This window comes from Felis catus, chromosome B2, assembly GCF_018350175.1.
Source record: "Felis catus isolate Fca126 chromosome B2, F.catus_Fca126_mat1.0, whole genome shotgun sequence".
Classification (NCBI taxonomy): Eukaryota; Metazoa; Chordata; class Mammalia; order Carnivora; family Felidae; genus Felis; species Felis catus.
Window position 1 is genome coordinate 15,272,621 of NC_058372.1, and position 71,375 is coordinate 15,343,995.

General features: G+C 47.5%; 1 protein-coding gene and 1 long non-coding RNA gene across 4 annotated transcripts in view; both read left to right on the plus strand.

The window, feature by feature from the left end:
- Window positions 1–9,281: 9,281 nt before the first annotated feature.
- On the plus strand, window positions 9,282–12,678 carry LOC123385294. Its single transcript, XR_006597549.1, has 2 exons — window positions 9,282–9,720; window positions 11,442–12,678. It is a non-coding gene; the product is annotated as an uncharacterized LOC123385294 (long non-coding RNA).
- A 46,942-nt stretch (window positions 12,679–59,620) lies between these two features.
- Window positions 59,621–71,375, plus strand: part of GFOD1 (glucose-fructose oxidoreductase domain containing 1) — a 120,815-nt gene continuing 109,060 nt past the window's right edge. The window contains exons 1-2 of one of the 3 annotated variants that reach the window (XM_045057102.1): window positions 59,621–60,673; window positions 65,364–66,766. In XM_045057102.1, the coding sequence (XP_044913037.1) occupies window positions 60,421–60,673; window positions 65,364–66,049 (939 nt within the window). In that variant the 5' untranslated portion in view covers window positions 59,621–60,420 and the 3' untranslated portion in view covers window positions 66,050–66,766. The other 2 variants (XM_003985798.6, XM_006931451.5) reach the window with 2 other exon arrangements.

The window sequence follows — 71,375 nt, forward strand, 5'->3', positions numbered from 1 at the left end:
ACCTCAGCCGAAGCCGATGCTTCACCGAATGAGTCACCGAACCGCCCCCAATTTATTTATTTTTTAAGAGAGACAGAGAGAGAGCCCAAGTGGGGGAGGGACAGAGAGAGAGGGAGACAGAGGGTCCAAAGCAGGCTCTGGGCTGAAAGCAGGGAGGCTGATGTGGGGCTCGCACTCACGGACCTAGAGGGACCTAGAGATCGTGACCTGAGCCAAAGCCGGACACTTAACCAACTGAGCCGCCCAGGCGCCCCGAAGCCCACCCCCATCACATTTACCTGGGTCACCGCAGGGGCCCCTTCATCTGTCTGCAGGTGTTCATTCTTACTGTTCCCCATCTCTTGCTCCACAGCCCAGAGGGGACCTCCGAAAGGTTAAATCCAATCCGATCAAACCTCTGTCCACTAAGAAAGTGCACTGGGGAACATCAGAGGATTTCAGGCACCGAAGACCCACGACTGGATTTACACCGATCAAAAACCACGGGCTTCTGTAGGGAAGCCAGATTTGTAAGAAGATAAGAGAAGGAGTTCTCAAATTTCAGTGCTATCAGCTGGAGAGCTTGTTAAACTCCAAGTTGCTGGGCCCCACCCTCTGAGTTTCTGGTTCCCTCGATTAGGGGTGGGGCCTTCTGGAATGGAGTAGACAGTTTGCCTTATTTTAAAGTTCGTTTATTTATTTTGCCAGAGAGAGAGAGAGAAAGCACGCGTGAAGGGCAGAGAGGGAAGAAGGGAGAGAATACAGAGCAGGTTCCATGAGGTCAGTGCACAGCCCAATGCGGTCTTGAACCCATGAACCCTGAAATGATGACCTGAGCTGCAATCAAGAATTGGACACTTGGGGCGCCTGGGTGGCGCAGTCGGTTAAGCGTCCGACTTCAGCCAGGTCACGATCCCGCGGTCCGTGAGTTCGAGCCCCGCGTCGGGCTCTGGGCTGATGGCTCGGAGCCTGGAGCCTGCTTCCGATTCTGTGTCTCCCTCTCTCTCTGCCCCTCCCCCGTTCATGCTCTGTCTCTCTCTGTCCCAAAAATAAATAAAAAACGTTGAAAAAAAAAATTAAAAAAAAAAAAAAGAATTGGACACTCAACCAGCTGAGCCACCCAGATGCCCCCCAAATTTGTATTTCTAACATGCTCTCATCTGGGTTGCTTCTGGCTGCCTCTGATCCGGGGACCACACTGTGGGATCCGCTGGCCTAGAGCGGAAGTAGGGAGAACAACGGTCTTTGGTCTTCGCGGCCTGGCCCCACTTTTGTAATTCTCACCCCTTCCCCCTCCAGGAAAACATTTGCCAGCCACTTCAAAATTCTTTTGTTTTCTCGAATGCTTTATGTTCCCCAGACCTTCGTGCAAACAGTTCCTTCAGCCTGGGACTGTCTTCCTTTTCTCTCCTTCCCTGCTCCCTTCTTCCAGTGGCCTCCCTGCCCCCACTTTCTCCCTGGTGACCTGTCACCCACCCTCAAGGGATCTGCTTGTATGGGGTGTGTGTGTGTGTGTGTGTGTGTGTGTGTGTGTGTCCTTTTTAAAAATAGCTCTATTGAGACATAATTCACATACCACACAACTCATTGTTCAAAACACACAGTTCAGGGGGCACCTGAGTGGCTCAGGTCCAATTGGGCTCAGGTCATGATCTGAGCTCAGGTCTGTGAGTTCGAGCCCCACATCGGGCTCTGGGCCGACAGCTCGGAGCCTGGAGCCGGCTTCAGATTCTGTGTCTCCCTCTCTCTCTGTCCCTCCCCTGATCATGCTCTGTCTCTCTCTCAAAAATAAATAAACATTAGAAAAAGAGCACACAGTTCTGTGGTCTTTAGTATGGTCACAGAGACGTGCAACTATTACCACAGTCAACTGGGGACCATTTTCATAACCTCGAATAAACTCTGCACCCTTTAGCCATCACTCACTCTCTCCCCTCCTGCACTCCCACCTTCAGCCCTGACCATGCTGAGCACCTTGTCATGTGCTTCTTGGCCGTCTGCCTTATCTTCTTTCGAGAAATCTCTGTTCATTTTTACATTAGATTATCTTTTAATTTTTGAGTTGTGAGAGTTCTTTACATATTCCAGATTCAATTCCCTTACCAGAGATATGATTTTCAAATATTTTCTCCCAATCCGAGCAGAAAAGTTTTTAATTTTGATGAAATCTAATCCACTCGTTTTCCTTTTGTTGCTTGTGCTTTTGATGTTGTGTAAGAATCCTTTGCCAATTCGAAGATCATGAAGACTCATCGCTATTTTTTCATCGAAAAGTTTTATAGTTGTTATGGGGCACCTGGGTGGCTCAGTCAGTTAGGCGTCTGGCTTCGGCTCCCGTCACGATCTCGTGGTTGGTGAGTTTGAGCCCCGCATTGGACTCTCTTCTGTCAGTATAGAGCCTGCTTCAGAGCCTCTGTCGTCCGATCTCTCTCTGCCTCTCCCCCACTCTCTCTCTCTCTCTCTCTCTCAAAAACAAAGAAACGTTAAAAAAAATTTAAAATAATGGGGAGTAATTTAAAAAATAAAAATAAAGTTTTATAGTTGTTGCTCTTACACTTGGTCTTTGATCCACTTGGAGTAAATTAAAAAAAATTTTTTTTTAACGTTTATTCACTTTTTGAGAGACAGAGAGAGAGCAGAGCATGAGAAAGGGAGGGGCAGAGAGAGAAGGAGACACAGAATCCAAAGCAGGCTCCAGGCTCTGAGCTGTCAGCACAGAGCCTGATGCAGGGCTTACACCCACCAACTGTGAGATCTTGGCCTGAGCTAAAGTTGGACACTTAACTGACTGAGCCACCCAGGCGCCCTGAGACAATTTTTTATATATCGTATGGGATGGGGTCTAACTTCATTCTTTTCCATGGTTTATCCCAGCACTGTTTGTTGAAAAGACCATCCTTTCCCCCATTGAATGGTTTTAACACTCTTGTTGAAGATCAGTTGAGCACAGACGTGGATCCATTTCCGGACTCTCAATTCTAATCCATTGAACTATGTCTATCTTTGTGCCAGTATGGAATTGTCTTGATTACTGTGTCTGCTTAAATGTTGTTACAGTATTTCACGTGGGGCGCCCGGGTGGCTCTGTCCATTGAGCATCCGACTCTTGATATCAGCTGAGGTCATGATCTCACCATCGCGAGATCGAGCCCAGAGTTGGGCTCCACACCGAGTGTGGAGCCTGCTTGGAATTCTCTCTCTCTGCCCCTCTCTCCTGCCTGTGCTCTCTCTCTCCCTCTGTCTCTCTAAATAAACATTCAGAAAACAAATGTTGTCACAGTATTTCATCAAATGCATTTTGATTTTGGAGATATTAAAAGGTAGAAAATAGTCAGTGTTTACAACCTCAGAGATGTTAAGGTCCTAGTATTGACTGAATCTGCTGTGTCTGGGGAAACTTCTATCCCCATAGACTGCCTATTATAGCACTCATACTATTAGGACGCCCATTCTCTTAGAGCAGCGGTTCTCAAAGTAGGGTTCCCAGGCCAGCATCATCATCCATCAACACCATCATCTGGGAACTTAGAAATGCCAGGTATCAGGCCCAACCTTAGACCTACTGAATCAGAAACTCTGGGGGTGGGGCCCAGCAACCGTTTTTAACAAGACTTATGGGTGATTCTGATGCACACCGGGTTTGAGATTCTCTCAATGTATAAGGTCCGTGAAGGCAGGAACCATACCTGTCTTGTCACTATTGTGTCCCTAGTACCCAGGAAGGGGGTGGAAGTGGAGGGTTGGTGACCAGCATGGATTAATAATCAAGGAGATTTTGTTGAATAAATAAATAAATGAGGTTACGTGACTTACCCAAGGTCACCAGTAGGTGAATGTTGAGAGCTAAGTTACCTCTTTCTGCCTTAGTTGCCTGGTTTCTGGCATGAGGTTTGTAGGAATATCAACAAACAACTGTTGAGGAATTATAATGTGCCCATTATCTTTCAAAATTTGGCCAGATGTTCTAGCTTTGGTAATAACCGATGAGGCGTCCATGGGTAGCTTTTTAGGATGATTAAAAGCACTTAAGAGTTTGGATACTAGCCCTTTGTCTGATATGTCATTTGCAAATATCTTTTCCCATTCCGTTGGTTGCCTTTAGTTTTGTTGATTGTTTCCTTTGCAGTGCAGAAGCTTTTTATCTTCGTGAGGTCCCAATAGTTCATTTTTGCTTTTAATTCCCTTGCCTTTGGGGATGTGTCAAGTAAGAAATTGCTGCAGCTGAGGTCAAATAGGTGTTTTCCTGCTTTCTTCTCTAGGGTTTTGATGGTTTCCTGTCTCACATTCAAGTCCTTTATCCATTTTGAGCTTATTTTTGTGAATGGTATAAGAGAGTGGTCTAGTTTCACTCTTCTGCATGTTGCTGTCCAGATCTCCCAGCACCATTTGTTAAAGAGACTGTCTTTTTTCCATTGGATATTCTTCCCTGCTTTGTCAAAGATGAGTTGGACATACATTTGTGGGTCCAATTCTGGAGTCTCTATTCTATTCCATTGGTCTATGTGTCTGTTTTTGGGCCAACACCATGCTGTCTTGATGATTACAGCTTTGTAGTAGAGGCTAAAGTCTGGGATTGTGATGCCTCCTGCTTTGGTCTTCTTCTTCAATATTACTTTGGCTACTCGGGATCTTTTGTGTTTCCATACAAATATTAGGATTGCTTGTTCTAGCTTCGAGAAGAATGCTGGTGCAATTTTGATGGGGATTGCATTGAATGTGTAGATAGCTTTGGGGTAGTATTGACATTTTAACAATATTTATTCTTCCAATCCATGAGCAGGGAATGTTTTTCCATTTCTTTGTATCTTCTTCAATTTCCTTCATAAGCTTTCTATAGTTTTCAGCATACAGGTCTTTTACATCGTTGGTTAGGTTTGTTCCTAGGTATTTTATGCTTCTTGTACCACCTCACACCAGTCAGAGTGGCGAAAATGAACAAATCAGGAGACTATAGATGCTGGAGAGGATGTGGAGAAACGGGAACCCTCTTGTACTCTTGGTGGGAATGCCGACTGGTGCAGCTGCTCTGGAAAACAGTGTGGAGGCTCCTCAAAAAATTACAAATAGACCTACCTTATGGCCCAGCAATAGTACTGCTAGGAATTTACCCAAGGGATACAGGAGTGCTGATGCAGAGGGGCACTTGTACCCCAATGTTTATAGCAGCACTTTCAACAATAGCCAAATTATGGAAGGAGCCTAAATGTCCATCAACTGATGAATGGATAAAGAAATTGTGGTTTATATACCCAACGGAATACTATGTGGCAATGAGAAAGAATGAAATATGGCCTTTTGTAGCAACGTGGATGGAACCGGAGAGTGTTATGCTACGTGAAATAAGTCATACAGAGAAAGACAGATACCATATGCTTTCACTCTTAGGTGGATCCTGAGAAACTTAACAGAAGACCATGGGGGAGGGGAAGAAAAAAAAAAGAAAGGTTAGAGAGGGAGGGAGCCAAAGAGACTCTTAAAAACTGAGAATAAACTGAAGGTTGATGAGGGGTAGGAAGGAGGGGAAAGAGGGTGATGGGCATTGAAGAAGGCACCTGTTGGGATGAGCACTGGGTGTTGTATGGAAACCAATTGGACAAGAAATTTCACGTTAAAAAAAAAAGCACTTAGAAGTCCAAAAGAATTGGGTAAAGTTGAACTTTATGAAACACCAGGGGGAGCCTTGTGAAGAAGAAAGTAGCAGACTTGTAGGGCAAGCCAACCCAGCATAAGGGCACTTCCTTCCTCCCTCCCTCCTTCCATTCTTTCTTCCTTTCTTCCTTTTTCTTTCTTTCTTTCTTTCTTTCTTTCTTTCTTTCTTTCTTTCTTTCTTTCTTTCTTCCTTTCTTCCTTTCTTCCTTTCTTCCTTTCTTCCTTTTTCTTTCTTCCTTTCTTCCTTTCTTCCTTTTTCTTTCTTCCTTTCTTCCTTTTTCTTTCTTCCTCTTTCTTTCTTTCTTTCTTTCTTTCTTTCTTTCTTTCTTTCTTTCTTTCTTTCTTTCTTTCTTTCTTTCTTTCTTTCTTTCTTTCTTTCTTTCTTTCTTTCCTTCCTTCCTTCCTTCCTTCCTTCCTTCCTTCCTTCCTTAAAGGAGGCTTCATGACACCCAGGTGTCCTTTTTTTAAGAACTAATTTGTTCAGGGGCACCTGGGTGGCTCAGTCAATTAAGCATCGAACTTAATTTCAGCTCAGGTCATGATCTCACAGTTTGTGAGATTGGGCCCCACGTATGGCTTGCTCTGATGGCTCAGAGCCTGCTTGGGATTCCCTCTCTCCCTGTCTCTCTCTGCCCCTTCCTTGCATGTGCTCTTTCTCTCTCAAAATAAATAAACATTAAAAAAAATTAGTTCAAAGTTGCCCATAGAATGAATTTCTACAGATAAACCATTGTTTCCATTGGATTTCATTGCCTTGATATTTTCATTACCCAAGCATAATAAAATTACTCTTAAGATAGCATCATATTTTTAAAAAGCACATTTATGTGTAAACAACGGTCAATTTTTTTAAGTTTATTTATTTTTGAGAGAGAGAGAGCACCAGTAGGGAAGGGGCAGAGTGAGAAGGAGAGAGAGAATCTCAAACGGGCTCTGAGTTATCATCAAGGAGTCCAACGACACGGGACTCAAACTCACGAACGATGAAATCATGATCTGAGCCAAAATCAGGAGTCAGTGGCTTAACTGACTGAGCCACCCAGGAACCCCTGGATAAACAGCAGTCAATTTTTGTCTGTTTCCAAAACTCCAAACTTAAATCCTGAAAATTAAATTAGAAAAAAATTGTCTTATTTTCTGAAATAATAAACGTCAGTTAATCACAAAATAGATGCCTGACAGCTAGGGCGACTTGTGTGCTTTATGCAATGGTCTTAAGTTTTAAAGGGGGAAAGGTGAAAGGCTAATTAATCACTAAACACTAGAACGCATTGTACTTCCCGCGTTTTGAATGACTGCGCTTTCTATTTCAATGATTGTTAGAACACCGGGGCTTTCCTGGTAAATCACGGAGAGCATTTAAAGTGTATCCTAAAATGGATCAGGCACAGTAGTAGGAGACCACTCCTGTGAATTTCATTATCAGATTCCTCTAGGAAGGCAAAGGTTATCATTCCAGGGGAAAATGAGTCACGCGGGAGGCAGAACACATTGTTTATGGCCAAACTCTGCATCTACATATGGAAGCTCATTACTGAGGGCAACCTTCCGCGGTCATCTGACTCTAATTTTACAACACGGCTTTAGAAGTTCACAGGCTGCTCTGCTTTCTCAGAAGTGGGTCTAATTCTGGTAAAGTGCCAGCCCTTCGTGGGTGTTCAACAAGCAGCAAATGAATGAATTGAATCAACCATGAGTTTCCCCTTGAATTTCCTAAGACTTCTAAAGGCGCTCAGAGCGGAGAAGCTGTGGCTGTTTTCTGTGGATGGGCTGCCACTAAATTAAGACAGATAACACCAGAGAAAAGGCATATTTAAAGCTCCAAAGCCGAAACTTTCAGATCAAAGCCCCGTGCCTCCCAGTCATGCTGGAAATATTCCAGCCCTCAATAAGAAAGAAAAATTCTTCTCTAAAAAATGTCAGCTGTCAGATTTTAACTGCAACGGAGACTGAACCAAATTGAATGGACTTAGGTCATTTCAGGCATGTTACTGAATCCCTCCATGCCTCAGTTTCCTGATTTGGAGAATGGAGGTATTACTAGCACTTATCTTGCCAAGTATGCGTGTACAGAGCTTTGCCTAGTGTCTCAAGTCACTCCATATTTATCAGCCAATGAAAGTTTGTTACTACATACATACATTTCTTTCCTCTGATGTTCATCTTCACAATTTCTTTGTATTTATTTATTTTTTTGAGACAGAGAGAGAGAGAGAGAGAAGGGAAGGGGCAGAAAGAGAGGGAGAGAGAACGAATCCCAAGCGGGCTCCACGTTGTCAGCACAGAGCCAGACGTGGGGCTCAAACTCATAAACTGCGAGATCGTGACCTGAGCTGAGATCAAGGGCCATACACTCAACGGACTGAGCCACCCAGGCACCCCGATCTCAGTGACGATTTTTTTTATCTGCAACTCCCAAAACCTTAGAAGTTCAGAAAACCCTAAATTTGGTGGTATGGTTTGTACTGAATTGACGAAAGTCTGATCCGAGGCTTCTCGACCCCTTTTGTGAAAACACTAACATGATTTGCTGCAGAAATATTAATTTATATACCTTCCTAACCCCCCCCCCAAACTCTAAATTCCAGAGTACTCTTGTCCCAGAGGTTTCAAATAAACTGACTGTGGACCTATGTCAACATGATGCCAACACAAGTCAGAGAAAAATAAACCACTTTGGATTCTTGGACACCTGGCTTTGAATCCAGGCCTGGCCCTCTACTTTGTGGCCGCAGGAAAGTGACTTAAGTTCTCTACACAGCTCAGGTGGTTGATAGATCATTCCCTATACTGCCCAGGTGTGAGCGTCCTCAAATTCTGCGACCCCCTGCCCCCCCCCATGTATCTTTTCCTTCATTCATCCACCTGTCGTTTTTGGAGACTGCTTCATGCCTGAATTGTTCAGGCCACTGTACCACAGGCGGATGCAAACGGGAAGTTCTATGGAATTCTCAGAATTGACAGGCCTAGAATATATTTGGCCTATGGCATGATGGGGCATCAGGATTTTTAAGATTCCCGAGTTCAGATGAAGGAATCGGTTGATTTGAAGTTACCCTATTTGCCTTTCTCCACACTTTTTTTTTTTTAAGTTTTTAACATTTTTATTTATATTTGAGAGAGAGAGAGAGAGAGAGAGAGAGAGAGAGAGCGCATTAGCAGGGGAGGGGCAGAGAGAGAGGAAGACACAGACCGTGAAGCAGACTCCAGGCTCTGAGCTGTCAGCACAGAGCCTGATGTGGGGCTTGAACCTACGAACCGTGAGATCGTGACCTGTGCTGACGTCGGGCGCTTAACCGACTGAGCCACCCAGGCACCCCCCTTTCTCTGCACTTCTGATGGCCAGCAGCAATCCAATGAGTGAGCTTTCCAAAGGGCTGCTGCCCCAAAGGTAAGAAAGGTACAAATGCACAAAGGTATACATGACCGACAGCGTAAGATTGTGCTGATTTCCATCCACATATAAATTCAAAGGGAAAAAACTAGTTTCACCCTACCCTAACATGCTTGACTACAGAAAGCAGCAGTAAAAAGCAAGCAAACAAACAAAAAAACCTGGAGGATGTAGGGAAGATTCGAGATTGGTTCACTGGTCTGGACTGATTTAATTAAGGAAGCAGCATTAGGCCAGAGCTTCTCAATCCCGGCCGCACGGTAGACTCACCTGTGTATCTTAAAAATCCGCATGTCCTCTGTAGATCAGTTGGGTCAGAATCCTTGGGGAGGGGGCCCAGCATTAATATTTTTAAAAAAGCTCTCCAGGTGATCCTATATTTGGGGGTTGTTCCAGGTTATCTGTGGAGACACCTGGGAGCTTTAAAACTGTTGACGCCCAGGCCCCACCCCCAGAAATTCTAATTCAATTGGCCTGGAATATAATTGACTTACAGCGTGATGGAGAATCCAGATTTTTGTTTCCCGAGTCATTATAATAACGAGATCCAGGCTCTCTCCAAATGCGCAGTATCCCTTTCTCCCTAAAAAGAGGTTTTCTGGAGTTTTTGTCATGGGACCACGAACCACTTTCCAATTCCATCTCGGCTGCTCACGGCTCGAAAATCAATACTCAAGAGACAAGCGATGGTGGGAAAGGTAAGTTTGCTTTACTCAGGAAGCCAGCAACCTGGGAAGAAGGTAGACTAATGTCTCAAAGACCACCTTCCCTGTCCAGGGGGAGCCGGGGGTGGGGTGGGTAGGGGTTTCGAAGGCATGGGGAGAGGGAGAGGGGCTATGTGCACGAGAAGCAGGTGCCCGGACAGTTAGTCACCTGTCGACATGACCATGAACAGACTTGCTGGCACCTGCCGTGGCTATTTTCTAATGTAGTCAGGCCATCTCTTCTGGGAAAGTCTGGTCCTTCATTCCTCAGGGCCAGTGGTCTGCAAATCTCAAAAGAAACTTAGTTCTGCTACAGATCAAAAGGACTTAAGTCAGCCAGCAAGGCGTGCATGAGCTTGAAGCAAGTTCACCCTTAAGATCGGTTGGGGTGCTATTACATTTTTATTGAGAATTTCAGATACCCTAGCAATAATTTCCAATAATATAATTTACATGCTCACTTGGCTCTTTACTGAACGTTCATGTTTTCAGGAACTGATTCCAACTTGGAAGAGCCTAAAAGAATAGGTTGGGAGTATTTCAGTGAGAATCTCAAGCATAACTCACAGCCATTGAATCGATTACCTGGCCGGAAATTTTTCCTGTTGTTAAGCCTCACCGTTATCGGATGAATTATTACCTCGACGCTGCAAAGGAATGGAAAGAATGGGGAATAGGGAATATGTAGTACTAATGGCTTTTAAAAAATGATTAATGGTCATTTGTCATAAATCTGTGAAGGTGGTACAGATCACAGACATAATCTATTTCCACATACTGCTGCGCGGTCGATATTTAAGAAATGTGTTGTTTTTCACTAGCAGCCAAGCAGTTTCCTGGGGTCCCTGACTTCATAGCACTTTACCCCTCACCTGAGAGTCTAGAACAGGTGTGATGAACCTGGCCTCTCAGCGAGGAGCAGTGACTGAGCAGGGAGAACAGAACTCATGGCTAATGAGCCTGATGATGGCACGTGTCAGTTGTTGAACATCCGACTTTGGCTCAGGTCATGATCTCATGGTTCTTGAGTTCAAGTCCTGCATCGGGCTCTGTGCTGATAGCTCGGAGCCTGGAGCCTGCTTCGGATTCTGTGTCTCCCTCTCTCTCTGTTCCTCCCCCGCTCATACTCTGTCTCTCTCTCTCTCTCTCAAAAATAAGTAAAGATTAAAAAAAAAATTTTTTTTTTAATAGAGATAAGGAGGGGCACCTGGGTGGCTCAGTCAGTTAAGCGATCGATTTCAGCTCAGGTCATGATCTCCGCATTCGTGCGTTCGAGCCCCACGTCGTGGTCTGTGCTGACAGGTCAGAAACTGAAGCCTGCTTTAGATTCTGTGTCTCCCTCTCTTTCTGCCCTTCCCCCACTCATGCTCGCTCGCTCTCTCTCTCAAAAATAAACATTAAAAAATTTAAAAAAAAATAGAGATTAAAAAAAAAAAACGAAGGGACAGGAGGGGGCTACTTTACAGAGTGACATTTGAGCTAGGAGATCTGAGCAATGAGTCAGCCAACCCAAGAGCTGGGCAAAGAGAGTTCTGGAATTGATTCCCTAACATTTCTAGAGGGCTGGGTTGAAGCGACAGACACAGGCTTTCCCCCTCCCAGCCAAGTCCCTTAGTACACACCTGAGGGAGCTCTGGGCCAGTAGACGTGTCCCTTGCCTAACCGTGGCCCTCTGGAACTAGCTGGCCAGGTCACCCACTATTACTCCTCCGCAGGTGACATGAGGAAATGACATCCTGCTAACCAGAGAGGCAAGACGGTGCCCGCTTCACTCCAAACCTTCCCGTGAGCCCCGATGGGTGCGGCACCCTTGGTCGGTGGCCTGAAAACACGTGCCTCCCCTGGATCCCCTGACCGCGTGGATGCTGCCACCCGGGCTGGAAGACGCGTCCTCGCTTCTTGCTGTAGGTGTGCAAAGGAGACCAGTCAGGAGGCTTTGCTCTTCCTCTTTGAAGTTGTCACAGCACATTTAGTCATTAACTCGCCCAATCTTCAGAACAAACAGCTAGACCGGACTTGTTTAAGCCGAGTCTTGGAGCGTAGTTAAGCCTCGGAATTTCCAGGAGAGCAGGTCTGGCTCATAATCTTGGGTCCGGAACCTGCTAGCGTGTGAAAGCTGATCAATTCCTTCATCTCCTTGAAGTTGGTTTCCTTGTCGGTTCAGGGGAGGCCTCCTATCCATCGCATAGGTTGTTGGGAGGGGAAATGGGTCAAACGTTTAGGAAAGCACCTGGTGTATAGGTAGTGTCTCATGAATGTATTTGTTGCCACTGGGTGAGGGATGGGCATCACGACGTGTCCACCCACGAACTTCACAGCCAGCCTCTGCCGGTGTGGGCTGGACTTCTCAGACCTCTCTCTCTGTTACTCCTGAGAAGGCAAACACCAGTGCTGTACTTATCGGGTATCCCTTGACTTCCCCAAAATGCACTGGATTTGGTTCCCTTCTGGACTGCGGGACAATACCCAGCTGTTGCAGGTTTGGGGTAACAGGGCCTGTTAACAACAGCAATCATTGAAAAATGGTTGTCAGTATTTACAGCCAGTTTCTTAGAATAAATTATCCCCTAAAGAGATTAGTGGTTGTGTCAACATGCCCCATGAGGACCCATTAGGGACGACTCTGTCCATTTGGATCAGAAGGTACTCTTTGATAGTCTTGGTTTAGAAACAATTCTCTTCATGCTTGTAGTGTTTTCCTGCCACAGAGCAGAAGTGACAGGAGCACCTTGGCCAGGGACAGTAGTTTAGGGGGACCTGATGCCTCCCTAGAGTCGTCCAGATCACTAGTTGGGAGATCGCCCTGTACAGCAAGACAGTCAGTCCTCCCTAAGCGTTTCCAGTAACCAAGATTCGAGTGAATTCTCCTAATATCTCTGGAAGCAGCATGATTCCTGCGAGTTTCCTCTGGCCGGTCTGGGTTTCAAATAAGAATGGAACTTCCTGTTTCCTTCTTTTTTTTTTTTTTTAAGTTAAATTTATTTTTTTATTATTTTTAAATATCTTTTTAAAGTTTATTTTATTTTAATTTTGAGGGAGAGATAGAAAGCAAGTGGGGGAGGGGCAGAGAGACGGAGATGGGCTCCCAAGCAGGATCCACGCTGTCGGCACAGAGCCCGATGCGGGGCTCGAACTCACAAACCGCGAGATCGGAACTCACAAACCTCGAGATCCTGACCGGAGCGGAAGTCAAGAGTCGGATGCTTAACCGAGGGAGCCACCCAGGCGCCGCCCCCCCCCCCCTTGTCTCCTTGTGGTAGCTCTGTTGTTTCGAGTCTCTTGACCCTAGACTTGCCAATCTTCCCTCCTCCCTGCCTTTCTCCGAAGGTCGGGAGCAGAGTGCTCCTTCAGCCAGAGTGCTCTCTCCTCTTTTCTTACAGCCAAGCTTCTCAGAAGCAGCACCCCCTGAATCCACCTCCGCCTACTCACCTCCCATTCGCTCTCTAAGCCCTTAAGACTTGATTCTGCCCCCACAACAGGGTGGGGAGAGATCACCGACATCCTCCTGGTCACCCGGTCCAGTGGGATTTTCTCAGCCCTTCTCCTTCTTGCCCCCGGTAGCACCTGACTGCATTGACAGGTGCTTTGACTGTCTCCTCCCCCTTGTTTTCCGGCTCCTGGACCCTCCCAGGTTTTCCTTCCCCCTTTAGGAGCACCCCTCCCGCTGCTTACCCGCTAAAGGTTGCCATTTGTGGCCACCTCCTCCCTTGGTTTTCCTGAAGCCTGCCACACCCCTACCTCCAGCCTGGGTGTCTGCCCCACCCTCTGAGGCCTTGCGTTAGTCATGCGGGTCCCTTGCCCTAACTTCCTCACTAGATGGGCTGGATGATGTCTAAGATAGGACCCACAGTACGTCAAGGTGTTGTCATTGTGTTTTAGCAAGCCATAGCACAGTTTGTATGGACTCAGAGCTTCATATTGGCGGAAAAAGTCTAACCTTGGAAAATCGCCAATGCTTTGCCATGCTAGGGCTTTTGGCTTCTCTCGGGGATATCTTACCAGCAGGGTTAAGTGTGATGCATTCACACGTCCCTGTCAATATCTGTCAACACCTCTGCTGGGGAAGTAAGAACTAGAGCCCCGGTCCCTCTGTTATCCAACAAAGTATACACGGGTTTGCTTAGGGGAGCCCTGGTTTGTAGTGACTCATGTTGGTAGCTTTCTTACTGCAGGAGGGTTCTCTGTTTATTTAGTTCATAAAAACATCATTCAGAATATCAGGCAGGCCCTTTGAGGAACCCCTCACTGATTCAACTCATTGGTAAAAAATCACATAGTGGAAATAAATATGCCCTTCGGGGTGAGAAGTCATTCTGCCTCTTATTTATAAGACTTAATTAGCTAGAATCAGAAGCATAAAACTGCTTTACCTCTAGGTTTCCTTTCTAGCTGGTGAAAATGATAATTCTCAGTGAGCGACCACCGCGAATTTTGAGAGGGAACGTCATTGAGAAGACAAAGAATTGGCCTGATACAGGGGCGCGGGCACGGTGCTGTGCTCGGCCTTAGGAGATCTGGTTTGGAAATGATTTCTCAGCCCCTCTTCCTCCCTCTTTTCTCCTAGGCTTTCTGTGACCTGTCTGCCTGCTAGGCCAGGCTCCAAAGTCCCCAGAGATTACTTTCTTTTAAAAATGAAACACTGGTATTCGAGAGGCAGTATGGTGTGGTGGTAAGTACACAGGCCTGAACCCCGACAGTTTGAAAGCCTGGTTCTGGTACTTTCTAGGTCTGTGATGTACACATTTCTTTTTGCCCCAGTATGGGTGGGGGTGGGGGTGGGGGTGGGGAGAGTGTTCAACATAAGCTTCTAACTCTGAGCTCTAATGAACTGGATGTTCGCAAGCTAGGGAGTAGTTAAAAGTTCGTCACCCTGGGTTGCAAAATCTTTCCTTCTGTGCCTCACCCATCACAGCCCTGTCCCCGGGAGACAGGGCACAACTGTGTGCTCACTCTGTTCTAGGACCCAGCTTCGGCCCTGAAACTCACTTCCTTTCTCACTTGGAGATTTAGCTGGGAAACCAGAGCAGCCCAAGAGGGTCACTTGCCTGCCTCTTTTTCAGATCCCTCTTGGTTCTTGAAAGTATCTAAGGTGTCCCAAACCCCCAAACGTCCTCCTACCCCAAGACGGATTTCTCAGAACTACTGCCAAGAGCCCCTTTTCCTTATGTCTATTAGCTCTTATAATTATCTCTCTCCTTGCAAATACCTTACCCCCAGCTGATTCCTTTATTCAACCAACCAACCCACAAACGGATCAACCGATCAACGAGTTTTCCTGAGCTCCCTGCGCTCTATGGGAAGCCTTTCCCATTTAGAGTTACAAGTGATAACTTGGTAGTGAGCCCTGCGACATGGGCTCACAGAGCAGGGACACCTAGTTCCGCTGAAGGGTACGTCCAGGGGTAAAAGAGTAGGGTAAGAATGCCGTTGTGGAAAACTTTTCAAGAGGTCACTGTGAGCTAGGTCCTAAGGTTAAGTGGCAATTAGCCACGTGAGGGGCTGGTTATGCAAGAAAGGCCTTCCAGGTGAAAGACGCCACAAGCAGATTGGGAAGTAGGGTGTGACTCCTTCTGGGAACTCCAGAGCTTGGGTTCAAACCTTGACTCCTCTACTTCCTGGTCATCTGACCTTGGGAGTGGTAGCCAGGATACAGGCTACCTAAACACGTCCCTGTCCTAAGACCCGTATCCCGTGACAAAAGGGACTTACATGGCGAAAGAGACTTTGCCAACGTGATCAAGTTAAGGATCTTGAGATGGGGAGATTATCCTGGGTTACTCAAGTGAGCCCAAGGTAATCACAATGTCTTTGTGAGAGGAGGCAGGAGATCAAAAAGAAGGAGTCTGGAAGCATAGGTTGAGTGATATGGACACACGGCCAAAAACACAGGCCGCCTCAAGTAGGTGGAAGAGGTAAGAACATAGATTGGCCCCTGGAGTCTCCCGAAGGTATACAGCTCTCCAGACATCTTGATTTTGAAGCTGGTTTGGGACTGCTGACCTCCAGAACTATAACATAATACGTTTGTGTTGTTTTAAACCACTACGTGTGTAGTGACGTGTTACGGCGATGATAGGAAAGTACTAATGCGGGGACAAGTTATTTAACATCTCAGTTCCTGATCGTCTCATTTATACAGTGGGGTTGTGAGAGCATTTCCATCTAGCAAAGCTATAGTGCTTTGCATGGGCGAAGTACTCAGTCATCACATCATGCTAAAAGGTTCGTCTCTTTATTGCATACGAACTAAGGAGCGACAGGAACATTTTCAGCAAGAAGACAACATGAGCAGATATGTATTTTAGGCAGATCCACTGGGGCAAAATGAAAAATGGGTTTATTGAGTGGGGGAGGGAATGTTGGAGGCTGGAAGACCAATTAGGAAGCTGCTGTCATAACTCTAGGCAGTGACAGTGGGGACAAGGTCAAGAGCAGCCTTTCCTGACCCCTCTGTCTCGTTAGTCCATCATATTTTTAATGCTTTTTAAATATTTTGTCAACACTGTTGGCCGCCAAGCCAGAGCTGGTTCCCCTCCTTTTCCTTCTTAAGGAAACCCTTAAGAAGGATGGGCCGGATGTCACCCTCCCACAAACCCCGTTGGGGAAGAGTCTCCATCTTGTTTGATCCAATGGTAATCTCACACCCTCTGCTAGTTCGGGGTGCTACAATGGGCAAGTGACCCAGTTCCAGAGGGAGAGACATGAGGGGAAGGCTGGGAGGGCTACCAGGGAAAGATCCCTCTGTCCTTGGAGAGCCACAGGCAGAGAAGCCCTCTCCTCCCTCTGGCCTTGGTGTCATCTCAGCGCGATGCCTGGAATTGCGGCAGCCATCTTGTTTCGAGCTGCACGTTCATGCGAAACAAGAACAGGGCAGAGAGCTGGAAGGGACTGGGTCCTTGAGGACAGTGCTTCAGCCGCTGATCACAAACCCTTGAAGTCTTTTCCACAACTGGAATTAAGCCAGTTTCACTTACCTAGCCGACCAAAGCAACCTAACACACAAGCGGAGATGCTTTTGTTTGTCCATCTGTTTGTTGCTATCTCACCAGGTAGAATTATAAGCTCCTCAGCCACGAGGTCCTTATGCTGGTAATCTCTCTGGACCTGAACTTTGCTTGGCATATCGTAGATACACAGTCTGTATATTTAATTCCAGTTTTTGGCCAGACCCGATGACCGCTGGGATGCGGACGGTGGAGGAGGGGGAAGAGCCCAAAACAACCTCAAGACAACTTCCTGGTTCAGGGCCCCAGTGACCAGGTTGATGGGTGTGACGTGAATAGAAATACTGAAGAGCCCACATGTACGATACCACTGGGCATTTTCCTGCTAACCTTTTGGCTCCCATCTCCACTGTGTCCCCAGTTGCTACCATGGACCCTTTGCAAAAACAGAGAGTGAGGGAGAGCACGTGGGACCCCAAAGACCAGAACTAAGAGGCACTTACAATTCGTCACTCTGCCTCTCCCCCAGCCCAGTGTATTTGTGACTCGCTTGTCTCTCAGTGTGGACCTCGTCCCAGTTTGCCATCCTACATAATCGTTCTGCACTTGAGAGCAGTTCTTGTCCAAACAACATTAGGATTCTGATCTTACGGGTGTCTTGGGAGATGAAGCCGAGTGACAAGTCTAACAGGTGGGAAGAAAGCCCCCCGCCCCCGGCTCACTTTTCATTACTTAAATAAAATCCATTTTTATCACTGAAAAGAGATTCAGTATGAAAACTCCTCTTTCAATCTTCCCCCACATTCCTTGGTTACGGAGCAGTTATATCACCTGAGCTTTGAGATTCTGGGTCTTCTAAGTGGCCGTCCGGGCTGCTTCAGGCCCCAGGGTCTGGCCCCACTCAGTCCCCCCACTGTGGGTATTTTGTTTTCAGGCCTTGGAGGCTGATTTTGTTTTGAGGCTCACTTCTTTTTTATTAAAAAAATGTTTTTAATGTTTATTTATTTTTGAGAGAGAGAGAGGGAGACAGAGTGTGAGCAGGGGAGGAGCAGAGAAAAGGAGACACAGAATCTGAAGCCCAGAGCCTGATGGGGGGCTCGAACCCACAAACCATGAGATCATGACCTGAGCTGAAGTCAGATGCTTAACCTGACTGAGCCACCCAGCTGCCCCTTTTTTATTTTTTTAAAATGTTTATTTATTTTTGAAAGAGAGAGAGAGAGAGAAAGAGAGAGAGCATGAGCCAGATTGGGGCAGAGAGAGAGGGAGATGCAGAATCCGAAGCAGGCTTCCTGCTCTGAGCTGTCAGCCCAGAGCCCGACGCAGGGCTGGAACTCACGAACCGCGAGATCACGACCTGAGCCGAAGTGGAACACTCAAGCAACTAACTGTATTTGGTCCACTGAACACAGTCGCACTTTTGGAGAAAGCAGGGGGCAGGGCGCGTCGACTCTGTGACAGGCAATTGGCGCTCAAACGCTGTGGCCTGCGGCTCTCGTCGAAGCTCTTGCGTGGGCAGGGTCAGGACGGCAAGTGTCGGTCACGTGCTGGCTGTTCCCCACTTGCTCCCCTCGCCCCTTTCTTCTCTGCCCTTCTCCACCTTGACTGTGGCCCAGGAGCCGTCTCTGGACCGCCTGGCCCAGGCCCTCTGCCTGCTAACCTTGCGGTGGGGGGGGGGGGGGGGGGGGGGGAGGGCGGGTGGCACCTGCCGCAAACGGAAGGGTGACAGGGCAGTCCTGCGAGTGGCTGCGACCCACATCTCCCGGCAAGCCGTTCTTCCCCTGGGGACAGCCCCAGGGGTCACTGTGTTCTGGTGACACATTCCCTCCCTCTGCCCTGGCGGTCCCAGGTGGTAAGAGCTTCCGGCATTTGTTCTTTCTGGGGGCCTCCTGGCCCCTTGTTGCTTCCTCTCATTCTGCCCACCCTTCTGTAAACAGCGTCTTTGCTAAGCTCTCCTCCGTTAAACGCTCCGCCGTGCACGCCATCTGCTTCCTGCCCGCGCCCTGGCCGACGCTGCCACTGAACCTGCTTTTCGTTTAGGCTCCAAATAAGTCGGTGCTGTCTGCCTACCCAGATTTAGCAGCAAACGCCTCCAGGTCCACCGCTTGCGGGCTGAGCTTTCGGATGAGCGCCCCCTGTCGGGGTCCTGACTGTTGGCTCTGTATTTCGCAAACTGTCTATTTGGGTCCTTTTCTCTTTATTGCTTCGATTCCTAGCCTGGGTTCCCGATTCGTAGTGAAACAGGAACAGCAGAGTTCAAGGCAGGTGTAGAATGGCGAGGAATAGCTGTGTGTCCTCGGGCCATTACACAACATCCGCGTGCCTCAGTTTTCTTCATCCCCAAAATGGGTATAATGATAGCATTCCTTTATCTGAGAGGGCTTTCCTGAGGCTTAACTAGATTTATTTATTTTTTACTTTTTTTTAACATTTATTTAGTTTTGAGAGACAGAGCACAAGTGGGGGAGGGCAGACAGAGAAGGAGACACAGAATCCGAAGCAGGCTCCAGGCTCCGAGCTGTCGGCACAGACCCCGATGCGGGGCTCGAACTCACGAGCTGTGAGATCATGACCTGAGCTGAAGTTGGACACTCAACCAACTGAGCCACCCAGGCGCCCGAGGTTTAACTACATTTAAATGTGTAAGGCACATAGGATAGGGCATGAAGCATAGCATATCTAAATAAATGGTAGCTATTATTATTGTTTTATTGGAGAAAGGGTTTTACTTGGAATTAAATGCCCAGGCTTGAATTCTAGCTCTTAAAAAAAAAAAAGAGTGTATTTGTTCTTTTGAGAGACAGAGGGAGAGCAAGGGAGGGGACAGAGAGAGAATCCCAAGCAGACTCTCCACTGTCAGCACAGAGCCTAATGAGGGGCTTGATCCCATGAACTAGCAGATCATGACCTGAGCTGAAATTAAGAGTCGGACGCTTAACTGACTGAGCCACCCAGGTGCCCCTTGAATTCTAGTTCTGCCATCGAGCAACTGGGTGCCCTTGGAACTATCACTTCAGCTTTTCGTGTTGACGTTTCTACATTCTCAGCCTGGGATTGGTAATACTTGCCTCACTCAGCGATTGCCAGGCCAAGACGTGACGATGGGTCAGAAAGGTCGTCATAAATTCTACAGCACTCTACACGTATTAAATAGTGTGGCCCACTCTGTGGCGGAAAATTCCTTCCTGTCTTATGTGGGTCTCTGCTCTGGTTTACCGCTTACCCTCTCCCTAGGAGGGTCCCGAGGAGACATGGGACTTCGTTCCCCATCAGACACTTGTGGGGAACATACTTTTATCCAGGGAAGAGAAGAGAAAGGGAGGGTGCTGGGCTACGGAAGGAAGGCGAGGGAGGGGATGGGATTTTTTCCAGCTTTCTGGAAGTGTGATGCTCTCCAGAGGCCCCAGGCCAGCACTGCTTGGCTGGCTGAGGGTGTGCCTGGAAACCTGGGTGACAAGGAAGGGCAAAGCCCGGAGCAGACCAGGAATCCTCGTCCGTCGGGAGGGAGAGAGAGAGCACGGCCTGGTGGGACCGGATGGAGAGCCGGAGGGGGCTACAGAGACCCCTGCTGGTTACGGGAAGGGCCCAGCCCACGTGGGCCCCTGAGCCCCTGCGGGAGCCTAGGGCTGTCACCCCATAGTTGTCTTTGCATTTCTTCTACAGTGGGCCTCTCCCAACGACATTTGGGATGCCGCCTAGCCTAGCGCGCAGAGTCTCCACCCCCTCCCCAACATGGCCCTTCATCCAGGGGCGTTTCTGGTAACAAGGTGCAGAGTGATGATTGCCGGTATTTTGTCTCACATACGCTCTGAACTCTGGAGGCCCACCATCCGTAGGTAATGCACCCAGTTCTCCTCGCTCTGTGTGATTTCTGGAAAATCCTGCGGGCTCAGCATTGGCGGGGCCCATGTGGCTCCTCTGTGAACTTGCTGAGTTCTGATAGCATGGCCCGAGGCCCACGGACTCTCGGTGCTCAAAGCTGGCCTCTTTGGCCTGATGCAAAGGCCGCCCCTTGGCAATCAACCAGAGGCTGTTTACGGGCCTCTCCCAGCATCTGTCTGCTAAGGGCTATGGTGCCAGCCTTCCAGTCACCCAAATACAGATTTTCTGGGTCTCCAGGCTCTCCTCCCCTCGCCAGCTTGCCCTCTTCTTTTTTAGACGCTGACAGACGGACCCACTCCCCCTTCCCAGGAGGTTTTGCTTTTGTTTCATTCAGTTGGCAGAAACACCTGCAGACGCTGCCTTGTCCAGTCGGCCCCGCCTGTCACACGGCCGCGGTCGATCAACACGGTTCTGGACTCGGCTGCTCTCAGGCCTGGAAGACGCGGGGTGGGGGGGCGGCTCCTCCCGGAAGCCCAGGCACGGTTGACTGTCCAGCCCGCACCTCTCAGAACAGAAAAGGACAGTCAGAGGTCTGGAATCGTGCACCGAAATGTCACATCAGGGCGCCAGGACAGCAAGGCTCTCCCATTTACACTGGTCAAGATTTCCCAGCAAACAACTCCCCTGAAAACCCGATTTCCGTTTTCACTTAGACACAATTATGCTGATTATGGAAAGAGCCTCAATGTCCATCAGCTGATGAACGGATAAAGAAATTGTGGTTTATATACACAATGGAGTACTACGTGGCAATGAGAAAGAATGAAACATGGCCCTTTGTAGCAACGTGGATGGAACTGGGGAGTGTGATGCTAAGTGAAATAAGCCATACAGAGAAAGACAGATACCATATGGTTTCACTCTCATGGGGATCCTGAGAAACTTAACAGAAGACCAGGGGGCAGGGGAAGGAAAAAAAAAAAAAGAGGTTAGAGTGGGAGAGAGCCAAAGCATAAGAGACTCCTAAAAACTGAGAACAAACTGAGGGTTGATGGGGGGTGGGAGGGAGGGGAGGGTGGGTGATGGGCATTGAGGAGGGCACCTGTTGGGATGAGCACTGGGTATTGTATGGAAACCAATGTGACAATAAATCTCATATTAAAAAAAAAAAAAGAAACAATTATGCTGAGTCCCAATTTTCAAGCCCGTTTGGGCCCCACTGATGAGTTATCCAGGGCACAGAGCAGCTAGGAGGCCCTCCCTCTCCGTCCACTTCAACAGGTTCTCCGACCCAGTTCTGCTTGTGCTGGGAAATTTTAATGATATTTTCTTGAACTTGCACATTTCCATACAGAAATCTGAAAATACCTATTCTTTTTTTTTTTTTTAATTTTTTTTTTCAACGTGTATTTATTTTTGGGACAGAGAGAGACAGAGCATGAACGGGGGAGGGGCAGAGAGAGAGGGACACACAGAATCGGAAACAGGCTCCAGGCTCCGAGCCATCAGCCCAGAGCCCGACGCGGGGCTCGAACTCCCGGACCGCGAGATCGTGACCTGGCTGAAGTCGGACGCTCAACCGACTGCGCCACCCAGGCGCCCCTGAAAATACCTATTCTTAAAGTAATACAAATGCTTTAACCTTCAAGAGTGCATTTTCTTAAAAAAAATCAAAGATCCTTAATAACCACTTTGGTTCTGGTGGTTTTTCACTGATGACACCACTTAGCGTTCACCTAGCTAAAACAGAAATGTTGTCATAGGAAGCTGGATCGGGGTGTTCGCATGAATATTCAGTTTTGGAAGAAAATAGTCTAAGCTCCCTCCCCAGGCCAAGTATGAGAACCGTGGAAGTAAAGCAGTTTGCATTTTGAATCTCTGTGTAGGGGCTTGCATGATAATTCGACGCGTTTATCTCGATCTCAAACACCCTTATCAGCTCTTGTGGTTTCTGCTGTGGAAAACCCTTTCGCTCTGCCCAAGACACGGAATTTTTTTAAACCGTGTTCTTCCCTCTACGTGATACGATGATCATTTTATTTAAAAAAAAAATTTTTTTTTCAACGTTTTTTATTTATTTTTGGGACAGAGAGAGACAGAGCATGAACGGGGGAGGGGCAGAGAGAGAGGGAGACACAGAATCGGAAACAGGCTCCAGGCTCCGAGCCATCAGCCCAGAGCCCGACGCGGGGCTCGAACTCACAGACCGCGAGATCGTGACCTGGCTGAAGTCGGACGCTTAACCGACTGCGCCACCCAGGCGCCCCAACGATGATCATTTTAATGGGCTCTATGTCCTTGAGTTAAACCTTAATCAGGACTTGCTGGTTGAAAAGGAAAAGGGAAGCTCCACATCAGAGTTGAACAAAAAAAGTACTTAAAGAATTTCATTATTAAAACATTCGTCTTCGAAGTGTGAAGAGGGTGTGTGAATGCTTCCTGTCATTATTGGGTTGCAACACGAGAGTCTCATGAATATGTCTTACCCACGGTTTATGATAGAAAATTTCAGCTAAAAATGTAGTGAGACCCCATCTATCCATCATTTTTAATGATTATCAACACGTTGCCAATCATGTTTCATCTATCCTCCTTGTTTACTTTTACTTACACCTTTTTTTTTTTAGCATCTTAAAGCAAATTCTAGATAATATAAATGCTTGCATGATGGCTAATTTCATGTGTTAATTTGTCTGGGCCACTGTATTAGTCAGCCTGGGCTGTCATAACAAAATACCACAGACGGCTTGAACAGCAGAAATCTATTTCTCACAGTTCTGGAGGTTGGAAGTCAGAGATCAAGGTGCCAGGTAGGTTTCATTCTGAGCCCTTGCCTCTTGGCTTGTAGGTAGCCACCACCTTGCTCTGTGGGCCCCACCCTTATGACCTTATTTAACCTGAATTACATCCTAAAGGCTTTATCTCCAAAAACAGTCATATGGCAGGGGTGGTTAGGGTTTCAACATACAAATCTGGTGCAGGGATTTGGGGGACACAATTCAGTCCATAGCTTCCATGATGTCCAGATATTTGGTCAAGTATTATTCTGGACGTTTTTGTGAAGGTCTTTTTTCTTTCTTTCTTTTCTTTCTTTCTTTCTTTCTTTCTTTCTTTCCTTCTTTCTTTTCTTTCTTTCTCTCTCTCTCTCTTTCTTTCTCTCCCTTCCTTCCTTCCTTCCTTCCTTCCTTCCTTCCTTCCTTCCTTCCTTCCTTTCTTTCTTTCTTTCTTTCTTTCTTTCTTTCTTTCTTTCTTTCTTTCTTTCTTTCTTTCTTTCTTTCTTTCTTTCACATTTAAATCTCCAGACTCTGAGTAAAGCAGATTGCACACCATAACATGGGTGGGCCTCACCCAATCAGTTGAAGACCTTAATAGAACAAAGACTAAGAAAAAGGGAATTCTGCCAGCAGATAGAATCTGTTTAGATTCAAACTGCAGCTCTTCTTTGGATCTCTAGACTGCCAGCCTACCTTGCAGATTTTGGAGTCACCAGCCTCTATAATCATGTGACCCAATTCCTTGAAAGAAGTATCTATCTGTATCTGTATCTATATCTATATCTGGCTGTTTCTCTGGACTTCCCTAATACAGCCTATAAATGCTTCAATACCTACCTCTAACAGTAAGGACCTTACAAAATAAAAAGCTCACCATTACACACAACAAAGTTGACAATAATTTGTAATATCACCTAACACACACTTCATGGTCAATTTGCTTCAATCGTCTCAAAACGTCTTCTTAATCACTTGGTGTGTTTGAATAAGGGTTTAACAAGATCTATACATTGTGCAGGGCTGATAATGTTTCCTGAGTCTCTCTCCCTCTCTCTTTTACATTAAAAATACTTTTTCTTGGGGCGCCTGGGTGGCTCAGTCGGTTAAGCGTCCGACTTCAGCCAGGTCACGATCTCGCGGTCCGTGAGTTTGAGCCCCGCGTCGGGCTCTGAGCTGATGGCTCAGAGCCTGGAGCCTGTTTCCGATTCTGTGTCTCCCTCTCTCTCTGCTCCTCCCCCGTTCATGCTCTGTCTCTCTCTGTCTCAAAAATAAATAAACGTTAAAAAAAATACTTTTTCTTGTGGGGTGTTGGGGTGGCTCAATCAGTTAAGTGTCCAACTCTTGGTTTCAGTTCAGGTCATGATCTCACGGTTTCATGAGTTCGAGCCCTGTGTTGGGTTCTGCCCAACCAGTGAGGAGCCTGCTTGGGATCCTCTCTCTCCCTCTCTCTCTCTCTTCCACTCGTACTGTCTCTGTCTCTTTTAAAATAAATAAACTTACAAAAATATATTTTGTATTGTTATGAAAAATCTCTACACAAATGTAGAGAGAATAGTATAGTAACACCCTGAATGCCCATCACCCAGCTCCGACAGTAAAGTAATTGATATATGCACGATCTTGGGGGGTGGGGGGTAGGGGGTGGGTTAAATGGGTGATGGGCGTTAAGGAGGGCACTCTTCTGGATGAATACTGGGTGTTATATGTAAGAGATGAATCACTGGGTTCTACTCCTGAAGCCAACACTACACTCTATGTTAACTAACTTAAGAATTGAAAGAAAAAAGAAAAAACAAAGAACCATAGTTTACTGAATAGAATACCCAAATAAACTCACTTATATAACAATAACCATAAAGAAAACCCCACAACTTCTTTGTCACATGTACAAAAATTAACAATAGTTCCTTAACATCATCTGGTATCCAACAGGTGACTTTAAAACTTCTCTGTCCCATAAATGTGTTTTACAGTTGGTGAGTTGCAATCAGGATTCAAAGAAAGTCTATGCATGGTATCTAGTTGATATGAGCTATGGAATGAATTGTGTGCCCCCAGCTCTACTCCCCAGAGCAGCTATATTTGGAGGTAGGGCCTTTAGGAGGCATTTAAGGTTAAATGAGGTCCTAAAGGTGGGGTCCCCATCCAACTGATAGATTGTAAGATTTATAAGAAGAGCATCCATGGGCACTCACTAAGGAAAGGCATATGAACTCACAGCAAAAAGGCCAGGAAGAGCGTTCTCACCAGAATCCAGCCATGCTTGCACCCCTGAACTTGGACCTCCAGCCTTCAGAACCTTGAGAAAAATAGGTTTCCATCGATTATGCCACTCAGTCGATGACATTTTATTATGGCGGCCTGAGTTGGCTAATACAATATATCCCTTAAGTTTCTTATGTTCCCCCACGAGCTCCTCCTTTTTATGCCATTCGTTTGTCAAAGAAACTGGGTCAATTTGTTCCATAAAATTCTCCCATTCGAGATTTGACTGACTGTTTTCTCCTGGCATCATTGAACACATCTCTCTGCCCCCGTATTGTCTGCAAACAGGTAGTTAAGAGCAGAGTCTTGACTAGATTCATGGGAGTGCAGAGTGTATTTCTACTACATCACATCAGGAGAAATATGATGTCTGCTATTTCCATCTTTAGTGATGTTAAATCGACTGGTGGTTCTAGACATCGTCAGCCCGGTATGTCTGTAACACAGGTCCCCATGAACCTTCCGTTTAATGGTTTTCATACCCCTCGATGTCCGTGACCTAGATCCATGAACTCAACAGGGATTTGAAAATGATCATTTTCTAATCATGTCATTCCCTCTGCTTTTATTAGCTGTGCTCTTTCTACAAAGAAGGTATTTCCCATATCGACAACTCGGTTACCCTGACATACAGGTTACTCAGAAAAAGCAGGAAAAGATCCGTTCCTTTTATTTAACAGCCTGTCTGGAGTTGGTCTCCTAGCAACCTCCAAAGGAGATCACCAATTTGTTTTAAAATTATCATTATATGAGCGATGCGATTTTTATATATTGGATGTGTTTCAATCTTTTATGAGTATTGTTTTGGTATTCAACCTGACCCAACTATGGCCGGGGAGAGGGCCCCTTCAAGTTAGTTTCTGTATCCTTTTGCCATGACCCAGGAGTCTTTGATGACGGCTTTGATTTCAGGCATAGCAACATGTTGCAGCCTGATCTTGAACAATTCCTGCCCCAGATCCTGAATCAGTTGTTTTGCCAAGGAGCCCTGGTTTCTTTTAGTAAGAAATGGTATTTAGAAACTACATCTGGTGCGAGGGTTGTTCATTGCCGCTGAACTGTCATTGCTTCTTGGTCTGATGCATCATATTGAAGAACGGAAACTGTCTTACATAATGAAGGAAGCCATAAATATCGCTTAAATTACTCAGACATTTATTTCATTATTTTTAAAAAAGTTTAAACTTTTTTTATCTATTTATTGTGAGAGACAGAGAGAGCACAAGCAGGGGAGGGGCAGAGAGAGAGAGGAAGAATCCCAAGCAGGCTCCGCACTGTCAGGGCAGAGCTCGAGGTGGGGCTCGAACTCACGAACCCTGAGATCATGACCTGAGCCGGAATCAAGAGTCAGACGCTTAACCGACTGAGCCACCCTGGAGCCCCATTACTCAGACTTTTAAAAAGATTTTTCATTGCGAGAAAAAATAATAATTGAGAAAACTGAGTATTAGTTTAATTACCTGCTGATGCTTATTTTCTGCTATCAACTTGGATACATAAATGTTTTATAAAAGTGATGACACAAATATTTATATATTATATAGTTTTCTGAGTGTTGTATTTTATTTTCATGTTATTGTAGTCTTTCTAGTAATGGTGGTTTCTTCAATTTGTAACAAAATAGTATTTACATTAATTATTAAAAAAAATTTTTTTTACATTTATTTATTTTTGAGAGACAGAGAGAGACAAAGCACAAGTGGGAGAGGGGCAGAGAGAGAAGGAGACACAGAATTGGAAGCAGGCTCCAGGCTCTGAGCTGTCAGCACAGAGCCTGACGAGGGGCTCGAACCCACAAACCGTGAGATCATGACCGGAGCTGAAGTCGGAAGCCCAACCGACTGAGCCGCCCAGGTGCCCCTTATGTACATTAATTATTAAATAATAATATATTATGACGTTGATTATATAATTACTTAATTACATTATTAAAAAATTTTTAATGTGGGGCACCTGGGCGACTCAGTCGGTTAAGCCTCCGACTTCGGCTCAGGTCATAATCTCGCGGTTTGTGAGTTCAAGCCCCGCGTCGGGCTCTGTGCTGACAGCTCGGAGCCTGGAGTCTGCTTCGGATTCTGTGTCTCCCTCTCTCTCTGCCCCTCCCCCGCTCACGCTGTCTCTCTCTCTCTCAAAAATAAGTAAACATTACAATTTTAAAAATTAATTATTTCATGTTATTATTTTTTAGGAAAGAGCCATTAAAGACAGCTAAATGAACTAATGCCACAAATCAGGTTAGAGTTCCTTGTTAAGCTCTGTGTTCTGATTTGGAGCTCAGAAAATTTTCGTACCTCTAGCAGAAAATGGAGCATCAAATGGTCAAGGCTGGATTAGTTGACCGGTAGGCTTTGTTCGAGCTCCGGCTCCCCCATTAACCTTCTGACCAGCGTTTGCTTTCCTCTGTGGGCTACTTTAAAGGGAAGGAAGGGCACTGACCAAGAGACATGGGTATCTCAGTTTGCTAGGCGTTGCATTTAAAAAAATTTTTTTTAATGTTTATTTATTTTTGACAAAAAGACAGACAGCATGAACAGGGGAGGGGCAGCGAGAGGGGGAGACACAGAATTCAAAGCAGGCTGCAGGCTCCGAGCTGTCAGCACAGAGCCCAACGAGGGGCTCAAACTCACAAACCATGAGGTCATGACCTGAGCCAACATCAAGAGTCAGACGCTTAATCAACCGAGACACCCAGGTGCCTCTAGGCAGTGCATTTTTTTAATGGGAAAATTATACGTAGGCATTTTGATTTATAGATCTGTTTTCCATGACTTTGGTCAATGTGAATCAGCCCCCTGAATCTGACTGATCTGATGAACTGGAAAAACTGAATTGCAGGACATTCTCAGCTCAAACTCTGGACTGACCCCCTCCACCGAGATTCCACCACCGGGAAGGAGGCCTTGACTGCAAAGCCAGCCTGCCTCTTTTTGAGGAAGTACATCATTTTTGTCCTCTTGGGAGGCGAACCTTTCACCACTGAGAACATTGGATGGAGCATTAGATTTATTTTCTTTGTTTCTTATCACTTTGCCTATTTCAAAAAATGGTTCGGGGCGCCTGGGTGGCTCAGTCATTTAAGCCTCGGCCCCTTGATTTCTGCTCAGGTCATGATCTCACCGTTCCTGAGTTCGAGCCCTGCATCAGGCTCTGTGCTGGCGGCACTGAGCCTGCTTGGGATTCTCTCTCTCTCTCTCTCTCTCTCTCTCTCTCTCTCTCTCTTTCTCTATGCCCCTCCCCTGTGCTCACGCACACTCGCTGTCTCGAAATAAACTTAAAGGGCAAATAGGGCTCAATCGCATGATCTCCTGCGCTGCATTCCTGTTCCACCTCCTTCCGCCCCGGTTCTCCCTCAGGGTCTTTGCCCTGCAGCTCCTTCAGTCTGGAAGCGCCTACCTAGCTCCGAGCGCGCACACACGGGAACATGGTTACTTCTGGTTCACTCTCGGCGTCTTAGCTCAGGGGTCTCCTTCCCCAGCCCTCAGGTTAGCACATGTCCCCCTGTCACACGCTCTCGTGGCCCGGCGCCCCTCCCCGCTCCGCTCCTGTGACACTTCGTAATTAAACATTTATCCGTGCGAGGACGAGGTCACACGGGACCGGGACCGCCTCTGCGGGGCTCCCCGTCTCACCCCCTGTGCCCGTCCCGGGACCTGTCGTAGCAGCAGGTGCCGATAACTGACGCCAGGAACGAAACGCGTGGCTGACGTCTCCCCGCAACGCGACAGTGGACGCCGCACGCTGGACACCCGCTGGCGTGCGCCCACGCGATGGATAGACGTCCACACCCCTCCTTCCTCCACCTGCAGCTCAGCGCCCCGCAAGCCCGGGCCGAGCCAGAGGTTCATTAGCGTCCTCAGATGCGCCAGCGGCCTCGTTCACGCAAGGTGGGCTTTCCTCCGGGTTGGTCCACGCGCCGTGGGCCGGCATCGCGCGTGCTGTGGGTCCCCACCCTCAGCGCTCTTCTGGTGTCTGATCGGCCTTCCTCCTAAAACTCCAGTTTTCTCCTGCGACGGGGACTCGGCCCCCAAGGCCAGCCCCCTTGATGTCCTGCTCAGCATCTGTTCTGCCCCACCGTCGCGTGACTGGGGTTCCTGCCTGGCACTTCTTTGCTGCGTGATCTTGAACACGCCACATCAGTGCTTTGGGCCTTCATTTCCTTACTTAAGATAGAGAGGGGCGCCTGGGTGGCTCCGTCGGTTAAGCGTCCGACGTGGGCTCGGGCCACAGCTCAGGATCTGGAGCCTGGAGCCCGCTTTGGATTCTGTGTCTCCCTCTCTCTCTCAAAAATAAATACACACTAAGGAAAAATAGAGAGCTTATGGGACGCTCTTTCGCTACCACGCTAGGATGCCTGAGGAACTGATGGGAGAACACAGAGAGCAGCGCTTCGCTGAAAGTGAAAAAAAGAGAAACTGACAAGCCTAGGTTTGGAGAAACCATCCCTAAAAAGGTCATATTAGAGGTGAGATCTGAAGGACTAATAGGAGAGCGATTTCGAAAGTCGTAAGAGGACCGTGATGGCAACAGGTGTTTTATGGGGCAACCACTGTGTATCCAGATTTGGCTTGTTAAGTTGGCGGAATGCAAAAAGACATAATATATTCCTGGCCTCGTACTGCTGACAACTGAGTTCTAGAGATCACGTATGTACATGGATCAGTGGTTCTCAACCACAGGTGATTTTTCTCCCCTGGGAGGAAAATCTGGAGGCATTCTTAGTTGTCATAATTGGGAGAGAGGGGTGTGCTATTGGCATCTAGTGGGTACAGATCAAGGATGCTGCTCTCAAAAATAAACAGACATTAAAAAAATTTAAAACAGACGCCTGGGTGGCTCAGTCGGTTGAGCATCGGATTTCGGCTCAGGTTGTGATCTCGTGGTTCATGGGTTTGAGCCCCACATCGGGCTCTGTGCTGTGAGCACGGAGCCTGCTTTGGATCCTCTGACCCCTCTCTCTGCCCCTCCCCCGCTTGTGCACGCGCTCTCTCTCTCTTTCAAAAATAAACATTAAAAAAAATTAAAAAAAAGAAAAAAGGATGCTGCTACTTCTCCTCCACCGCATAGGACGGCCACCACAACGAATGTTACCAGCGTTGAGTTTGAGAAGCCCCGACCCAGCCAGACCCATTGGCCAAAACACAATCCTGGGCACTGAGTGCGAATGAAGACTGCAGATATTTCTACTCCTTAATACCCGACTTCTTTTTCAAGATTCTTCTTACATCTTTTCTCACCCTGAAGCCGTCCCCAGCCGCCCCTACCCAGGCTTACCGCGGCCAGTTGCTTAAGAGCATGGACCACGGAGGCAGGTACACCTGGGTCCACACCCCAGCTGCACAGCTGGTTGGCGGGGTGACTTTGGGCAGGTGTTCTCACCTCTCTAGGTATCTGCTTGCCCATACATAAAACCAAGGAATATGTGACAATGCTTGCCCTTTCTTTCTTTTTCTTTCTTTCTTTCTTTCTTTCTTTCTTTCTTTCTTTCTTTCTTTCTTTCTTTCCTTCCTTCCTTCCTTCCTTCCTTCCTTCCTTCTTTCTTTCTCTTCCTTCCTTCCTCTCCTTCTTTCTTTCTCATCTTTCTTTCTTTCTTTCTTTCTCTCTCTCTTTCTCTTTCTTTCTTTCTTTCTCTCTTTCTTTCTTCCTTTTTCAGTAGGATTCACGCCCAGCACGGAGCCCAACATGGGGCTTGAACTCACCACCCTGAGATCAAGTCCCGAGCTGAGATCAAAAGTCAGACATTCAGCCAACTGCGCCACCCAAGAATCCCAGGTGACAATTTTCTCCTTCGCACCCACGGTGGTTTTGTTGCTAAGCTGCCCAGCTAATTTGGCTATTTTTTCCCCTGGACTAGGTATGTCTACTTCTACAATGTACTAGGTATTACTTGAGGCGCTTAATGTATTTCAGTTCACTTAATTCTCTTAACAACTATTATGGGCTGAACGGTTGTGTCCTCCCCAAATTCATATGTTGAAGCCCGACCTCCCAATGTCGTGGTATCAGGAGGTGGGGCCGTTGGGAGGTAATTTGGTTTAGATGAGGTCATGAGTGAGGGTGGAGCCCCCACGAGGGACTGGTACCCTTAGAAGAAGAGGAGGAGGTGAGAGAGCTCCCTCTCTTTCCCCCAAGTTAGGGTAGAGCGAGAAGGTGGCCGTCTGCAAGCCTCATCAGAGGCTGAATCTGCTGGTACCTTGATTTTGGACTTCCAGCCTCTAGAACTGTGATAAATAAATGTTGCTTATGCCATCCAGTCTATGGTATTTTGTTTTTAGTAGCCTGAATGAGGGGAATAATTATGAAATGGGGCTGATTTTTATATCCTTTATTTATTTTTGAGAGAGAACATGAGCAGGGGAGGGGCGGAGAGAGAGGGAGACAAGAGGATCCAAAGCAGGTTCTGCGATGACAGCAGAGAGCCCCATGCGGGGCTCGAACTCACAAACTATGAGACCATGCCCTGAGCTGAAACCAAGAGTCCCACGCTTGACTGACTGAGCCACCTGGGGTACCCCGGTAATCTTTTTAAGTACTTATTGTTTCTTGGGCACTTTGCTGAGGACTGGGGATATCCAGCCAGGTAAACCTCTCCAAGTTTGCCTCAACCATCAAGTCCGGGGAGACAGGCAAATGAGTCAGTGATTACAGGACCGGCTGATGCATTCAAAGACCCAGCAGCACAGGGAGCTATGGGATAACAGTGCAGGGAGATTCGGGACAGAGTGTGGGACGTGGAGCAATTAGGAGGCAAAACCCGACTTCGATTCCCAGCTCTGCCATTTCTGAGCACTTTGACCTCAAGCAAACCCCTGAACCTCTTTAGGCCTTGGTTTCCTTGACTGAGAAAAGAGGATAGCACCGACTGGCCACTTTGAAGATTAAATGTAAGTGTGCATGTGGAAGAGACTCCCTAAAATGAGAGAGAGAGAGAGCCCTGTGGGCTCAGAGAGCTGGGAAGGCTTCCTGGAGGCGGTGGCGTGTGTGTTCGGTTTGGGGTGAGGAGGGAGCATTCCAAGCTGTGATAACAGCACCTGGGGAGACATGCAATTCATCAGGGTTTAGTCACTGAAGAGTAAGCCCGGGTTGAACTGACCTCTTATGAATGGACATTGTCTGATGTGGCCCATTCTGGAGCTCACAGGTAGGCAAGCCTCTACAGCACATCCGAATTTTTAAAAAATATTTTTATTTATTTTTGAGAGAGAGAGAGAGAGACAGACAGAGTGTGAGTGTGGGGGGGGGTGGGCAGAGAGAGAGGGAGACCCAGAATCCGACGCAGGCTCCAGGTTCTGAGCTGTCGGCACAGAGCCCGACGCGGGGCTCGAACTTGTGAACCTCGAGATCATGCCCTGAGCTGAAGTCGAACGCCCAACCGACCGAACCACCCGGGTGCCCCAGCATATCTGAATTTCGTTGCCTCTGCCGCGCAGCAGTGGTGAGCCAGGACAACCTCCTAAATGGCTAGGTGACAAGGACCAAGGTAGCACATCGTTGGCCTGAACCTGAGCCAGGGCCGGGAAGCCTGGACCCCACCCCTCCACCCGGGTGCCCACTCCTCAGACTGCACACTGGCCTCTGGTGCACGGTCTTCTGAGTCTGGCCCCCTTCCAGGCTGGCCTGGCTGTTTACCTTCATCCAGGCTCGCCCCAGAGGGAGATGGCGTGGGCTGACTGCCCACGGTGGAGTTTTGCCCGGATCTTCCTTCAGGAGGGAGCCTGGGCTCTGGGGCAGACCGGCTGCACCCACATGTGGCTCAGACGCCGACTAGCTGTGTGACCTGGGCAAACAGCTCAACGTCTCTGAACTTACTTTCTTACCTGTGAGCTGGGGGACAATATTACCTATTTTGAATGTTAGTTTTAAGGCCTGGAGATAATGTACCTACAGGACGTTACACAAAGCCAATGCATAGCTGTTATGCCACAAAATGGTTATTATTACGGCTAAAGTTGTAGGGAGGCTGTGTCCTTCTGACCAGGGAGTGGGCTATTCAACATCAGTGTAAGCGGCTGGACTGTTTAAAAAAAGAAAAAAATCACAATCGGAGCACCTGGGTTGCTCAGTCTGTTGAGCATCTGACCCTTGATTTTGGCTCAGGTCGCGATCTTGCGGTTTGTGAGATCGAGCCCTGTGTCCAGCTCTGTGCTGACAGCGTGGAGCCTGCTTGGGATTCTCTCTCTCCCTCTCTCTCTCTGCTCCTCCCCCACTCACACGCTCACCCTCTTTCTAAAAATAAATAAATGAAAAAATCTTCAAACCTGCCTACTTCTTTTTTTGTCTATTTATTATTTACTTATTTTTTAGGGAGATAGAGATAGTGCCATCAGGGGAGAGGTGGGGAGGGGGGGGGAGAGAATCCCAAGCAGGTTCCATGCTGTCGACACAGCATGACGTGTATACTCAAGGGGCTCACACTCAAGAACCGCGAGATCATGACCTGAGATGAAATCAAGAGTCTCTCACTTAAGTGATGAGCTACCCAGGTGCCCCACACCTGCCTATTTGTTGGCGGAGCTCTGGCTGTATTGAAAACATGTGCTTATTTGCTTAAGTTCATGGGAGTGCCATTGCTTTGATAGCGGAGACCCTAGCTTCTCTCTGTATTGTATTTATTTATTTTATTGAAAACCCCAGGACGATATCAAGTCAGGGTCTGGCTGGCCCTGCTGTGGAGTATTTGAGCTGAGTGGCTGGGATTACTTTTCAGATAGTTTGGCAACAAGGAAATGCCCCATGTCTTCTTCCCCCAGCACTTCTACACTCCTTACCAAAAAAACACACAAATGTCTATAGTTTAGAAAGAAATGAAATCTCTAATCCCTTAATTACTTTAAACTGTACTTCTTCAAATAGTGTTTATAAGACGATGTTTAGTTCCAAGACACCTGTGAGACATTAAGACTCTGATTCACTCGACTTCCCCTTGCCAGAAACAAAAAGAACAATGGCCAAGAATAAATGAAGCTTCCTGACCACTTTGTAAAACTGTTTGGCATGATTTCTCCAAATTGAGCATTCACATAACCTATGACCCAATAATTCCTTGCTGGGTAGACATCCAACAGAAAACCATGCTAAGATATATACTATAAGCCACGTAGCAGAATGTTCATACGAGCACAATTTCTAACAACCTCAAATTATAGGCAAACCCAAATATCCATGAATAGTATGGCGAATGAGTAGATTATTGTACAGTCATATAACGGAATATTATATAGAAATCAAATGAATGAACCATATCAGCAACATGCAGAAGAATGAAACCGGACTACTTTCTTACAGCATACACAACAATAAATTCAAAATGGATTAAAAACCTATGTGAGAGCTGAAACCAAAAAAAATCCTAGAAGAGAGCACAGGAAGTAAGAAGGTCTCTGACATCAGTGGCAGCAACATTTTTCTAGATCTGTCTCCTGAGGCAAGGGAAATAAAAGCAAAAATAACCTCTTGAGACTACATCAAAATAAAAAGCTTTTGCACAGTGAAGGAAACATTCAACAAAACTAAAAAGCAAACCACTGAATGGGAGAACATGTTTGCAAATGGCATACCCAATAAAAGGTTAGAATCCAAAATACATTAAGAACTCATACAAGTCAACACCCCAAGAACGAACAATCCGATTTACAAATGGGCAGAAGAATTGAATAAACGCCTCTCCAAAGAAGACGTACCCATGGCCAACATGAGAGGAGGCTCAACATTGCTTCATCAGGGAAATGAAAATCAGAGCTATCGTGGGACGTCACCTCACACCTGTCACAATGGCTAAAATCAACAACACAAGAAACATCAAGCGTTGGTGAGGATGTAGAGGAAAGGGTACCATCTTGCATCGTTGGTGGGAATGCAAACTGGTGCAGCCACTCTGGAAAGCAGTATGGAGTTTCCTCAAAAAGTTAAAAATAGAACTACCCTACGACCCTAGTAATTATGCTACTGGGTAGTTACTAAAAAAATACAAAGACACTAATTCAAAGGGGTACCTGCACCCCCATGTTTATAACCGCATTATTTACTATAGCTAAACTATAGGAGTAGCCCAAGTGTCCGTTGATAGATGAGTAGATAAAGAAGATGTGGGGGATAAATATAAATATAATGGAATATTCCTCAGCCATAAAAAAGAATGAAATCTTGCCATTTGTGATGGCATGAGGGAGCTAGAGAGTACAATGCTGAGTGAAATAAGGGAGTCAGCAAACGACAAAGACCGTAACATTTCACTCATGTATGGAATTTTTTTTTTTTTAAGCAATAGGGAGCAGCTTTTTTTTTTTTTAATTTTTTTTCAACATTTATTTATTTTTGGGACAGAGAGAGACAGAGCATGAACGGGGGAGGGGCAGAGAGAGAGGGAGTCACAGAATCGGAAACAGGCTCCAGGCTCTGAGCCATCAGCCCAGAGCCTGACGCGGGGCTCGAACTCCCGGACCGCGAGATCGTGACCTGGCTGAAGTCGGACGCTTAACCGACTGCGCCACCCAGGCGCCCCACTCATGTATGGAATTTAAGAAACAAAACAAATGAGCAAAAGAAAAAGAGAGAAGCCAGGAAACTGTTACCTACAAGGAACAAACGGATGGTTACCAGAGGGGAGCAGGGTAGGTGGGTTAAAATAGGGGATGGAGATTAAGGAGGACATTTGTTGTGACGAGCAGCGGGTGATGTATAGAATTGTAGAATTGTAGAATTGCTATACCATACATCTAAAGCTAATACAACATTATGTTAACTATACTGGAATTGAAAAAAAAATTTAATGAGTGAACGACAGCCAGGCATAACACCTTGGACGACACTCCAAAACAAGACGTTAAATTAAGGAAGTCATACAAAATAGAACGCATATCATATCATTTCATTTATATAAAAAATTTTTTTTAAACTAGCAAAACTAATCGTTGTTGTTAGAGGTGAGAACAGTGGAGAGTGGGGAGGGGACAGAGATGGAAGAGGTTGGAGGGGGCCTTCTCCAGTGCCAGAAAATCTCTGCTTATTGACGAGGAAAGTGGTTACACAGGTGTAAGCACTTGGTGATAATTCACTATCCACTTGATCGGCGAACAAGTTTTTAAAAATAAAGAAATTAATAAGTAAGTGTATTCTAAACCTCATGAGCTTTTAATATTTTAGAAGAATCTAAATCTGAAAAACTACATTCTTTTCCCCCAAATCTCATCCCTATTACTTTATCTAATTAGAAGTAGCCTCTATTATAAAGTAGATAAATGAGTATTTGAATCATTTGGAATACCCAGAATGGACATCAGTTTAACAACTTAGGTTAGAACAAAAGTAGTTAATCAATGGGTCTCCCGATTATAGAGTAGACTCTTATAATTCTCTTTACTGGTGAACTGAAGTTTTCTTTTTTTTAAATTTTTGTTTATTTTTGAGAGAGAGCAAGTGAGAGAAGGAGGGGCAGAGAGAGAGAGAAAGAGAGAGGCACAGAACCCGAAGCCGACTCCAGGCTCTGAGCTGTCAGCTCAGAGCTGGACACAGGACTCAAACCCATGAACCGTGAGATCATGACCGGAGCCAAAGTCGGATGCTTAACCTACTGACCCATCCAGGCGCCCTTCTGATAAACCGAAGTTTTCTTCAAATTCATTTAAAAATTCACTTTTCTGAAAGAATGACCTTTGAAATACAGCTTTTTATAAAGTGAAAGAAATCCTATTTTTCTGTTATTGAATTAACATTAAAAGCATGTCCCATGGCACCAAAAATTGTTATTCCATTCAAAATTCATAATATTATCTAAATAGAAAGAGCCATATAAATGTGCAGTTACATACGAAGCTTATGTTGCACATTTAGAAAGTAAAAAGGATCACAATTTTGTTTATTTCATAAAAGAAGACAAGAGATAGAGGATAATAACTAAGTAACTTTGGTAAATTTTCTCAACTGGGGAGTATTTCAAGTTGTAATTTAACTCAGCGAACCATTAAATGGCTCATCTTGAAGTAACTGGAGTTTGTTGATTAATGTGCTACTATTTGTATGGTAAGATGAAAAATTAATAGGGAAAGACAGATTGTTATATGAGCTCAACAAATCTAATCCAGTGACAAACATTAGATGAAATGATAGAATTAATCTAATAGTGAATTGTTTTACAAAAGAATTGTGTCTTTAAGATAAACCAATAAACAGTTTTTACATAACTGTAATAAAATGCTGTTTCACTAAAAAAAAATAAAAATAAAAAAATAAAAAAAATAAAAAAATTCACTTTTCTGTTAGTTGAAAAGAAAAAAAGAAAGAATTCACTTTTGAACAGCTCAACTCTTCTCTAGTTGCAATACGGATTTCCAAATCTTGACGCAATCTTGACATGGGATTGGAACTCGGGCATGCACAGAAAGTTTCCAAGTGTTCAAATGATAAATGGTCTTCTGTCTATTTCAGTTTTCTTACCGAGGAGTTACATGCTCCTGCTAAGAGTAACGATTTGTGGAGTTCTTGAAGGATTAAAACCAATCACCCAAGTTTTCCTTCCAAGTCGCTCATGTTTTCAGTTACCTCATGAACGTTAATGAGATTGGCATAATATCCAGTATGGGAATATTTAGGTAGTAAGGTTTCGACGAAGAGGATACAGTGATAAGTGTTTCCATTGTTTCCAGAAAAAAATGTGGTTATGGAATTTTGGAGCCAGTTTTCAGGGAGTGTTATGCTTCACCACACAACCTCTGCACAGGTATTATAAAGAATATTCAGGGGTTAAAGGGAGTCACAGGGAAGAAAAGACCTTGACTGGTCTGTAGTTACACCCCAGATCTCTTATTTTTGTGCACGTTAAAACACACACACACACACAAAACGTTGTTATTGGCAACGTTTTCAGTTTCTGCTTTCTTTCTCCTATCACGTAGGCCCTCCCAGAACGGTCCAGCACGGTACCTGACAGGTATTCACTGTTCCTGGGATGAATGGATGACAAGACAGTGGATGCTGGTTAATGAAAGCAGGACGGGCCCTTGCACACCTGTTAACATCCCCCTCCGTTTTCAGATAAGGAGGCTACAGACCAGAGCCGCCAACAGCAGCCAACTGTGAAGGTGGAAAGAGGCTGCGGGTTCCCTTTGGTCTTGTCCGGATCCCTCTCTGGCCCTCCGGCTGGTGGAACGGAGCGGCCAGCTAGAGGGCTACTTGGCAGAGCTTTGGGTAGAGTAGCTGATCGGAGAATCAGAGGCCACAGCAGAGGGTTTCCCAGTTCTCGTTACCCTGCGGCCCGCTCGTCCGTGGCGTAGCTGACTTTAGAAACCGGTTACCTTATCCTTCCATTCCTGGGGCTACCTTCAGCCTCTATTTCCAAAGCGTGGCTTTCACATTGCCAGATCAGATGCTTCTCATAAAAGTCCTACACTCTTCACTGAGAGTTCCAAATAAATCCTGGGATTTTCGTTTGACCTCTTGTCTCCATGTCAGTGTTCTCCCCCGAGGTGGGGGGGGGGAGGGCGCGGAGGGGGGGATAGATCCTAAGATGCTTCCGTTGCTACTCTGAACCATTCTACAGACTCTTTTTACAACACACCATAAAAATATGGCCTCGTTTATGTTTCCGTAGCATATGCAGGAATGACGGGTCACCTGCTGGGCACTTGGCCAAGTAGAATCTTTTGTAAGTTGAAAAATGACTGGAAACGGAAGTTATCCATAGAAGGAAGAAATCTTGAGCAGTTGAACAGCTAACTAAAAATCAACCTGGTGCTTCTACTTTTGGAGATCCTTAAATCACATGGCTATGCCACCTCTGGGACGAGCCCCTGCATCTAGGTGCTCAGTGGCCAGTGATCCCCAAACCTCGCAGGAGCGTGCCCTGGTAACTGATAGAGATGCCACCATTGACACCTTGCACATCCTGTGACTTCCATAAATGCAGATCTCATTTCAAAAAAGGACCAGAACCTACTTAGCAATTCTGGGTGCCTTCAAACAGTTCGAAATTAAAATACCTCTCCTCCAAGACAGGATGAGAGTCCATTAGGCTAAAGAGAAATGGGGATTTAGGGCCACTATATATATATATATATATATATATATATATATATATATATGATTTTTCAGTTTGATGTTGGCACAAACAAAAACTCTATGTTATTAGTCAAGGATTCAAAGATTGGGAATTTTTTTTTTTAATTTTTTTTTCAACGTTTATTTATTTTTGGGACAGAGAGAGACAGAGCATGAACGGGCGAGGGGCAGAGAGAGAGGGAGACACAGAATCGGAAACAGGCTCCAGGCTCTGAGCCATCAGCCCAGAGCCGGACGCGGGGCTCGAACTCACGGACCGCGAGATCGTGACCTGGCTGAAGTCGGACGCTTAACCGACTGTGCCACCCAGGCGCCCCAGAGATTTGGGAATTTTATTAAGAGTTCCAGGAAGCTCGGGGCACCTGGGTGTCTCAGTCGGCTGAGCTTCCAACTCCGGCTCAGGTCATGATCTCACAGTTTGTGAGTTCGAGCCCTGTGTTGGGCTCTGTGCTGACAGCTCAGAGCCTGGAGCCTGCTTCGGATTCTGTGTCTCCTTCTCTCTCTGCCTCTCCCCCACTCATGCTCTGTCTCTCAACAATAAATAAACATTAAAAAAAAAAAATAAAGAATTCCAGGAAACTAAAGGCTTGGAGGTAATAAATAAACCACAGAGAATATGTTGGTTAAGAGAGTCCTAGAGGGTTCAGCTTTCAGTGCTGACAAGGGCTTAGGGAAGTATAAGTTGGTTTTTTATAATTCTGGAAAGGTTGGGGAAAGTAGCCTGGTAGTATATTTCAAAAGTTATTAACATGAAAGGTGAGTTGGCACAGTGGACACTCAGGAAGAGCTGATGCCTCAGTTCAAGTCCAAAGGCAATAAAAAACCTGAAGTCCCAGTTTGAAGGCAGTCAGGCAGGAAAGCCTTTTCTCTTATTTGAGGAAAAGTCAGCCTTTTTGCTCTACTCAGGCCTCCAACTGATTGGACGAGGCCCACCCACATTTGGAAGGGCAATCTGCTTTCCTCGGTTTACCAGTTCAAACGTTAATCTCAACCGAAAATGCGCTCACAGAAACACTCAGGATCATGTTTGACCAAATATCTGGGCACCCTGTGGCCCAGTCAGGTTGATCCATAACTGAACCGTCTTAGTCTTGCCAATCTATTTTTTAAAGTCTCCCATTGAGGCTTAATTTATAGTTGAATGTACCGTTGTATGAGTTCTTGCAATTTTTTTTTTAAACACACACAAACCACAAATATATCCATGAAAACACAGAATGTTTGCGTGTGATTTAAAAATTGGTATAGGGGCGCCTGGGTGGCGCAGTCGGTTGAGCGTCCGACTTCAGCCAGGTCACGATCTCGCGGTCCGGGAGTCCGAGCCCCGCGTCGGGCTCTGGGCTGACGGCTCGGAGCCTGGAGCCTGTTTCCGATTCTGTGTCTCCCTCTCTCTCTGCCCCTCCCCCGTTCATGCTCTGTCTCTCTCTGTCCCAAAAATAAATAAAAAACGTTGAAAAAAAAATTTTAAAAATAAATAAATGTGAGGGGCGCCTGGGTGGCGCAGTCAGTTAAGCGTCCGACTTCAGCCAGGTCACGATCTCGCGGTCCGTGAGTTCGAGCCCCGCGTCGGCCTCTGGGCTGATGGCTCGGAGCCCGGAGCCTGTTTCCGATTCTGTGTCTCCCTCTCTCTCTGGCCCTCCCCCGTTCATGCTCTGTCTCTCTCTGTCCCAAAAATAAATAAACGTTGAAAAAAAAAATTAAAAATTGGTATAAAAGTATATTTTTATTTTAATCAACAGTATGTTTCTATAGGTTATTCCTTTACTCTGGTGTAGTGTTTGGTTTAAATATATGATTTAAAAAAATTTTTTTTAATGTTTATTTGTTTCTGAGACAGAGAGAGACAGAGCATGAGCAGGGGAGGGGCAGAGAGAGAGAGGGAGACACAGAATCCGAAGCAGGTTCCGGGCTCTGAGCGGTCAGCACAGAGCCCGACGCGGGGCTCGAAGTCACAAACTGTGAGACCATGACCTGAACTGAAGTCGGTCGTTCAACTGACTGAGCCGCCCAGGCGCCCCTAAATATATGATTTTTAATATTTATCCATCTAATTAATAGACATTTAGGTTGTTTGGGGTATTTCTCTACCATCATCGGTTCAGCAATAACTGTCCTTGCGTCAGTCTTCTCGTTCGATGGCACGAGAGATTCTCTCTGGAAACTCTCCGATGGCCAAAGTGAATTGTCAGTTCACAGTATGTGCACACATTCAGTTTTACTTCCGACTGCCAGATTGCTTCCACAATGGCTATAAAAATTTATACACCAGCGATGTCGGAGAATTCCGATTTGTCTACATCCCGGTACACCCTTGATATTTTTAGATTTGTTAATTTGTATCAGTCAGATGGATGAGAAATAGACTCTCACCCTGGTTTCATACACATTTCTCAGAGCACCTGGGTGGCTGAGTTGGTTAAGTGTCTGACTCTTGGTTTCCACGCAGGTCGTGATCTCATGGTTTCGTGAATTCAGGTCCCGTGTCTGGCTCGGCACTGGCAGCATGGAGTCTGCTTGGGATTTTCTCTCTCTCCTGCTCTCTCTGCCCCTCCCCCACTTGTACTGTCTCTCTCAAAATAAATAAACTTAAAAAAATTCATAATTTTCATTTCTCTGGTTATTAGTAAGATGGTTAATGGTTATTTTAGCTTGCCTCTTCCATGAATTATCTATTAATTACATTTACCTATTTTTCTATTGGGCTGTCTATCTTTACTTAGTTATTTGATGGGATTCTTTATGCCTTCTAGATACTATACATTGCAAATTACCTTTTTCTTTACCTCATGTACCTTTTCATCTTGGTTGTAGTGTCTTTTCCTTTACGGCATATGTCTGTGCGTATGTGTCCGCTTTAAGAAATCTTTCCTATAATCATAGATATTGTCCCACATTACCTTCTGGAAAGTTCTAAAGTTGTGTGTGTGAGGTGTGAGGAAGGATTCGATTAAAATTTTTTTTGAATATTTATTCATTTTTGAGAGAGAGAGACAGAGTGCGAGTGGGGAGAAGGGCAGAGAGAGAGGGAGACACAGAATCCGAAGCAGGCTCCGGGCTCTGAGCTGTCAGCCCAGAGCCCAACACGGGGCTGGAACCCACGAACTGTGAGATCATGACCTGAGCTGAAATCAGTGGCCCAACCCACTGAGCCACTGAGTGGCCCCAAGGAAGGACCCAATTTTATTTCGTTTGGGGGATGAGATATTATGTTGCTACACCACAAATTACTCCCAAACCTAGCAGCTTAAAACCACAAACATTTATATTATCTCAACAATTTCTGAGAGCTGAGAATCTGGGAGCAGTCTAGCTGGGGGGGTTCAGGTCTCTCCTGAGGCTGTGTCAGATGTTGGTCAGGGGTACAATCACGAGGAAGCTGTGCTTCCAAGATGAAGCACTTGCATGGCTATTGGCAGGAAGCGTCAGTATCTCCCCGTAGAGATGTCTCCCCACAGGCTGCCCAAGAGTCCTCAGGATGGGGTAGCTAGCTTCCCCCAGAGCGGGTGATCCATTCAAGGGAAAGGATCAGTGCCTTTTATGACATAGTCTCTAGGTCACACGCGGTCACTTCCATTTTATTTATTCACTAGAAGTGAGCCCACTTCTATTCCCTAAGTCTAGTCCAGACTCTAGGTTGGCTTTGTGACCTGCTTTTCAATCTTAGGATAAGGTAGAAGTCATACATTCCTTGTTCCTGGCCTAAGCCTTAGGCTGTAAGCTTTTGTTTTATGCTCTTAGGACCTTCAAGCCACCGTACAAATTGTCTGGCTGTCCCACTGGAGAGACCCCCCGGTGGGAGAGCATGTGGAGAGTGATGAGCCGTGAGACTCCCTAGAGACAGACAGGAGCCTAGCCATCTTAGCAAGCCAACTGTGTCCAGCCCTGAGCTGAGCGGCTGGCATCTGGCCAGGTGTCCCTGGGAGAGGGGTAGAACTTCCCAGCTGAGCGCATCCCAGGCCACAAGGTCACAATGGCTATCTTAAACCATCACGTTTGGGCGAGGTTTGTTACACATCAATAGGTAACATATAGCTCTTTCCCCCTCCTTTCTCTTCTTTTACAAAATTACTGTATATTGAACTTATAAATTCACTGGGGGAAAGAATATTGGGTCTTTCTTTTTGCCCATGTATTCAGCTTTTCTTTCTTTTCTTTTTTCTTTAAAAAATTTTAAAAAAATATTTATTTATTTTTGAGAAAGAGAGAGAGAGAGACAACACAAGCAGGAGAGGGGCAGAGAGAGAGGGGGAGATACAGAAACCAAAGCAGGCTCCAGGCTTGGAGCTGACAGCACAGAGCCCAACGCCGGGCTTGAACTCACAAAGCATGAGATCATGACCTGAGCTGAAGTAGGATGCTTAACTGACTGAGCCACCCAGGCGCCCCATCTTTTTTTTGTTGTTGTTAAGAGAAAGAGAGAGCTGGGGAGAAGGGCAGAGGTGGAGAGAGAGAATCTTAAGCAGGCCTCACACTCAGCATGGAGCCTGACCTGGGGCTTGATCCCATGACCCTGAGATTAGGACCTGAGCCGAAATCAAGAGTTTGATGCTCAAACAACTGAACCACCCAGGCACCCCTAGCTTTCCCCCGCCCCAACAGATCGCTATAGTTTCCCCGTCAAACCCTGAATATCCTTTGCTTAATTCATTCTTAGATTCAGTATAATTTCTATTACTATTGCAAGTGAGAATTTTTTCTACCTTTTCTGTTTAGTTATTGATGGCATAAAGAAATGCTATTATTTTTATGTTGACCTTGTATGCAGCAAACTCTTTTTTTTTTTTTTTCCAACGTTTATTTATTTTTGGGACAGAGAGAGACAGAGCATGAACGGGGGAGGGGCAGAGAGAGAGGGAGACACAGAATCGGAAACAGGCTCCAGGCTCCGAGCCATCAGCCCAGAGCCTGACGCGGGGCGGGGCTCGAACGCACAGACCGCGAGAGCGTGACCTGGCTGAAGTCGGACGCTTAACCGACTGCGCCACCCAGGCGCCCCAGCAAACTCTTATTCTTTCTGATTCTTTTGCCTCTTCTTGTCTTTTTTCATTGGCAAGGACTTCCAGTTCAGCGTCAGGCAGTAGGGGTGATAATGGGCACCTCGACTTGTACCTGAACTTCATAGGAATTGTTTAAAGTTTCATCACTGAGTATGATATTATTATAGGGATTTTTTTGGGGGTGGGGAGGGATATTTTCTCAAGTTAAAGAAGTTGCTGTCTATCCTTTGTTAAAAGTTTTACTATATTTTAAGACGAATAAATGTTTAATTCTATTGCCTACATTTTTCTATAGTTCTCAAGATGACCATATAGTTTTCTTCCTCTTAACATCTTCATATTTTATAGTAATTTGATATATTTTCTTAATGTTGAGTCATGTATATTTTTACAGGATGAACCCTACTTAATTATGATATTTTTATGTACTGCAGAATTAGATCTTCTTGGTTTTTTATTTAGAATTCTTGCATTTAATTTATAAAATTATATTGACCTATGTTTTCCTTTTGTTGCTTTACAAAATACTTTCTACTTGTGTTAACCTCATAAAATGAACTAGGTAGCTTTTCTTTTTCTCCCATTATGTGGAACTATTTGGCTAAAATAAGAATTATATGTTCGTATGCGGTGCCTGGGTGGCTCAGTTGGGTAAGCATCTGACTTCAGCTCAGGCCACGATCTCACGGCTTATGGGTTCGAGCCCCGCGTCGGGCTCTGTGCTGACAGCTCAGAGCCTGGAGCCTGCTTCAGATTCTGTGTCTCCCTCTCTCTCTGCCCCTCCCCAACTAGCACTCTGTCTGTCTCTGTCTCTCGAAAGATAAAATAAAAATGTTAAAAAATAATTTAAGAATCATGTGTTCCTAGAAGGTTTAGAAAAACTTGCCTGTTGAGTTGTTTGAACCTGTAGCAGAAGAGATATTTACAGCCATTCAATTATTTTCATAGTTATTGGCATATTCATATTTTCTATTTCTTCTTGGGTCACTTCTGTAATTTATATTTTTCTGTAAAGGTGTCCATTTCATGAACATTTTCAAAAATATAGGCAACAAATTTGTTTATGGCATTTTTTTTGTCCCTAATATTGTTTATCTTGCCTTTTTTGTTTTCTCAACTTAGTCTTTCCAAAGATTTGTCTATTATTCTTTTAATCAACAATCTTTTGCTTTCATTGATAATTCTTAAATTCTTGGTTTTAGATACTGTTATTCGTGTTTTGTATTAATTTCTCTTTTCTCCTAGATTCTTTACTTTATAGATCATTCAGTTGAATGCTTAGTTCATCAATTTTCAAATCTCTTTTGTTTTCTGTTTTTTTAAATGTATGCTTTAAAGTTTTGGTTTTTTTATTTTTTGAGAGAAAGAGAGAAAGAGAGTGAGTGGGGGAGGAGCAGAGAGAGCAGGAGGGAGAGGATCCCAAGCAGGCTCTGCACTGTCAGCACAGATCCTCATGTGGGGCTCGATCTCACGAACCATGAGATCAGGATCCCAGCTGAAATCAAGAGTCAGATGTTTAACTGACTGAGTCATCCAGGAGTCCCATCTCTTTTGTTTTCTTAAAAAATGCATTTAAGATTTAAATTTCCCCTTGAATACCATTTTATCTGTACCTCATATATTTTGATATCTATCCTTTCTTCATGTATCATTTCTAAACATTTTTCATTTTCATTATGGTTTCGTTTTTAACTCTGAGATTATTTGGAATGATATTTCTTTTTTTTTTTTTTCAACGTTTTTTTATTTATTTTTGGGACAGAGAGAGACAGAGCATGAACGGGGGAGGGGCAGAGAGAGAGGGAGACACAGAATCGGAAACAGGCTCCAGGCTCCGAGCCATCAGCCCAAAGCCTGATGCGGGGTTCGAACTCACAGACCGCGAGATCGTGACCTGGCTGAAGTCGGACGCTTAACCGACTGCGCCACCCAGGTGCCCCTGGAATGATATTTCTTATTGTCAAATTTATAGGATGGGAGAATAAATGTCTACTGTTGGGTTCTATTTTCAGTGCATTGTGGTGCAGGAACATGATCTGTATGACATCAGTCCTTTGGAATTTGTTGTGATTTCCTGTGTGGCTGAACAAATGGTCAAGTGTGTAAACATTCTGGGTGGGCTTACAAAGGCTATGCATTCTGTATTTGTTGGGCAAAGATTCTCTCGACATATCCATTATTATTTCTGAGTATGACTGCTGTTTTACTGATAAATAGCTTATTGTTTGGAAAAGAGGAGTGAAAAAGTGTCTATGTCTCAGAAACCTCATCTTATCAGGAAGGGAAGAGTTCGAGAAGCAGAACCTGAGTACGATCCCGGGAAATCAAACGCTACAGCAACTATGTAGTCCTGGAAAAACAAACTACCTCTCCGACCCCCAGGTGGGGGAGGGTCTAATGTAACAGTCCTGCCCTTGGAAATGCCGGAACAGCAGGACAGTATACGTGCCAGCTGTGCCACTGCCTTTGCATTCCTAGTGACCCAGTAGGTGACAGAGAAGTAGCCTCTGCTGAGACAGCAGAGTTGTGACCCACTGGTTAACTGGGCCCTTCCTATTTAAAATATTTCTCCTTTGCCAATACCTGATAGGGTTCTTTCACTAGGGATGTTATCGGGTTAGATCAGATTGGATTGTATTAAAGTGAATTGAATATTGATTTAGCTCGGCCCGAGGTTGGTATTGTACCAAAGGGTGGCTAGAGAAGGTCTTGGTTCTGCAACCAGCCTTTCCTTTAAGTTCCATGTGAGTCCTTGTGGGGGAGGTTCTTTCTTTTAGCTAGGAAAATTGTCATCAGATATATCTTGGGGCAAGAACTTTTTTTTGGACTTCTAATTTTCTTAGTTTGGATTCTCATAGACAAGGCTTTCCTCCTTAAGCATTGTTGCTCCGCTTTTTGGTAGCCAGGGACTCTGTTGCTTACCTTCCTTTTTACTCTCTGACCGTGATTTTGCACATTCATGAGCGCCACTCTCCTGCTAGATGGCAATCTTCCAGTTGGGGCACAAGTGAGCTTATCAACCCCTGTGGAGAGGGACGGGCTAGAGGGATCTCCCAATTTACTTGAGAGATGGTCACTCCTTCCTTGGGAGACCCGATGACCCACAAGCAGATCACCCCAGCTGCATGAGGCCTTCCTTGGTTTACCCCAGTATACTGTCAAATACTATTTCTCTGCATACCATGATATGGTAAAGCCCTGTGAGGGGTTCTGAGCTGAAGATAAATATGCTTTAATTTGTAAGCCATGTTCTCAAGTTTAATGCTATTCCTGATATTATTTCTTTGCCATTAGCTCCTAGCCCTTTGCCTCCGCTCCCAGCCCTTTGTTTAAAAGTGGTAGTCATGTCGGGGCGCCTGGGTGGCTCATTCGGTTAAGTGTCTGGCTCTTGATTTCAGCTCAGGTCATGATCCTGCAGTTTGTGAGTTCAAGCCCCGCATTGGGGTGGAGCCTGCTTGAGATTCTCTCTCTCTCTCTCTCTCTCTCTCTCTCTCTCTCTCTCTCCCTCTCTCTCTCTGCCCCTCCTCCACTTGTTCTGTGTCTCTTCCTCAAAATAAATAACTAAACTTAAATGTAAAAGTTGTAGTCATGTCTTGGCTGTGTGTGGAGAGAAAAAACAAAAGATGAATGCGTGTGGCATGGGCGTGGGGGAGGGGGTGATGGGGAGGGTGAGAGTGGGGCCATGGGGCATGACAGCTGGATCCCTGTGGCGGTAGCAATAGCTGGTGAGACACTCCAAGGGGAAAGAATCCCAGGAGAAGAGTGGCTGCTGCTCCCATGGGGACTGTCCCTCCATTGCTTACTATAGAGGATCTAAAATTAACTGAGGCAAGAAGCACTTCCTATTTCTTTCTCATAACTTGTCCCCACTCTTCCTCTGCCTCCCCTCCCCCCCCCCCACCTGCTGTGTGTGCGTATCACTGCCACAGAACTGTGGTTTACCTCCACGATGATGCTTTGCCCACACCCCATGGCAAGTGTCTGTCTGCTTGTGTGTGTGATACACGAGGCTATGAGCACCTTTAGGCACGTGATGGAGACTTCCAGCGAGCAATTCAGGGACTCAGACAGAGCAGGCAGTACACGAGCCTGGCCGAACTGAGGGCTGCTGGGTAGCTGGCATGAATGATCTCAGCATGGGTGGTTCCTCTTGTGGACACGCTCAGCCACCGCTCTGAGCGTGGAGTGCCACTTTCCTGCCCCATCACCCTGACCTCTCCCCCAGGTCTCCTGGGCCTGACCATGACCCAGGAATAACGTGCCGATGCTTGATCTAGCCGGGGACTTCCAAGACCATGCTCCGGGGCATTGGCATTTGGATTGTTTGGTGCCTATGCTACACCAGGTGCTAAATAATTTTGCTATCATCCCTGGATGAATGAATGAGTGAACGAATGACCCTGGTTTCCTTCCATTCTCATTGTGCTTGAGTTGTATGACATGTTTTCTCTGCCATCTTTCTCCCAGGCCACACTGTGGCCTGGATTACCTCTCCAAGAATAAGCTGGGTCTCTCGGCCCTTTGGGTGGCCCTCCGTTGGACCACAGAATTACGAGGCCACAGACCATGTTACGGTGTCACTGCCTAGACATGTATAGCTCAGGTGATTGATTTGGGGTTCTGTATATTGCCTTAATAAACAGGAGAGGCCTGTTTAAAATGGAGCACACAGGGGCAGCTGGGTGGCTCAGTTGGTTAAGTGTCCAACTCCTGATTTCAGCTCAGGTCACGGTTTTGGGATGGGGCCCTGTGTCAGGCTCCGTGCTGCCAGTGTGGAGCCTGCCTGGGATTCTCTCTTTCCCTCTCTCTTTCTTCCCCTCCCCTGCTCTCTCTCTCTCTCTTAAAATGAAATAGGGGCGCCTGGGTGGCGCAGTCGGTTAAGCGTCCGACTTCAGCCAGGTCACGATCTCGCGGTCCGGGAGTTCGAGCCCCGCGTCGGGCTCTGGGCTGATGGCTCAGAGCCTGGAGCCTGTTTCCGATTCTGTATCTCCCTCTCTCTCTGCCCCTCCCCCGTTCATGCTCTGTCTCTCTCTGTCCCAAAAATAAATAAACATTGAAAAAAAAATGAAATAAATAAACTAAAAAAAATAAATAAATAAAATGGAGCATATATTGTTTTATGTGGCTACCCTTTAAACCAGCAGTTGAGGGAGTGGAATAATGCTCTTAATCTGAATGGCAAAGGCATGTTATTCTCTCTCCAATAATATTTACTTTCTGCAAGAATGTTAAGAGTATTATTTTTCTGGTCTACTCATCTGTGTGTGTAGGCAATGTGTTAATGATTTGGGATGCTAAATAGTTTTCTTGTGTACTTATTGATCTGTCCGGAAAAAGCACCATACTTCCTTTCTGTTTATTTATAGAGCAATGATATCATCTGCCCCCATGCCTTAACACACCGACTGAGGCAGCAGAAAGTTATGTAACATAGCATTCTCTCAGAGAAACCGGGGACATGACGAGGCCAAGTGCCCTGAGGATTTTCACATGTCAAGAAAGAACGTTCTGTATTTTCCACAGAAGCCAGCGATGTCCAGGCTCCGGTGTATTTCCTTTAGCCCATCCTCACAGTCTAAGAGCTACAGATTCGGTGGTAGCATTTTAAACGATGTCTCCATTTCCCTTGGCCCCGTGAGTGACACAGGTCAAAAACCTGTTACTGTGTATCCTAGTTGCATCCACTACTCCTTTTGGTATTTCAAAGGACGAGTAAAAGGGCTAGATGCCTTTAGGCTCCCTCCTCCACTGAGTTCATTTACTCAGAGTGGGAGTTGGAGATGAAACGAATTTCTGAGCCTGTGACCAGAACTGATTGGTCACGTAAACATTTCAATGTTTTTTTTTTTCTCTTTACCTTAAATGTAAGGAAAATACAGACATGGAAAAAAAAGTGGCTTTGTTTTCATTTGATAGGTTATTTCTTCTTACAAATATATAGTTGTACACACAACAGTGGAAACTGTATACTTAAAAATGGTTAAAATGGTAAATTTCATATTATGTCTATTTTATGCCAACAAAAAAGATAGAGTTGCAATATTATATGTGCAACATTGTTTTGGCTTGTTTCTTCTTAATGTTTATTCATTTTTTTTAAGAGAGAGAGAGAGAGAGAGCCAGTATGCAAGCTGGGGAGGGGCAGAGAGAGAGGGAGACACAGAATCCGAAGCAGGTTTCAGGCTCTGAGCTGTCAGCACAGAGCCTGATGCTGGCTCGAACCCATGAGCCGTGAGATCATGACTTGAGCCGAAGTCAGATGCTTAACTGACTGAGCCACCCAGCGGCCCGGGCTTTTTTTTTTTTTTTTTTTTTTTTTTTAATGTTTTTTATTTATTTTTGAGAGGGCACAAGTGGGGGAGGGGCAAACAGAGGGGGACAGAGGATCTGAAGCCGGCCCTGTGCTGACAGCCTGATGTGGGGGGCTTGAACTCACCAACCTGGTGAGATCATGACCTGAGCCAAAGTCAGGTGCTCAAGCAACCGAGCCACCCAGGTAACCTGTTTTGGCTTTTTAAACATGACATTATGCTCTAAGCATTTTCCCATTCCACTGCACGACATTAGAAAGTGTTTTACTGCCTAGATGATTAACTTATTCTTTCAACGAGGATTTATGGTGTATCAGTGAGGTACTAAGTACTGTTTTGGGCTGTGGAGATAAAGCGATGAATGAGACCAACAAGAACCCGGGGCCCAAGGAGCTTATGTCCCAGCCAGGGGAGGCAGGCAATGGTCAAGAAAGCGAGCTCACACAGGTAGTGTAAGTGCTGAGGGTGGAATTAACAGGGGTGTGTTGGAGAGTAGCGGGGGGGGGGGGGTTGGAAAGAATAGCTACCAGCATATGGTGGGGAAGATGCGATTTGCCAGTTGAGCCCCAGAGGCTGTGACCAAGCCAACAGGTGAATGAAGGGCTGAAGAACAACATTGCTCGCAGAGGGAACAGAAAGTGCAGACATCTGGAGGCTGGAGAGAACCAGGCGTGACTGAGGAGGAATCAGGAGAAGGCACCAGTGTCACCGACACAGAACTGACAGCTCAAGGATGACAAAGGAGGTGAAGGGGAAACAGGGACCATAGAAACAGGCCCCAGGTTAAAAAGATTATGCACCTTGGGGTACCTGGGTGGCTCAGGAGGTTAAGCGTCTGACTTCAGCTCAGGTCGTGATCTGGAAGTCCCTGCGTTCAGGCCCCACTTGGGGCCTGGAGCCTGCTTCGGATTCTATGTCTCCCTCTCTTTCTCTCTCTCTCTCTGCCCTTCTCCTGCTCACACCTCTCTCTCTCTCTCTCAAAAGTAAATAAACATTAAAAAAAAATATTATGCACCCGGGGCACTTTTTGTGAGCTGCTATTGTTTCAACGTCTTCTCTTACAGAACAGAAGCAGGATGTGACCAGGATGCGGCCCCACAGACAAGCCAGACTTAAAACAGAAGACTCTTTGGGGGCGCCTGGGTGGCTCAGGCGGTTAAGCCTCCGACTTCAGCTCAAGTCATGATCTCACGGTTGGTGGGTTCAAGCCCCGCATGGGGCTCGGTGCTGAAAAGCTCGCAGCCTGGAGCCTGCTTCGGTTCCATGCCTCCCTCTCTCTCTGCCCCTCCCCTGCTCATGCTCTGTCTCTCTCTGTCTCAAAAATAAATAAAAACATTTTAAAAAAACCAAATAAACCCCAGAAGACTCAGGCTGGGAAAAGCACCAATGAGCTGCCTGAGTTGCCTGCCAATATCGACCAATCAGGACGAGGCCCTTCTAGCCAATCAGAATGAGGTATCCCCCCCCCCCCTTCCCTCGTTAGCCTATTGCACCAGAGAGGGACCCTGGACAAGAACTGTCTGTATGGAAGCAGGACTTCCTCTCTGTTGCTGCCCTGTCTTCCTTTATGTCCATCTGTGACCCCAATAAAGCCTTCCCTGTGTCTTTGATTTTTAGGTCTGGCCTCGTTTCTATCCCTGCCGGGCCCAAGAATCCGATTCCTGGGACAGAGGGACAGAGCCGAGCGCCTTCGAGGCCATAGCAAGGGCCTTAGGCTAGGATTGCAGGTGCGAGAGGAAAGCAGCAGAGGGTTTTAATCCAGATGGCCAGTGGTCTTATTTCTATTTATTTTTGTCTTGATATGTATTTAAATTTTTTTTTAATATTGAGGTATATTTGACAATGTTTACGTTTAAAAAAGTATGTTTTAATTATTGAAGTTTAATGGCTAATGCTTTTCAAAGCTCTGATTACTTACAGGTGGGAGGCAGCGACAGCGTGAGGGTCGGGCCTGTTAGGAGTCCAGGGGAGAGATGCTGGTGGGCAATCCTGTCCCATGCCCCTGTCCCCAGGAGCAGCAGCACAGGCACCGCACTGATTTTTCTGTCCTGGACACAGCTTTAGGGAACCCCTCCTCAGGGAGCCTGTTGGCCTTTGCTAGGGGAAGGAGAGAAAGACATAGGGGAGAAATGTAAGTGTGTTTCTCTTTAGAGGGCCCGGTGCCCTGTTGTCAGGGGGGGAAACGGAGGCTGTGGTATCTAACACAAGTTCAAGGGCTCAGTGGTAATACACTGTGAGTTTGGAGTCTGGTGATTTCAGTCAAACCTTTATGCCTTTATGACCTACCTTAGGCAAGTTAACTTTTTTTAGGTAGCGGTTTCTTTATTTGTATAGTGGGGATAATGGTACTTACCAGCAAGAGCTGCAAGGAGTAAATACATGCCAAGGGCTTAGCCTAGTGGCTCGTGTATGGCAAGCACTCAATAAACGGTAGTTATTTATTTTGAGAGAGAGCGCGTGCAGGGGAGGGGCAAAGAGAGGGAGAGGGAGAATCCCAAGCAGGCTCCGCGCTGTCAATGCAGAGCCGGACATGGGGCTCCACCCCAGCAACCCTGAGATCGTGACCTGAGCCCAGATCAAGAGTCAGTCACTCAGAAGACTGAGCCACCCAGTCTTTTGTACCCAATGTTGAATGGGTACTTTTAAAACTCTACTAATGACAAGTCCAGGAATAAATTTCAGCACCTTCCGTATTAGAAATGTTTAGTAGAATCCCAGGATCTCCAGCAAGGCATTTGGCAAAGCTAGGTTTCTACCAAGAGCAAAAGTATTTTGTTCTACAAATATTAAGATTTATAAGGCTATTGGGCATTTATGGGTTCTCAGCTAAAATCGATCAAAACTTATTTTTTTTTAATTTTTTTTCAACGTTTTTATTTATTTTTGGGACAGAGAGAGACAGAGCATGAACGGGGGAGGGGCAGAGAGAGAGGGAGACACAGAATCGGAAACAGGCTCCAGGCTCTGAGCCATCAGCCCAGAGCCTGACGCGGGGCTCGAACTCCCAGACCGCGAGATCGTGACCTGGCTGAAGTCGGACGCCCAACCGACTGCGCCACCCAGGCACCCCTGTTTATTGTTCTTTTTGATACAAAGTAGAAATAAGTTTTGTAAATAGTAGTAAATAAGCTGGAGAGATTAAGGTAGAATTCCTTTTATTTCTGAAATTTCTGTAATCTGTGTCAGTGACTTGTACAATGAAAATATTTAAAATTATCATTAGACTAAATTAATATGAGAAGAAATTCCATTTTATCATCATCCTAGGGCTATGAATAAAAAAATGAATCCCCACTATTTTTCTTTTTTCTTCTTATTTTGAGAGAGAGAGAGCAGGGTAGAGGGGTAGAGGGAAAGAGAGATTTTTTAAAAAGGTTCCATGATCAGCATGGAACCTGATGCAGGGCTCAATTCCATGATCCTGGGATCATGACCGGGGCCAAAATCAAGAGTCAGATGCTTGACCAACTGAGCCACCCAGGTGCCCCACACACTATTTTTATTTTTTATTTCTTTTTTTAAAAAAACATTTTAAATGTTTACTTACTTTTGATAGAGAGAGAGAGCACAAGCGGGGAAGGGACACACAGAGAGAGGGAGACACAGAATCTGAAGCAGGCTCCAGGCTCTGGGCTGTCAGCACAGAGCCTGATGTGGGGCTTGAACTCACTAACTGTGGGATCATGCCCTGAGCCAAAGTTGGACATGTAACCGACTGAGTCCCCCAGGGGCCCCCACACTATTTTTATTTCTAAATAAAGGTTTAGAATGTTCTTTTTGGAGTCACATGACAATCATCTTAAATGACATGAAAATGGGCCTAATCTCTTTACCCAACAGTAGAGATTGGCAGATAAATCGTGGAATGAGGGGAGAGAAAATTTTAGGCTTATTTTCAGAACTGTTTAAAAGGTCAGAACGCCGGCTTGTGTTGGGATTCAGGATCCAGGTTTAAGAGGGTCTCGCACAAAGAACATGAAGAATAAACACCAGATGTTTGTGAGGGTATCATGTGCAAAAGCACTGGGGTTCAAAGGTCCATGTTATCAGAAGCTCGGGATCGATGTGTGCTGAGAGCAATCCTCCCCTGCCCAGTACCATGAACCGGGTGAGACACAAATGGACACTTGGCTTGTCCACCTACTCCAGCCTGGGAAGTCACCCCAACTCCTCCTCACCCCCCTCGCACGTCCAATTAGTTGCAAGGCCTGGGAGACTCCATCTTGTCATAGCAGAGTGCCCTGCTTTATCTCATGTACCTGTGTCTGCATTTTCATTCCCATGCGTGAGTTTCCCTTCACACTCGGGGTATTGCGGTGGGCTCCTTGTGGGGCTGCGTGTGGTATGCCCTCTTGCAATTTGCCTCCATAACGGAGCCTGAGTAATGGTTGTAAGAGGCCAATGTGGGGCACCTGGCTGGCTCGGTTGGTAGAGCGTGTGACTCTTGATCTCAGGGTTATGAGTTCGAGTCCCACCTTGGGTGTAGCGATTACATTTAAAAAAAAATTTTTTTTTTAATCTTTAAAATTCCAATCTGATTGTTCACTGTCTGCTTTAAGTCTTTGGGCCACTGTCCCTCATGTCCTAGCCTCTTCCACGCAAACCCTTCCACCTTGAGTTAGCCTATTTTTAAAGTTTATTTATTTTATTTTTTTGATGTTTTTATTTATTTTTATTTTTGAGACAGAGAGAGACAGAGTATGAGCAGGGGAGAGGCAGAGAGAGAGGGAGACACAGAATCGGAAGCAGGCTCCAGGCTCTGAGCTGTCAGCCCGGAGACTGACGCGGGACTCGAACTCACGGACTGTGAGATCATGACCTGAGCTGAGGTCAGATGCTTAACTGACTGAGCCACCCTGGCGCCCCTATTTATTTTATTTTTGAGAGGGAGAGAGAGAGAGAGAGAGAGAGAGAGAGAGAGAGAGAGAGAGAGAGAGAACACATGAGAGTTGGGAAGGGGGAAAGAGAGAGAATCCCAAGCAGGCTTTGTGCTGTCATTGCAGAGCCCGATGTGAGGCTCGAACTCATGAACCATGAGATAAGGAGTTGGACACTTAACCAACTGAGCCACCCAGGCACCCCTTGAGTTAGCCTATTTTTAGCCCCCCCCAGTCTAGAATATTCTCCCCTCTTTATTCCAGCTAACTCCAGCAAGTCCATCAAAACCTGAGTCTAGTTGTCTCCTCTGGCTACAAGTCTTGGAAGGCCTCCTCTACTCCCAGATCACCCCCTGCAGGTCCCTACCAGGGTGTGAGTCACGCTACATTGCCATTGTCAATTCGTATCAACAGGCCACCAGGCATGAGTAACCTGAAGGCGGGGGCCCTGCCATACTCAGCCTCGCTCCTCCGGGGCCTAAATCGTTCTTGCACACGGCACTTGGCATAGCTCTAAGGAGTTTACAAACATTAACTCGTACGGAACTTCGTAATAAAACATGGTGGGTAGAAGAACATCTAAGGATTTGTTCAACAAATGCATATTGAGTGTCTAGCAGGCGCCAGATACAATTTTGGGCGCTGGGCATTCAGGAATGAGCAAGGCACACAAACTTCTGACCTCCACGAGTTTATAATCTGTTGAGGCAAAAGGATGATAAACAGGTATATTACATGTTGCAAGGTGGTGAGAGGAGCTATGAAGAAAAACGAAGCCAGACACAGGGAGGAAATGTGACAAAATGTCATTTTAGCCAGGATGGTTGGGCAAAGCCGTCTAAGGAAGTGATTGATACCTGAGCAGAGTCCGGAGTAGAGTGAGGAGAGTGAGCCAGGTGGATACATGGGGGTGGAAGGGTGTGTGTATGTGTGTGTGTGTGTGTGTGTGTGTGTGTGTGCGTGGAAGGGGGCGTGTGGAGGAAACAGCGCGTGGAAGGGGGCGTGTGGAGGAAACAGCAAGTGCAAGGGCCCTGAGTCAAGAAGGGGCTCTGTGGGTAGAGTGCACGGCGAGGAGCCCAGTGTGCTGGAGTACAGGCGGTGGGGTGGAGGGCTGGAGGCGGAGAGACGTGCGAGGCAGAGGGTTGGCTCAGGAGGAGCTTTTCAGGACATCCTGAGGAATTTGGGGTTTATTCACTGCTAGGTGTCAAGTCTGATGGGACGTGACTGGACTTACCTTTTAAAGATTCACTCTGGCTGCTGTGTGGAGAATACAGACTGTGGGGAAGAACAAAAGGTTCCAGGAGGTAGACCAGCGGGGAGGTGAATGTTCTGGTCCGGGCAGTGATGACGGGGACCCCAGGTCCCCACCCGGCAGAGAAGCTGTCAGACTCTGGATGCATTTTGAAAGCTGAGGACCTGGTGATGCTCAACTGTAGAGTGTACGAGAAAGGAGCCCTGGCCACCTCCAAGGATTTTGGCCAGCTGTGGGCCGGTGGTGCCACTTGTTAAGATGGGGATGATGGGGGGAGAAACAGTCTGCAGTGGTGGGGGGGGGGGAGGTTGGAAGTGAAGCATTCTGTTTTAGATCCCTAAGTCTGAGATGCTGCCAGGATTCTGTTTTGTCTTCTATGAAATGGGGATGATGTCTGTTTTATACACTTGTGGTCATTTTCTTTTGATATTACACAGAAGTAAGGTTTATTTTTATTCACACTGCAGCTATGGGTACAGTCCCCTTTAAAAGAACACAAGCAGGGGCACCGGGTGTCTCATTTGATTAACCATCCAACTCTCGATTTCGGCTCAGGTCATGATCTCACAATTGGTGGGATCCCCTCCCCCAGCGGGCTCTGTGCCGACAGCTCGGAGCCTGGAGCCTGCTTCGGATTCTGTGTCTCCCTCTCTCTCTCTGCCCCTCCCCAGCTCGCACTCTGTCTCTCAAAAACAAATAAAACATTAAAAAAATAAAGAAAAGAACACAAACAGAATTCTCTCTTACTGGCTAGATACTGCTGCCCTTGGACAGCTGTCTCTCCTATCAAGCATGACGTTGGTAACAGACCCCTCTCCATATTTATTTACCATATGTATTTAACGTTTATCTAGAGCTTACTATGTGCCAGGCACTATTCTAAGGATTTGATAATCCTCCAAAACTCTTTGTATATGCCATTGTTACCCCGATTTAACACAGGTAACGTAACCGTGGCACCAAAAGATAGAGTAATCCGCTTAAGGCCCCACGGCTGGTAAATGGCAGAACCAAGAGTCAACCCCAGGTGCTCTGTCTCTGCTTCCAACCCCCATGCCAAGCTCCACACCCCCCTGCTCTGGATGAGCCGTTGCCATCCCTGACCTATGACCTGGCCTCTTGTGTGCCGAGATGGTGCCTCGTGTCTGACCCCATTGCCTGCGCCCCTTACCCTGGTAGGCGTTCCTGCCTTGGTTCTTACAAAACCTCTGCTCAAAAGCAGCCTGTCAGTACTGATGGCAATACTCCTTTTGTCTCAGACCTTCCCAGGCCGTTGGCAGCCACTCAGAGCACTCAGTGTCCTCTGTGCCTTTCTTCTAACGCCCTGAGGTCAGCCACCTCCCCCCTCATTGCAACACACGAGCTTTTCTGGTATCCTGCTCTCTCCACGCGCCTGCCCAATTGCCACCAGTCGCCCGCCTGATTGTTACAAGTTGCTTCAAACGCTTGCAAGTATCACGTTTTCCGCTCCTGCGTTGAAGCGGACCGTGTGCCACATTGAGCTGAGTGCTGAAGACAAGAGAGGAACAGGACCGCTGACCTCTCAAGAGACTTGGAGCTAGAAGCCAGGTCCGTTTCAGCTTTGGGTCACGCATCCCAGCACCAAGTGGACACGCAGCGGACATTCGGTGAATATTCATTTGTTTAGCAAATGTTTATTGAGTGCTTACTACACACATGCCAGTGTGATCCGTGTGGAGGATATGGGAAACCAGACAGGCGCACGATTCCCTGGGTTCCAGGGACGCAGAGCCAACTTTAGCCGGCCCCCCTCCCCCTTCCTCCAAAGGAGCAGAGGGTGCGGGTGGGGGGAGAGACCAGCTAGTGGAGGCCACGGGAAGCTGCCAAAGAAGCCAAAGCTCGAAGCCAAACAACTGGCCTAGCTTCTGGCCAGGGCGTCCTCTTCTTCTCAGAACCCAGACGTGGACACACGTGCCGCAGCCACTCCGGGGACCCCTCACATAGCAGGGGCTGGCCTCGCGGGGGAAAGCAGAGCTTTTGTTAAGACGACTGGGAGGAGGAAGGCTACAGGACCTTGCGCGCGCGGCGGCAGGGGTGGCGCGCGGCTGGAGCGAGACCTCTCAGAAGGAGAGAGAACTCTCCAGCCCGCAGCCCAAACTCTGGAGCCTAGCCTGGATTCCAATCGCAGGCCCGCTGCTCACCTATTGTGTGACCTTGCGCGAGTCACTTACCCTTCCCGGGACTCAATTACATCACCAGTTAAGTGGGTTTCCAATAACCTTAAGGTTAGCGCGAGGATTCAGAGAGAATGCCTGGAAAGCTTCCCTAGTGTGTTCTGGGCATGTGGGCTTCGCTCCCGCTCCGTCGCTCACACCTCGCCGGGTCCCCCGCGCTCCCCCTCCCAGGGACGCACGCCTAGCCCATCAGGGCGCGCCCGCCCCGGTGGATTTATTGGCCCGCTTGGGGCGGGGTTTGGGAAGAGGCGAGGAGGGAGGGAGGAGGTGAGGGCGAAGAAAGGGAAGCGGCGGAGGGGCCGGAGGCGCGCGGGGCGGGGCGGGGCGGGGTGGGGCGGGGCGGGGGAGGAGCCGGGCTGGGTTCCTGGGCCCCGCGCGGCGCGCTCCGGGAGCCCGGGGCGGCGGGGGCGGGGGCGGCGCGCGGCGGCCAATGGCGCGCGGCGCTGCGGCGGGGGCGGCGCGGCGACACCCGGCTGCTGACAGCCAAACTCCCCAACTCCGCCCTCGTCCCCGCGGGATCCCGGAGCCCGAGCCGGCCTGGGGCCGAGGCCGCCCGAGCCGCGCTGCGAGCGAACATGGCAGCAGAATGAGAAGGCTGGCGCCGGGTCGTGGCCGTCGGCGCCGCGCTGCAGCTCGAGATCCGCGTCCGGCGCCCTGCGAGCCGCGCGCTTAGCCGGCCTCCTGGTGGCCGCTGGATTATTTCATTCGGAGCCGAGGGCGGGGGAGAGAGGGGGACCCCGCAGCCGCGCCGGTCCGTGCTCGGGCAGGGTGTGCGACTCGCCGGCTGCGGAAAGCACGCGGGAGAGAGAGCGGGTCCCGGGCTGCGGCGGCGCGGGCGCGGGGATGAGCCGGCCATGGGGCGGCCTCGGCGGGGCTCGCGGAGCCGGCCGGCGCTGCGGCGGGGTCGCCGCCTGAGCCGGGGCTCCGCGGGGCTTCGGGGCCTCGGGCGCCCCGGGGGGGTCCCTGCCGCCGCCCCCGGGAGGGACGAGAGCCCCGCGTGGCGGACACTGCAGCAGACGCCGCACTGAGGCGCCCCGAGCCTGCTCCGCCTGCAGCTCGGTGCGCTCTCGGCACCCGGGCGCCTTGCCCGGTGCACGGGCTGCTGGCGCACCGCGGCGAGCGGGGCGCAGGACTGGCTACACGGGGGTGTGTGAGCCTGTGGGACTGGAGATCTGAGCTGAGGCAGAACCCGGCGGACCGGAGCAGCCATGCTTCCCGGGGTGGGCGTGTTCGGCACCAGCCTCACGGCCCGTGTCATCATCCCGCTGCTGAAAGACGAGGGCTTCGCGGTGAAGGCGCTGTGGGGCCGCACGCAGGAGGAAGCGGAGGAGCTGGCCAAGGAGATGAGCGTCCCCTTCTACACCAGCCGCATTGACGAGGTGCTGCTGCATCAGGACGTGGACTTGGTGTGCATCAACCTGCCGCCGCCCCTCACCAGGCAGATCGCTGTCAAAACCCTGGGTGAGCGACCCCCTCCCCCCGCCCCCGCAGCCTGCCTTCCTTCCCTGCTGCTCTTCTGCTCTCGCCCCCTCTTCATCCCCGAGGCTTACGAGGCATCTACGCCGGCCCGGGGACCTGAGATGCCACAGGCCACTCGGAGCTCCCTCCTTCCTCGTCCCCGGCCTTCCCAGCCTCTGCGCTTCTCTCCTCCCTTCTGGCACCACCTGGACGCGCCTTCCCACGTGTGTGGCGCGGAGGCTGGAGGAGGCGTGTGTTCCCGGGATGTCGACCAGGCGGATCGGATGCTGAGGACTGGGCATGGGCCGCTCGGAGGGAGAGGAAACTCAGTCCCCAGCTGTGCCTGTAGTGCCCCGAGTGTGTGCGTGGGTGCGCGCCTGGGAGAGGCGAGTGCGCGCCCGGGAACACCCGAAACAAGGGCCCCACACGTGTGTCTGGTTTTCCTGAGGGCGGGAGACGACCTGATCCGGAGCAGCTGTGACGTCCTGCCCGGCCAGTTTGCTTCTTTCTGCTGTTAGTTTGGTGTGAGGTTAGAATTTGACGATCAGCTGGAATTACTAAGTCTTGGCTGTAAGCGAGGACGGCGGCGGTGGTTAGATGGGGCGGGGGGAGAGGGATTTATGGGGACGTCTTCCAGGAGGTCGTGGGTTAGTGACGACCGGTTTGATAAAACCAGGGGGATTTAACTGTCGAGCGTGGCAGCTCAGGAGCTGCCTTCTGCGTGGGTTTGGAATGATAGGTCTTGAATTTTTAGGGGACGAACGCAGCCGTTCCAGAGGCATGGGTGCTTTGTGTGGGAAAAGGCCCCGCGCAGCCCCTTTTACGTGGGAGCATGCACTAGTCCCTCCTTAATAACCGTGGGGAAAGTTCCCAGATCTGACGCGGGCGGGGAGGCTGGGAACCGGCTCACCGCCCCTGGCCATCCGGTCCCCCCACCTATATAACCCAGGCAGTCTGAACAGTCTCCGAGCACAGAGCAACCGCAGCTTTGCCGTGCCCAGGGGAAAAAGAAGCGTAATTTTGTCCATTGGCAGTCCTCACACATACCTAAGATGATCCCAGCAGTATCCCTGCCTCCGAACCCGCCCAGAAAGTGTACTGCCCGCCCTTGAAAGTTGGAATTTTTATTGATGAGGAAAGAGACCAAGCTTATGGCCCAGGACGCGACATTAAAGAAGTGTTTCAAGGGAAGGGCAGGGACAGTACCCAGAAGTCCATGGTAATTTATGTAATCTGGGAAGGCGTGTTTTATGTTTATGTTTTAATGGGCACGGATTAAGGGTAGATGAAATGTACGTATATTTTAATTAACTGCAGATACCTAAAACCAGAAGGTAGAACTCTTTCTTCCTAGAAAACCATTTAAAAAAAAAAAAAAATTAGGCCATTTTGCTCTGGACTCAGACGGGACATCTGATCCAATTCCTAGGGAGGCTGCCCAAGCCTGTCAGTTTTCATGTCAATTTGATTAAGTTTCTGACCTTTGTTTATTTTTCTTTGGCCTTGAATTGAATGTCCTTGGGTTCTGGGCTCTCTTTTCTGTTTGGTGTCATATATGTTGGATAGCTGACCTCTGTGCTTACAGTGGGTCTGTGCCTTATCAAATAGGTCATAACCCTCCTGTGGCTTGAATCTATTAGGACAGTTGGTATCCAGCAGGTTTCACCTGAAGAGCTTATGCCTGGTCATATCAGACAGACCTTGTAACATCGCTTCTCCCCACCATGGCAACGCAGCCCTGTCGGTCAGCACCCCTAAGGCGTATCACCAGGAGAGTGGCAATTTGGAGGACAAGGACGCCCCTGTTTCCTGACCAACTCTTGTACTTCAGCCCAAAGAGCATTTGGTTGGAGAGGAGGGGCGCACATTATACATTTCTGGATACTTCTGTTCTTATTTGCAATAATCTCCGTGACTTCTTTTTTTCCCTTGACACGACTAACATGAGTTACCTCTTCAAAGCCAAGCCAAGAGGCTTCAGAAACAGACTTAGTTTAATAAGCATGACTAAGGAATAGGGTTTTGTGTGTATGTTTTGTAGGAAGTTTTGAGCTTTTTTTCTTTTTTTAACTCCTGATTTTGCAGGTAACTTGAGATAGGTTGTGATTATCGAAAATGAAGGGGGACATCGACTTTAGATGTGGCCGGATGTTAGTCTCATTCCCCACATCATCTCTCCTGGAAAATCCCCAGGCCACTCCCGTTGACGATGTACCTGCAAATATGCAGCCTGGTGGTCATCTTGGTATGCTTTGCTGTCATGGTTAGAGGTTCAGCACATACAACACAGGAAGTGAAACACCCCAGACAGTTACAGGCCTGGTTTGGCCGTTGGGGTTTATAGCTGCTAGAGTTTGCCCAGAATTGAAACAAGCCGGTCTTGACTGGTCCTGGTGAATTGGCCTTCTTTTGGCAAAGGCTAGGGCTTTGAGTTGCTGGCCCAGCAGTGGCCAGTGGTCTGTGGCCATCTATCCACACTCATAACTGGTCTCAGGCCTGTCAAGGTAAGGGGTTGGTCTGGGGACCATCGAGGAATGACACTTGGAATCAATAGAATCATAGGGGCACTTGGGTGGCTCAGTCGGTTAAGTGTCTGACTCTTGGTTTTGGCTCAGGTCGTGATCTCAGGGTTTGTGAGTTCGAGTTCTGCATCGGGCTCTGCACTGACAGTGTGAGCCTGCTTGGGATATTCTCTCTCTCTCCCTCCCTCTCCCTCCCTCTCCCTCTCTCCCTCCCTCTCCCTCTCTCCCTCCCTCTCCCTCTCTCTCTCCCTCTCCCTCTCTCTCCCTCCCTCCCTCCCTCTCTCTCCCTCCCTCCCTCTCTCTCCCTCTCCCTCCCTCCCTCCCTCTCTCTCTCTCCCTCCCTCCCTCTCTCTCCCTCCCTCCCTCCCTCTCTCTCCCTCCCTCCCTCTCTCTCCCTCCCTCCCTCTCTCTCCCTCCCTCCCTCTCTCTCCCTCCCTCCCTCCCTCTCCCTCCCTCCCTCCCTCCCTCTCCCTCCCTCCCTCCCTCCCTCTCTCTCCCTCTCTCCCTCTCTCTCCCTCTCTCTCCCTCTCTCCTTCTCTCCCTCTCTCTCCCTCTCTCCCTCTCTCTCCCTCTCTCTCCCTCTCTCTCCCCCTCTCTCTCTCCCTCTCTTTCTCTCCCTCTCAAAATAAATAACCTTAAAACAATAGAATCACATACATCCTCCTTTAATTTCTAAAAATTCCCTTGAAATCTCTACTTTGATGAACTCTAGGCATTTCTCTGTTGTAGAGACTTTCCTGCCATTCTTTTGTACAGTTTCTCCAGCGCCCAGGGCTGCCCCTTATTAAATACCTACCCTGTGCCGGGCAATATGGTAGGTGCTGTATGGAAAACGTTTCATTTCATGATGAGAATGGTCCTCTGAGATAGATGTGATGCCCATTTTGCAAATGAGGCAGCTAAAATCCAGAGACCCGAGTGGAATTGCTCAAGGGAATACTGCTGGGGGTTTGAACACCGCCATTCTGCCTCCCTGGAGTCCTTTTTTCCCCCCTTCCATCCCCTAACCTTCTTTGCCTCAGTTCCTTTTCTCAGATCGTAGTAGCTCGGGTGACACTGTAGAATTATCCTTTATTCCTGTTTACCCCACCCGTGGAATTAGTTCCCTCTTATATCTGTTCCTTTTTCGCTATCATTGCTTCCTCCAGAGAAGGAACTGGCTCCGTACCTGGGCTTCTGAACTAGGTTCCAGCCTGCCCCTCCTCGCCACTGCCTCCATTGTCCACGCTGCTGCCAGGATTTCCTTGAAGAACTTTACACTCGGTCATGTCACTGTGCCCCCCTTGCGTCACTTCTAGGAAGAGTCCCAAGTGCTTGGCATGTCGGGCAAGAGCTGGCCTCGGGTGAGCCTGCCCGGGCTCATATCCTGCTGGCTATTCTGGAACCCCATGAGCTTTAGCTAAACCCCAAACTACTAGTGTGCCCTTGAATGGACCCCTGTTTGATTATATGTCCATGCCTGTGTCGGGAACACCTGCCTTGTGAGGGTTGCCTGTTCATCCTGGAAGAGTCTGCCCTTGTGTTACCTCCTCCCGGAAGCCTCCCCCTTTCCCCTTCTCACCCCTCATGTACGCTGCGGTGGTCTCAGCACCACATGCCCCCCATCTTTCCCCAAACCTATCGTAGTGCATCTCAGCAAACTGGAGGCAATCACTCTTAGCAGTTTTGAAGATCTGGCTGGGTATGTAGTGGCAAACATGTGGGTGAAAAATTCTAAAACCTTTTTTACGTAGCTGGTAACATTCCATACCGTACGTACTGTTAATATACTTTTGTCATGCAACAATGTTAATCTTGAAAAGATACACACACACACACACACACACACATATTCATATATACGTATATAAAAACCAGCATCTGAAAGTATCCTTTTTCCTATTTTTGGCTGCATAGTATTTCATCATCTGGATAAATCAACATTTATTTAACCAGTTCCCTATTACTGAGCATTCGGGTTATTCCCAATCTTTTGCTTATACAAACACGTAGTGAACAACCTAGAACCTGTGTCATTTTGCGCATCCACGAACGTGCTTGTAGGACAAATATGCCAGCGGCTGGTCAGAAAGTATGTACTCATTTCCTTTAACAAAGATGTTACCAAATTAACCGGCACCCAAAATGACACTGCTGTTTGTCAATTTCCTCGTGTGCCTCTCTCTCTGCAGGCTCCTTGCCTGCCAGGTGCCTGAAGGCTTCTGAACTAGGTTCCAGCCTGCCCTTCCTCGCCGGGATGGTCTCACTCACCTTTTGTATCCAGATCAGCACAAGCTCCCAGCCAGCCTTTGGGGTCAGTCAAAACCTGTCTCCAACTTGCCCTGCTGCACCTAGAGTATGCAATGAGCCACACGCTGGCTCCCTAGGTCCACTCTTGTTCCTTATCCAGTCTAGTCTCTATACGATAGGCGAGTGCCATCTATCTGTCTATATATATAGATGGCACTGTGTCATTCCCTGCTCAGAATCTCTCAGTGCTATCTCCTATGGCACTTGGGGTGTCATTCAGCTTTCTTGGCCTGAGCGGCCCTGCCTAGTAATCCCTGTCACCTCCTTGGTGACTGTCCACTCTCCCCGGCTCACTAACCTCCAGCACCTTGGGCCTTTTTGCTCAAACACACCAGCCTCTTTCCTGACTCTGGGCCTTTGCAAACTGGCTTTTCCCTCTGCCTGGAAGGTTCTCCCTCACTCCTCTGAATGGCTAGCTCGTTCTGACTTCACATTTCAGCTCCGATGTTATGTCAAGAGAGAGGCCTTTCTGATCCTCCTCTTCCAACCAAAAGTCCTTTCCCCCACTTCTCAGTTCTCCCTCTGCACCCTCTTTATGTTCTTTGTAGCGCTGTTGCTGTTTGTATGACCTCTTTCCCTTGCTAGTTCTCTTATTTGGTATGTATCTCCCCATGTGGAAAGAAAGTTCTTTGAGGTAGAGCCTGCGACTGTTTTGCTCTCCGGGGTGGCCTTATCTCCCCTAGACAGTGCCAGGCGCTGAGTCACCTACTAGGCACCCTGTAAATATTTGCTAAATGACAAATGAATGCCTTTTTAATGAATGAATGGATGCTTGGGGAAGGCAAAAGGTTACAAAGAGGATGGGTCCATCAGTAAACCACACTTTGCCCTGCACGCAGCAGCCCAGTGTCTCCCAGACACTCACACGCGGTCTCACCACCTGGAGCCCTTGTCAAAAGGCAGATTCCAGGGTGGGACCCAAGATTCAGAGTTTCTGTCCAGCCCCGCCTCCCTCCGCCGGGTGGTGTGGATGCTGGGACAGCCGGACACAGAGATGTGATGGCTCTGTGCCTCTGGGAAAACAAGACCAACCTCGCCGTGAATAATTAAACTGGCGAGGGGGTTGGGGGGGGGGACGGTGTTAAACTATCTGGTGCCTTTGTGTGTAACACGACGACCTCTGTTTTCCTGGTCCCTGCCCCAGTTTCTGGAGCTGGGGGAAGCCTCTCCGCGGGATGGGAGGCTCCTTTGGGATGGTGACGAAGGCTGCGGAGTTTCTCTGAGCTTTGATGGTGCTGCATGTGCATCTTGCCCGGACTTGTTTGGCGTCCTCAGCTCCGTGCCCTTTGCCACCCCTGCGTCATAGTGTCTGCAGTTGCTCAAGGCGGACAAGGGCTGCCGGGACAGAAAACGGGGATGGTCGTCATGGCCCCACGCACGGAGCTACGGCTGTAGATAATCGGACATCATTTTTGCACTTGGTGGTCACCATTCTGAAATCCCAGCAAACCCCGCATTTCTAGCTCCCCCCTCGAAGTCGCTTCGGGATGTTTTCCTCTCCGAACACAGGGTGGAAAAGGCAATGTGCTCTTCTCTCTTGAGTTTCTGCCCGCTCAGCACTGAGTGCAGTGGTTTGGGTCTATGGGTTTGTTGTAGGGTCGAGGACGCCCTGGGGCGTTATGTCCATGGCAGAAATGACTCTGTACTGTTAGGAAAAGTCAAGGTTCACCAATCCCACTCCATCTAACTGAAATTAGGTGCAGTTGAGTGATTATTTTGCTGATGATATCTGGCTTTGAAAATGTACGATTCTGCAGAAGATTAAACGGAAATGAGAAAAAGCCAAAGGAAGAAACTGGACATTTTGATGCTGAAACTAGGGAGGAATTAAAAAAAAAAATGGTGGAAGTAAATAGCTGGTTTTAAAGGTTTCACCAAGAAGGAAATATACAGGCAATTAGTTACATATTTTGATTGAGGGCCGTCATGGCCTCTCATTGTAGACAACATTGTGATTTGCAGAACTGCTGGTGATAGAGTAGGTTGGCAGGTCACAACTGTGTGTGTGACATCCTTGTCGAGCCTCAGGTTTCTGGCCAACAAGATGGATTTAAAGGTATTATCATAGGGGGCACCTGAGTGGCTCCGTGGGATAAGCGTCCAACCCTTGATTTCAGCTCAGGTCATGATCTCATGGTCATGAGATCAAGCCCCATGTCGGGTGTGGAGCCTGCTTAAGATTCTCTGTCTCCTTCTCCCTCTGCCCCTACCTAGCTTGCTCTCTCTCTCTTTCTCTAAAATAAATTAAAAAAAAAATCATACAAGGTTGGTGTGACAATTAAAATGAGGGGGGGTGTGTAAGGAGCCCACGCCCCCCACCCGCTATCTGCTTCAACTCAATAAATGTTAGTCTATTTCTTCTTGATGTGATCAATTCTTCAACTTATTCCAAATGATACTTACTTTGTTTGTTTGTTTGTTTTTAATATGAGAGAGCAGGAGCACAAACAGGGGAGAGGGGCAGAGGGAAAGCGAGAGAGAATCCTAGGCAGGCTCCACGCTCAGTACAGAGCCCGACGCGGAGCTTCAGCCCACGACCCTGGGATCACGACCTGAGCTGAAATCAGGAGTTGGACGCCCAACTGAGCCACCCAGGCGCCCCAGACCAGTGGTACTGTTGAAGATTTGCTTATCATATTTTTAAAAGAGGTGATTCCCTCCTGCTAGATTCGGAAAATACAGTTGAAAGTTATTATTATCCTCTTTTAGAGGAAATGGGCATAAGCCAAGCTTCACATGTGGGGTTTGCTGAGAATACAGTACTTGCTTCACAGGCGCATGATCTAGAAGGTGCTGATGGTGTTCCCAGGAACTCACCACACCTGTGGAGATTCGTCATCCCCTGTGAGAAGGATGCCGGGTCCTCCACGGAACTCAGGGGCAGGGGCATAGCTCAGGTCTCAGGAGGTGCCTGGAAACTATGAACTCCTGGAATTTTATCGTTTTTGTGCTCTGCTTTCTCCATGTGTTGGCCTCATCGCCTGTCCTGCTTTAAACCACCTTTCTCTGCTTCCTGCATCCATGTGGTGGACAGAACGCCAAATATGGTGGCCAGGACTCCCAAATGCAGTTATCACCGGTCCCCACTTCCCCTTGTCCCCGCTTGTGTCTAATGCTTTCCCCTGGCCCGGTCTTTTTGGAGGTTATCTTGTAACATGGGGGACCCATCACGAAATGCCGTGGGGGACCCTCTACCGCAGGGAAGTGGGGGTGGAGGGACGACAAGCGGGCGTCCCGAGCTGGGCCCCACTCCCTCAAGGTGCTCATTCTAAGAACACACGCTTGGGTGAAGGTTTTACAAACGTAGACGTTTCTGGATACTGTGGGTTCTTTAGCCATGTTGCTGAAACACACGCTCAGCACTTTGCGGCTTTTATAATAACCTCAGTAAAACAGCGGACAGAAGAAACACGTGTGTGACGACCCAATGCCAACCTTGTCGTCATTAGTATTAAGTTCAGGGAGTGTGTGTTTGTAAAATATGTGATGGGAGAATGGATAAACTTGACCGGCTCCATGGGGTTTGATGGCCGAGCACCTTCTGCTTGGCACGTGCCAGAGGCGGACTGTGGTGAACGTAGGGCCTCCAAGGAGTCAGGAAAAGGATAGAGCTTCCTGGGGAAGAGGAATTTCTACCTTCGGACTGCCTTCACCCTGCAAAACTCTTCCCTAGGCCTCCAGCCTGCTAGTCTGCCCTGCAAATTGGGGACCTGCCGGTCCCCATAATTGCATGAACCAGTTCCTTAAAAAAAACCTGCCTTGCCCTCACTCCCCGACCCGTAGTCCTTCCCTCCTCTTCCATTCCCTCCCCCTCTCTCCCACTCTTCCCCCTCACTTTCCCCACATCCTTCCTCCCTTCCCTTCTCCCTTTCTCCCCCCCCCCCACCCCATCTATCCGCCCACCCTGTATTGGTTCTGTTTCTCTGGAGCCCTCTAATGAACACACATTTTGCCTGGATCCAGTCCACCTGGCCAGGTGAGCTGGGCGATGGCACCCAAGTGTGGATCTGGCAAGACTCCTTGGTGCTGAAGCTGTTCCATTGAGTTCATATGGTGAGTGCGGGCCCCGAGGAGAGCACTGTCTGAGCTTTGTCCTCTAGAACGGGAAGACTTTGAAGGCAAAAGATCTTTTTGGTTTAGACTCCAACAAGACCGGGCGGGAAGGCTTTAGAACCCTCGCTGCTGAGAGCCGCAGGGACCCTGACCAGTTCTACCTCTGTCATCCAGGCTTTGGGGAAGCTGGCTTCTCAGGTTTAAGCAAGCTTAGGATGCCCTGGAGTTTAAACTTTTCCTGAGAATTGTTAATGCCCCGTGAGCATTAAAAAGTGCAGGAAAAAAAAAAAACAACTTTACAATGATAGGAATTGTTTTTAAAATTTCTGATTTCCAACTGCAACGGCTTTCGTGGTACTGAGAGGCTCTTTCAATTAGCATGACGCCCGTAACTGAAACTATAGAGTGTTGAAGCCCCAGTGAAATGGGTGTGTAGCTTTCACATTGCTTTTTTTATTTTTTTTTCAACGTTTATTTATTTTTGGGACAGAGAGAGACAGAGCATGAACGGGGGAGGGACAGAGAGAGAGGGAGACACAGAATCGGAAACAGGCTCCAGGCTCTGAGCCATCAGCCCAGAGCCCGACGCGGGGCTCGAACTCACAGACCGCGAGATCGTGACCTGGCTGAAGTCGGACGCTTAACCGACTGCGCCACCCAGGCACCCCCACATTGCTTTTTTTAAATAGCTTTATTGAGATAAGCTTTATGTATCACAAGAGTTACCCATTGAGAGCCAATGATTTCTAGTAAGTATACCATTGTGCAAAAAATTTTAGAACGCTTCCAACATCCCCACACGTTTCCTCCTGCCTGTTTGCAGCTGGCCCCCATTCCCACCCCAACCCCCTGGCAACCCCGGATACGCTTTGTCTCTGTCATTTGGCTGCTTCTAGAAATTTCACATAAATGGAGTCCTGTAGTATGTAGTCTTTGGTGTCTGACCTCTTTCCCTTGGCATTTTTTTTGATGTTCATCTGCGTCGTTGTGTCTATCAGACATTCATTCCTTTTTCTTATTGCCGAGTAATCTTCGAGTAAAATACCACATTTTGTTCATCCATTCACCCTCTGATGGATGTTTGTACTGCTTCCGGTTTTTAGCTATTTTTTTTTTTAAAGTTTATTTATTGTGAGGGAGAGCATGTGAGCAAGAGCCGGGGAGGGGGAGAGAGAGGGGAGAGGGAGAGAGTCCCAAGCAGGTTCTGCACGGTCAGTGCAGAGCCCGATGCGGGGTTTGAACTCACCAACCTCGTGATTGTGACCTGATCTGAAAAGAAGAGTCAGACGCTTAACTGACTGAGCCCCCCAGGCGCCCCCAGTTTTTACGATTATCAATAATGCTGTTTTGAAAATTTGCATGCAAGTCTTTTGTAGACCCAGGCTTTTTTCACTTCTCTTGGATACATATCTAAGAGCGAAATTGCTGGGTTGTATGCTATGTATATATTTGCCTCATATGTACTATTCTATATTCCCACCAGCTATGTAGGGATATTCTAATTCCTTTACACCAGCACCAACACTTGGTATTGGCAGCCTTTTTGAGGACAACCATGATAGTGCATAGAGCTATCGCATTATGACTTTGATTAGCATTTCCCTAGTGACTATTGATGTTGAGCAACTTCTTGTGTGCTTATTAGCCACTCATGTATCTTCAGATTTCTCGAGAAGTTTTACATTGAATTTTCTTCTTACTGTTGAGTTGCAAGCATTGGTTTTGGGATCTTGTTGTGTTGTTCGGTTAGGGGTAGATTTTTTGGTTTTTGAATACTTTCCTTTCTTCTTGATTTTGGAACTAGATGCAGCTGAACTAATTCTCCAACCTAACTGAGATTA